At 36.5% G+C, this 61,674-nt stretch overlaps 5 protein-coding genes across 5 annotated transcripts; 4 read left to right on the top strand and 1 right to left on the bottom strand.

Moving 5' to 3' along the window:
• Nucleotides 1-1,222: 1,222 nt before the first annotated feature.
• On the top strand, nt 1,223-3,337 carry LOC123269665 (leucine-rich repeat extensin-like protein 3). The gene is made up of 2 exons (XM_044735501.1): nt 1,223-1,349; nt 2,556-3,337. Exons 1-2 carry the CDS (start codon nt 1,223-1,225, stop codon nt 3,335-3,337), a joined length of 909 nt encoding a protein of 302 aa, XP_044591436.1.
• A 6,070-nt stretch (nt 3,338-9,407) lies between these two features.
• Nucleotides 9,408-28,101, bottom strand: LOC123269664. The gene is made up of 2 exons (XM_044735500.1): nt 28,050-28,101; nt 9,408-9,832 (listed from the first exon to the last, which is right to left on the bottom strand). The coding sequence occupies exons 1-2, from the start codon at nt 28,072-28,074 to the stop codon at nt 9,408-9,410; spliced, it is 450 nt and encodes a 149-aa protein (XP_044591435.1). The 5' UTR covers nt 28,075-28,101.
• Nucleotides 28,102-37,177: 9,076 nt separating this feature from the next.
• Nucleotides 37,178-38,991, top strand: LOC123268333. Its single transcript, XM_044733316.1, has 2 exons — nt 37,178-37,476; nt 37,558-38,991. The coding sequence occupies exon 2, from the start codon at nt 37,567-37,569 to the stop codon at nt 38,953-38,955; it is 1,389 nt and encodes a 462-aa protein (XP_044589251.1). The 5' UTR covers nt 37,178-37,476; nt 37,558-37,566; the 3' UTR covers nt 38,956-38,991.
• A 279-nt stretch (nt 38,992-39,270) lies between these two features.
• Nucleotides 39,271-43,105, top strand: LOC123269663. Its single transcript, XM_044735499.1, has 2 exons — nt 39,271-41,893; nt 41,940-43,105. Exons 1-2 carry the CDS (start codon nt 39,271-39,273, stop codon nt 43,103-43,105), a joined length of 3,789 nt encoding a protein of 1,262 aa, XP_044591434.1.
• Nucleotides 43,106-44,792: 1,687 nt separating this feature from the next.
• On the top strand, nt 44,793-47,069 carry LOC123269662 (ATP-dependent DNA helicase pif1-like). Its single transcript, XM_044735498.1, has one exon. The coding sequence runs from the start codon at nt 44,793-44,795 to the stop codon at nt 47,067-47,069; it is 2,277 nt and encodes a 758-aa protein (XP_044591433.1).
• Nucleotides 47,070-61,674: the final 14,605 nt, after the last annotated feature.

Below are 61,674 nucleotides of genomic sequence, written 5' to 3'. Positions count from 1 at the left end.
TGTAAAGAAATAAATTTTTTTTTCTCAATAGTCTTATGAACGTGGACTTGGCGCGATTTTTTTTTACAGTGAAACTGTTTTTGCTCGGATTTTATATTCAACGTTAGGTATTGTGTTACATTTGAGAAAAGGTATAGATTAGTATTCAATTAAGTAAGGAGCGTGACAGATTGAAAGGGCGATTCTACCTGGACAGAGCAATTAAAAGGCACATCAAATTTGACAATTAACACTCTCTAAACATGAATTAGTGAAAATTCACTGGAATAAGTGAATATTCACTAATTCTAAGTGCCAATCGAACCACAGTGAATATTCACTTATTCATGTTTAGAGAGCAAAGAGTCAGAGAATGACTTTGCAGAATTTCTGTAACATCTGCTTACAATAATTACAACTAAAGTGTTTTGAAATTTATCTAACAACAAAAATATAATTTTTGAATTACATACAACATAAGAATAGGACGAAGTAATTAAAATCCATTGCTTTTAAATTTACATAGAAATATCATTTTAAGGATTTTTAAACGGAAATTTGTCTAACAGTAAGTATACAATTTAACAATAAATGCAAAGAAATAAGAATTTCTTAATTAACTTTTGATGATTGATGTAAAAATTTTGAAACTATTTAATTTTTTTTTTTCGAATAAAAATATAGTTCAATGAAAAAATTTGGAGTTATTTCTCAGCGTTTGAATTTGAGTAGGTGCGCGCGCGTGCTGCGTCTGTGCAATACAACTTTTGACGCCAAGCAATATGGCGGATCAACAAAAAGATTACCTTGCGGAGTAAATTAATTAACTTTTGGATAATTAAAGATTTATAGCACGTAGGAGTCTACTGATTGACTTGTTTTATCCATTAGTCTTAACTATATACTACTACGAAAGATTTACTCATCTGTGTACTGCAGTTGATCATATATTTGCTTAAAACCACAATTATGACCGTTTTGTTATAAAATAATAGACTCTCGACAAACTTTTTTGTTGGATTTTTCCATATGTCGTAGTTTTAGCATATTTTGGATCATTCTGTGAAAGAAATTTCTTCTTAGCGATTTTTGCGAAGTAAGGTCTTTATTTCGACTGGACTAAATATCTATGACATTTTCGAAGCTCGGCAAAACTCCTAGAATTCCTAATTCGCATGAATAACAAAAACCAGAGGTTTGCCGAAGTTTGGCTTGCCAAATTTAAGAATAACTAGGGAAATCTATGGCATTTCAGAAGTTTGGCAAACCTTCAGAATGCCTGACTAGTATGGGTAACGATAACCAAAGGTTAACCAAAATTCGACATACCATTGGGAAGCCTGACTGGTATGAAGTAACGGAAACTAAAGGTTCGTCAAAGTTTGCTTTGCCGAATTCGTGTGTAACTGGGCCAATCTACACACAGAAAAAAAGGTTCACTTGAGCCAAGAAAATATTTTTATTCCTAATTATATTCTTGAGCAAAAAAAAAATTTTTTTTGACAAGAAATTTCACTTATTCCAACTAAATTAATTCTCTTGCTTTAAGAAATATGTATCTTGATCTAAGATAATTTATTTAATTCAAGAAAATCTTCTTGTTTTGAGAAAATTCAACCTCTTGCTACAAAAAATTTAGTTTTTGATAGAAGTAAATTTTCTTGTCTTGAGAAAATTTCTCTCTTGCTCCAAAAAATTAAATATCTCGATAGAAGTAAATTTTCATTAATATTTTTATTGATTAACATGTCAAATGAGAAGATCAAATAATATTGAATCATTTTTTTTTCATTCAATATGTATAATTGCGCGCTAAAAAAATATAAAATGGGTATCAAATATTCAAGAGAAAAATTTTCTCAAGGTGAGAAAATTTTTTTCTCAGCTGAAGTAGGTGGTGTTGCTTCCCTAAACTATCTAAAAATCTTGATCAAATATTAAAATTTATTGTATCAAGTATTTATGATAGTTTGAATTAAGAAAAAATGACTTCCACCAAGAATAGAATTTCAAGAAAAATTTTTACTTCGGCCAACACAACTTCGGTCTTCCTTCAGGCACCCGAAAATTTTCTTGAGCCAATAATTTTGTTCTCCAGTCGAGAAATTTTTCTTTCTGTGCAGCATTGCCGAATTTCGGCAAGCTTTTGGAATGCCTGATTAGTATGAGTAACGGAAACCACATGATAGCCGAAGTTCTACTTATATAATTGGAAAGTATAGCTATGTAGATAGCGGCGACCAATGGTTTGCAGAAGTTCGATTTGCCAAATTTAGATGTAACTAAGGGATTCTATGGCACTATCAAAGTCTGGCCTACCCTCTAGTATGAAGTAACTTCCGTAGAAAGCAAGTCGAAGAAAATCGAGGTTCAGTTCTAATCACACTGGTAGAAGAATTTATTAACTGTTAATATATTACTTTATTTGAAATTTCACTTTAATTTATTTAATTCTAAAATATTTTTTAAACATATAATGTACATTTATTTGAAAGAACAACACATTTATCAACAACTAATCAATTGTGCTCAACGAATTTGTTAATTGTTAAATTAATATACTTACTTTTTTGCAGTGACGTCACCGCCTCCTCCACCACCACCTCCTCCCCCACCACCTCCACCACCACCTTCCCCACCTCCACCACCTCCTCCACCTCCTCCACCTCCACCTCCACCGCCACCTCCACCACCACCTCCACCACCACCTCCACCACCACCTCCACCACCTCCTCCACCTCCTCCTCCACCTCCTCCACCACCTCCCCCACCACCACCTCCCCCACCACCACCTCCCCCACCACCACCTCCCCCACCACCACCTCCTCCACCACCTCCTCCCCCACCTCCACCACCCCCTCCTCCTCTACCACCTCCCCCTCCCCCTCCACCGCCTCCTCCACCACCATTGCCGACACCGTACCCATTCCCATCACCACCCCCTCCTCTACCACCCCCTCCGCCTACGTACCTTCCACCACCACCACCCCCTCCTCCACCCCCTTCGCTACCACCACCCTCTCCTCCTCCACCTCCTCCACCATCTCCTCCCCCACCACGTCCTAGACTACCACCCCCACCTTCTCCTCCACCACGTCCTCGACCACCGCCACCGCCACCTCCTTCAGCTCCACCGTCGACAAGAAGCCCTATAATTTCCACTCCAGCTCCAAAATACTTACCACCATATACTCCCAGAGCTTCAATACCTGTCCCTTCGCCTCGTCCCGTACCAATACAGCCTATTCAACCACGTCCAACTTCTTCACCTCGTATTCCACAACCAACGTATCAACAAACTCGACCTCCAGCTGTGCAACTACCCGTAGGCCGGAGCTACTTACCTCCATCAGGCTAACTTATTTACTGGTTTCTTCAAGCTTAAATGGTAGATAATTGTGCACTGAAATATATTGTATGAGAGTCAACATTTTTGTCAAGGAGTTTTTGTAAAATAAAGATTATCTGCAGGAATCAAGTAATCTCGAAAGAATATAAATGTTTTAACATACATTAAATAGTCTTTAGACGAATGATTATTTTAAAGAGATCCAATGTCTATAAAAAAATAATGCGTAGAAGTACTTTTGTTATGCATCTTCAAATTAATTTTTGAATTAATTTATAACATTTTTGAAGAAATTTCCGAAAAATTTACTCATTAAATAATTATTAACATTTAATTGACTAATAAAAAATATAGCACTCTGAATTACCGGCATACACTTGACGACACCGCAAGAGTTTCCTAACCTTAAAAGTTTTTTATGTTTACTGCCTAACTCTTACTTATGCGCCGGATAACTGCGCAAGCGGTGTTGCCGAATCAAATACAACTATTTTCATGATTTTTCATACAAAATATAAAATATCTCCGTAATACGTTCGGAAACCTACTTTTTTTTATTGCTTTAATCGAAAGCTTAAAATTTTTTCAATCAAATTCAATGAAAATAAAATTTTTAACTTCCCGCTAAGAAAATTGAAAATTTTCAAAAATCGAGAAGTTATTGGTTTTCGCGATAATGTCCGTATATCTGTATGTATGTGTGTATGTGTGTGTGTATGTATGTGTGTATGTATGTATGTGACCCTCTTATAACTTTTGAACGGGTTGACCGATTTCATTGCGGTTGACGTCATTCGAAAGGGCTTGACCAAACTAAGATTTTAAATACCATTCAGACCGATTCGGAACAGTAGATTTTGAGAAATCTCAAAAAAACTATAAAAAAAAAATTTTTTGATATGTGGTTTTTTTGGAATTACTTGTAAATGGCTTTACCGATCAATTTCAAAATCTCATCAGCTCTTCAAATCGAAAAACAACGTCGACTGCCGTCAGTCCGGTCAAAATCGATTGACTCGTTCGTGAGTTATCGTTGTCGAAAGAAAACCGAAAAAAGTATTTTTTCGGAATCACTTTGAAATTCCTAGTTCGATCAATTTATACTCAAAGATTCTTTATGAGACTTCAAAAACTGCGTCGAATGCTGCCAACCGCGTGAAAATCGGTTCATTCATTTAAAAGTTATTGCGGTTTGAAAATTCAAAAAATTGTGTTTTATTAAACTGCTATTAAAGTTTTGAGCTCAGAGAGCTCAAAATGACACAAAAATCATATTTTTGAGCTTGAAGAGCTCAAAAACGTAATGTGTAATTTTAAGCGCTTAAGTACAAAATGAGCGGGAAGTTGCAGGGGTGGCCTTTCGGGTCAGCCATCGTCCTAATTTTTTTAACATCGTTAAATGCATTCTTAACCAAATACACGGTTGGTGGAATCTCCATTTACCTACATGTGAAAATCACAATTTTCAAACCTACCCTGATAGCCACCTTACCTATAACTTACTGTCAATCTACGTCCGCAATTTGAAGCAAACCTGATGGAAAGAGTTGGCAAAGCGAGCGATTACCTATTAGTTACCTATAACTTAATCTGCAAATAGACGTCAAAACTTGCTGTACAAGTATTTCCGTCAAGTTGTAGTAAAGTTGAAAGGAAATTTAACTACAAGTTGATTGTTAACTTGTATTAAAGTTGCGGCCGTAGATTTCCGTCAATTTGCTTACAACTGTTGTTGAGTGAAGAATTACCGCCAACTTGATGTATAAATTAACCGTAACTGCTGGAAGTCAACACTTACTGAGAAAGCGCTGGCTATCAGGGTAATTATTTCATTAAATATGACGGAAACCTACTGTTTTTTAATTTTCAACTTCCCGCTAAGAAAATTGAAAATTTTCAAAAATCGGGAAGTTATTGTTTTCACTCCGCTTTTCGAAAATCATCAGATCTCGACGTTTTGAGGTCCTAGGAAGCTTCCCTGACTATTCCCACGGTGATGTCACCGTGTCTGTATGTGTGTGTGTGTGTGTTTTTGTTTTTTCCTTAGGGGGGGGGGGAATCCTTTTTACGGATTCTAGGCATAGCTGTTTGGCCTGGATATGTGGCGACTCGACGCAGCGTCATACTAAAACTCGGCGCTGACGCCCCTACCCACTAAACCCTAAACCCCTTTCTCTTCTATCCTCTGATCCCCCATGGTACCGCCGTAAGGCATTTCTTCGCGGGGGGAGGAATTAGCTGCCGCTCTTCCTTCTGGTGGCTAAGATGTTATTTCTTCCTTCTAGATTCTGTCTTTCGCTCTTTTCCTCTCAATGGATCGCAACTCTGTAAGCGCTTTTGTAGCACAAGTGCTTGTGGCGTTCCAGGCAGCTTCTGACGACAACATTGCTTCTACTATTGATTCTGGTTGGGTTCTCTTATTCAGAATCTTCTCTAACTCATCGCGCTGTTGGTTGAAACGTGGACACACAAAGAAAACATGCTCCGCATCTTCATTGACCCCTGGACAGGACGGTCACTCTGGGGTATCATCGTGCTTAAAGCGGTGAAGATACTTCCGATAACATCCGTGTCCTGATAACATCTGCGTTAAATAATAGTTGATCTCACCGTGACTCCGGTTGAACCACACATCAATCCGAGGTATGAGACGGTACATCCACCGACCTTTCTCTGCAGCATTCCACTCCTGTTGCCATCTTGCGATGCTGTGTTGCCGTTCTTCCCTTCTAAGTTCTTCAGGGCTCAGTGTGGTTGACCTTTTTCGTTGATATAGGTTCCGTCTTTCCTCAGCTAGGACTCTGAGAGGCAGAGTACCGGAAATAACACACACTGCTTCCTCTGATATTGTGCGGAAGGCACTAGCTACTTATAGGGCACTCAGTCGATATACTGGTCCAGCCTTTCTCCATGATTCTTGCGTCTTTAGTGCGTCGGCCCAAATGGATATTCCGTAAGTGAGCACCGATGTGACTACTGATGACAATAATAGCCTCCTGCTCTGCTTTAGGCCTCCGACGTTCGGCATCAGTCGTGCGAGACTAGCCCTCACTACTGACGCTTTGGCACTGACATGTTCCACTTGCTGCTTGAAGTTAAGTCGGGCATCAAGCATCACTCCCAAATATCGGATATAAGGTTGTGATGTGATTTCTTGTTCGCCGACTTTCAGCTTAATGGTCTCTACCACTTTTCTGCTGGTAATAAGCACTGCCTCAGTCTTGTGTTGTGCCAGTTGCAGATTCACTGCGTCCATCCACCGGTTAACGCGCTCAAAAGTGAGATCGAACATATGGTTTATCTCGTCAAGGTGTTTGGCAACGATCACTACGGCTACGTCATCTGCATATGCTACGAGTTTGACGTTTCTTGGCAGAGTTAGTTTTAATAGACCGTCATACATAATATTCCACAGGAGCGGGCTTAGAACTGAACCTTGTGGTACACCTCCAGTAATATCATACTCCCTCGGACCGTTCTTCGTGTCATACTTCAGGACCCTGTTTTCAAAGTAGCTTGCTACGATCTAAAGTAAGTATTCTGGTACATTCTTCTCTTGGAGGGCCTGCATGATGCATTCCCAATTGGCGGAGTTGAAGGCGTTTCTGATGTCTAGAGTCTCCACCAGGCAATACTTCTTCGTTCCACCCTTCCATCTGGTTCCTGCGATTGCTTCCTTGGCCGTATCAACAACCAGTTTGATTGCGTCCAGGGTTGATCGTCCTTTCCGAAATCCATACTGATTGTCTGCCAGGAGTGGGTCGACTACTGCTTCAATTCTCTGGTGAATTATGCGTTCAAATATCTTACCCGCTGTATTTAGCATGCAAAGTGGGCGGTAAGATGACGGTTCATCCGGTGGCTTTTTCCCTTTAGAGAGCAGCACTAACCGTTGTTGTTTCCACTTTCGAGGAAAAATCCCTTCTTTGAGGCAGGTGATGTAAACATCCAGGAATAATTCCGGTGCTGCCTTTATAGCTATTTTTAAGGCAATATTAGGGATTCCGTCTAATCCTGGTGCTTTATTATTCCCTACGCGGTTGCAAGCCTCCGTCAGTTCTTCTTCCGTGACAGGTGGAATGTCCTCCAGTTCGCCTTGAGCTAACTGGTAATGAAGCTCGCGTTGCTGCGGAAACAGCGCGGTAACGATTCTCTGCAGAAGTTGTGGGCATGTGGGTGCCAGCATTTGTTTGACTTTTAGGTGGGTCATGACCACCTTGTACGGTCTACCCCACAGGTCTTTGTCCACCTCGTTGATGAGCTCTTTCCAGCATTGCCTCTTAATATCCTCGATGGCTTTGTTCAATGATCGACGGGTTTTTTTGTACTCTGCGACCAGCTCCGCAGAATTAGGTCATCGATAGCCACGCTGGGATATTCTTCTTTTCTTTAGACACTCTTTCCAAAGAACGCTGATGTGGTCGTTCCACCAGTGTACTGTCGGGCGTTGGCTTATGCTGTGTTTCCGGACCATACTTGCGTCACAGGCCTGGACAACGCTTTTCATCAGGTCCTTAGTCATTTCTTCTGCGGATCCAGTAGTAATCGGTTCACTATTCAGGGCTATTACCAATGTGCTTGTGTCAAAAGACTTCACTTTCCATCCAATGGTATTGAGTGACTTGATTGGTCTTCTTGTATTCCGGTCATGTGATATTTCCCAGAAAATTGCCTTGTGGTCGCTGGCTGTGTAGATATCCATCACCTTCCAGTCGTATTTCCCACTGATGAGGCTGCTGCTGACGAAAGTGAGATCTACGATAGAGCTTGCTTCTCCTTTAGTATAGGTTGGCGTATCACTACTGTTGAGCTGGACTACATCTAGTGTAGTAAAAGCTTTTAGTAGTGCTTTTACTCGCGCATTGATCTGCTTGCTGCCCCAGTCTACTGCCCAGGAGTTGAAGTCACCGGCAATCGCGACTGGATAATGCTGCTTGGCATCCTCGGTTAGTTTGTCCAATAAGAATTCAGTGAATTCAATAATGGATAGGCTAGATGGTGCATAACAGCTGTAGAAACGGATGCCGTTAACTGTTGCTGCTACAAAGCCGGCATTATCATTGTTAACTACCCACTGGAAGGGATGCTTACCACAGGACTAGATGACAGCCTTGGTGGTGCTGTTAGATTCCCAAGGCTGGGTATTCAGGTGTCTGTATGGCTCTGCTATCATTACTAGGTCTAACTCTAGTTCTCTTTCTGTTTGCATAAGCAGATCATGTGCAGCTTCGCAATGGTTTAGGTTTAGCTGTAATATCTTCATGTCTGTTTGTTTGTTATCTTCTGGAGTGCCTCTTTAAATACTGGGCACCTGGATGCGCCGGCATGACGGGCCGCGTTTTTCGCACTTTGGTCCGCGTATAATACACACTTCGCTGGATTTTTGCATTCAGCAATCTTGTGTCCCTCTTGCACATTGCTCTTGCACTGGGATCCATGGTGTCCAAAGTGCCAGCACTTGAAACATTGGATTGGTCTCCTCGTAGCTCTGATTCGGCAGTTGGCCCAGCCGATCCGGACTTTACCGCTTCCTGCCAATATCTTCCGCGCTGCAGCTGCTGGTAGTGTCACAACAGCTGTCTGAGTACCTCTGTAGGCCTTATGAATCTTAATTGTCCCTAGTGGTATCTCGCAGGTTTCTCCGATTTCCGTTCGCAAGGCGGCCTGAATATCCTCCTTGGTTGTGGTATCGTCAAGATCTCGGATTTCGACGTCTTCCTATGGTCCTTTGCAGATTACCTTCGCGTCTTCTTCGAGGATGCCCGCGATGGTCTTTTGTAAGGCTTGGCCTCGGTCAGTGCTCTTCCTCGAAAGCGTAATCAGCAAGCTCCCGGTTCTAGTTCTTTGGATCTTATCCACTGTAGTACGGACCTGTTCGTCAGGGACGTCCTGCTTTATTCGCTTCAGTATCTCATCATACTTTGCCGTCGCTGCTGGGCGGATGATCAGTGCGTCCGGCCTGATCCGTATGCGCGGTTTTTTCCGCTTAGGCTGTGGCCTGGGCTCCTTCGGCGGTTGCTTCTGGAGCTTTTCTTTTGCTTGCTCTCTCTTGGACTTCCTTGACTGGACTTTTTGCCACTCATTCACCTCTTTTTTTTACGCCGTTCTGTGTTACCGCGTTTTTCGGAGGACTTTGTCTAAGGTCCTTCTTCTTCTTCTTAGTACGGCTGGTCATTGAGTCTGGGGAATTTCGTTCCTTCCTTTTCCCAGGCCTGATATCAATTCCAGTTTCCTCTCCGTTTTCGACAACTGACTCGACGTCACCCTCGCCACCTGTGTCCATCTCTTCGACAAACGTGTCGGCTTTTGCAGGTGAAACCGCTGTCGCAATCGTCTTCATCACGACATTACCGTGTTGCTGTTGAATGTCCTGCCACTCTTTGTCCAGTTTCTTAAACCTTCTCAGGGCACTGCAGATGTTCGTCGACTTCGACTTGATCTCCTTGTGGACATTTTGCTTGGTTTGGAGAAAGTCCTGCAGTCCACTGACTAGCTTCTCCAGATGTACCAGAGCATCTGTCCTCTTCAACTTTGCTTTGAATTTCTATGAAATTTTTAGTCTGACCAGTTTGCGCTTGGAAATTCTTCAAAGAACTCAAAAAACAGCGTTAAATGCCGTAAAACGCAAAAAAAAACGGTTTATTCATTCAAAAGTTATTGTGGTTTGAAAATTCAAATAATAGTGTTCTACGAAGCTGCCATCAGCCTTTTGAGCTCGAAGAGCTCAAAAGCACAGAACAGCTATATATTTGAGCTCAAAATAACACAAAAACTATATTTCTGAGCTCAAAGAGCTTAAAAAATAAGTGAATTGTTGAGCGCTTAGGTATGGAGGTAGCGAGAAGTTGCAGGGATGGCCTTTAGGGTCAGCCATCGTCCTAATATTTTTAACATCGTTAAATGCAGTCTTAACCAAATACACGGCTGGTGGAATCTCCATTTACCTACATGTGAAAATCACAATTTTCAAACCTAATTATTTCATTAAATATCCCGGAAATCTACTGTTTTTTAATTTTTTTTATTAATTATTAGGCTACGTAGATTGAATTTTCAAATTTTCAGAAAGTTTTAAGAATTTGACTACTTCGCATGAATATCCTTAAGTAATTAGATAATGGTTTAAAAACAGCATCAATTCCATTATGCATTATTTACTGAATTATAATAAATCGTTAATGCAAGAAACTAATCAGTGGAGACACTATATTATCAATCACAGTCAATTAAGTAACAAAATCTTTTTTTGAAAATCATTATTCATGCACTGCCAATCGCGCTAACAATTTTATACGGAATACAATCGAGTCTCGTTATGAGTTCTATTTGTTTTCTTTTTTTTTTTTTTTTTAAATGGACTCGCGTTAATATGAGAGAAACACTAATAAGACTCATATAACGAGACTCAACTGTAAATAGAATTTTGCTTTTCCAAAAATAATCGAATTGTAGATGAAAGAATCTTTTTCACTCGAGGATGAAGTTAAAAAGTTTGAAAACAAGATAAAACATCTTCGCGTGCTTCGCTTATTACGATAGTGTAAGAAGAAATAAAAAAAGTTTGGAAAATCGAAAAGTACACGGCTAACACGCTTATTGTATTTTATTGTAATAGAAAATGACTACAATATCGACAGACGATGTCAAATATTTTCTAGACTGCATAAATAAAAAAAAATTGCTTGACTTTGCCATGTCGAGAGCAGAGTATACAATTCGCTTTGCGTTATGAAGCGTGCAATTAATAATAGTTAAAAGGTATGGAGACCGATTGACTAGCAAGACTACATCTTGAACTTCCAAATATTTTCAAGTGTAAATAATTTGCAAAGGGCATAGCCGGATTAATATGGGAATTCTGCCCCCATGGCTTTTTTGACTCATACTTAGGGGGTCGATTTGGTATCGAATGAAAATAATTCACACCAATTTTTAGCTCTTTAACTCAAACGGTATTCGAGAATTTCAAAAAAACCTGTTTTTTCAAAATTATTTTTATTTTTATAGTAAAATTCGGAATTGATTAATGATGATTTTTTTCCTAATTCTTACGAGTCCAAAACATGAAAAAATCATATGATCATGATTCTCAAATAGAAAACCGATTTTTAACAGAGAAAAGAAAATTATTTTTTTTTTTTTTCAGCCTTTTTGAAATATGTCACTCACCAAAATTCGTCAGAAAATGTCTTTTATACTCCTCTATACTCAGGAATTTTTTTGAATTTTTAGAAATGGTGGAACAATTCAAAAAAAATTAAAAACTCATTTTTTTTTCAAAATCTTGCGTTTTAACAAACTTACATTTTTTTTAGTACACATAAATACGTAGAAAATTTGATTTTTGTTTAAAATTCACAATTAGATTACTTCTCAATCTTTATACTAGACAACGATAACGTTAAAACTATGTTTTTCAAAATTTTGGCCAAGTTGGCACATTATAACGCCATCTATCGGGATTTTCTGTATCCATTTATTATTTCTTCTAAGGTTCCACTTGTTTAGATAACCTAAAAACAAAGAAGCTTCTATGGTTGATGTCATTGTCTGAATAGCAGTTAACGCATTAATTAATTCAGTACTTATATTGACAATATTTTTTCGTTCCACCATAAAATTATACTGGAGTATCATTTTTGTTATATTATCTTGTCTCATCTTTATGAGATACTATTTTTTGTCGTTAAATAGTGTCACAGTCGATTACAAAGACTCAAGTAAGTGAAGTTTTATATTTAATCAGTTTATATATGTCCAAATTCCTAATATATAATTTTAATATTGATGTTAGAATGGATTTTTAGAAAAAATGTATCAATTGTAACATATATTTGCGTAAAGCAGTTGGTTATAAAAAAGTTGTTATGACAATTGATGAAGCTAATATTGCGACAGAAAAAATTGGAAAGAGAGTTCTTGTTAATGATGCCTTTTGTAGTAAGTGTCGAGTTATTTTAACAAGACCACCTATACTTAAGAACACTCAGGATTCATCTGCAGATCAAGTTAGTATCAAAAGTCAGCCAATTTTTTCTCAGTCTTCATCCACTACTGTTTCATCCGTATCATCATCTGAAGATCCTTCATATGTTATTGAAGAAAAAATGGAAGAAGAGTTAGAATTTGTGGAGTTGGGTTTTCCCCGAATCATATCGACACATAAATACTGTTGTCTTTGTGGATTATCAGCAAATATCACAATTGTTCCATTTGAAGTACGCAAACAAGTATTTTCGACAAGACGACTCTTTATTCCTGAAGGAAATCGGTGTTGTAAAGATCACATTATAAAAAAGCGGTTTTATGATGAAGAAATTAACAATTTTCGGATTTATTCGAATACCAGTGTATTTGAAGTTCGTGATTTGGAAAAATTACTTGGGCAGCTGGCTATTGGCACTGATTCGTCTATAATTGATAAAATTGGAGATCACTCGTTTTCAGAAAAACAGTTGGAGGTATTTACGAGCCTTACCTGGGAAAAATTGATAAAACTTCGTGAAATGTTAACGTCGATGAGAAAATCAGTGAATCGTAATGTCATTCAAGCTCTCGTTATTTTTTTATTCAAATTACGAACAGGAAATTCAAATGCAGTGATATCTTCCATTTTTGGTTTAGCTCGGGAACAAATGGTATCCGACTACTGTGATGAAGTAATATCTTCATTTGAAAAAGATGTTTTACCTCAGTATTTCGGAATCGATGCTATTAGTAGGGAGACATTACTCGCCAATACCTCTAATACTGCTAAAGTGCTGTATCAAGTAAAAGATGACCAGTTTATATTCATTTGCGATGGAACATATATTCGTCATCAAAAAAGTGCAAATAACGAATACCAGAGGAAATCATATTCTGGTCAAAAGAAAGTTCCTCTGTGCAAACCATTCACGATATGTACTACAAATGGTTTCGTTATAGATATGCTCGGGCCATATACAGCTAATATGAACGATGCTGAGATTATGAGAATCATCTTAAGTGATCCCAATGGTCTGATCAAGTTGCTGAAAAAAGGTGACATTATTGTAGTTGATTGTGGCTTCTGGGATGTGATAGTATATTTAGAAGAATTGGGGTTTAAAGTGCTAATGCCTGCTCTCAAAGGAAAACGCAATCAACTGATCACAGATGAATCAAATGAATCCCGTTTTGTTACCAAAATCCGTTGGGTTGTTGAAGCAGTACATGGAGATATTAAGCAGAAGTTTAGGATTTTAGATCAACAATAAATTGCTTCCAAAAACTGGTGTTTTTTGTCGAATCGCTTGTTTTCTGCACAATGAATTTGGTAAGAGACTTGATTCTGATCTCGATCTTTCTGAAAAAATTATTGCCGCCATGAACTCAAAAAAGTATCAAGATAATACCTTAGCCTCAGAAGTAGAGACTAATCGTTGGGCAAGAAGAAAAGTTCCTTTTGCAACAATAACTTCAGATATGTTAACTGATTTTCCTGAATTAACGGAACAAGAACTCAAAATTCTATTCACGGGATCATATCAAATGTCTCAAGCTGTATCGTATTTAGCTGAAATGATGGATGAAAACGGAACGATAATACTTTATTATTTAAAAATTACACCTAATATTATAAAATTCAAAGTCAGATCTCGACATATTAATTCGAAGACATATCATTGTTTTGTTGAATATCAATCAGATAAGAACGATATCTCTGGAATAACTCGATATTGTTGTGATTGTGCAAATGGTAGGCGTACTGTTGGATGTTGCTCACACATTGCTGCTATTATATACTATTTATCTCACGCCCGATACTTAGCGAAAATCGTAAAACCAGCTGAGATACTTAGTCGTCTGTTTATTGATGAAAAAATCAGTGTCGTCGTGAATGAAGACAGTGATGAAGACTAGCCTAATTGTTATTTTGATTAAAATTTTTATTTTTTCTGTATCAAAATTCAAAATATTTCCCAATAGTATGAAAAAATATATAAGTATTAACTTTAAGTGTCTTTTGAATCAATAATAACCCTTCTAATCACTTTAACCTACTGAATCTTTCTGTTTATCTTTTGAAAAGATATTTTTTGGTAAAAATAAAATTTTCTACGTATTTATGTGTACTAAAAAATGTAAGTTTGTTAAAACGCAAGATTTTGAAAAAAATGAGTTTTTAATTTTTTTGAATTGTTCCACCATTTCTAAAAATTCAAAAAATTCCTGAGTATAGAGGAGTATAAAAGACATTTTCTGACGAATTTTGGTGAGTGACATATTTCAAAAGGCTGAAAAAAAATAATTTTCTTTTCTCTGTTAAAAATCGGTTTTCTATTTGAGAATCATGATCATATGATTTTTTCATGTTTTGGACTCGTAAGAATTAGGAAAAAAATCATCATTAATCAATTCCGAATTTTACTATAAAAATAAAAATAATTTTGAAAAAACAGGTTTTTTTTGAAATTCTCGAATACCGTTTGAGTTAAAGAGCTAAAAATTGGTGTGAATTATTTTCATTCGATACCAAATCGACCCCCTAAGTATGAGTCAAAAAAGGCCATTCGGCAGCCGAAATGGAAGTAGATTTCACATAAAGTAAATTTTCATTATAAATATTAATAATAATTTATTTATTTATTAATTATATAATGTGATTCAAAAATGTGGCAAAATGTTCAAATGATTGAAATAAGAGTAAATTCGAATGTTATTCATTCAATTACTAATAATTCTCAAAAAGAGAGCAACTATACTAATTTTCAGAGAAACACTACAATTATCACTGAAACGTTATCAAAGAAAGCAGAAGTAATTTTAAATCAAATTTATGGCAGCAAATCAAGTATCGAAATTAATGATATCGTGCGGAACTATCAAAAAACCATTTTAGAAATCAATAATAATTTTAAAAATATTTATGAATCAGATAATAAAAATTTCATAATGCAAAATTATCCTCAAAAAAAGAAAGTAAATTTTACAAGATTTCCAGAAATGATCTTAGATAATTTTTTTATTGATAACGTTGAACCTGACGGAAATTGTTTCTTTCGAACAATTGCTGAACTGATTTTTAACGATGAAGAAAGGTTTTATGAAATCAAAATTTTCGTTATCAGTCACATTATAATGAACTCTAATTTTCACCAAGTATTATGCACAACAAAAGTGATTGAAGTTAGAAAAGGTAATGATGATGACGATATAATAGATGACCCACACATAGATGATTATCTGAGGATGATTGCTGGTGATGGAATTTGGAGTAACGAGGGATCAATTATTCCTTTTTGTGAAGCCTTAGAGACTAAACTGTGTATATTCATTGTCTCTGGCATCGCAGGAATACTGCAAGTACTTATGAAAGTGGAGCCTACAATTACAAAATCATCAAAAATAATGACAATAATCAACATGGATAATGTTCACTTCTATGTAAGTCGAATCAAAGATCATACTATGAGCGTGAATCAATTTTTAGAAGACAGTCAAGACTTTAATAATATAACGACTTTAGAATATAATATCAAACAAACATTCGAAGAATCTTTAGTTCAATTTAATCAAATACAGGAGGAAGAAATGAAATTTCAATAATAATAAATATTAACATTATGTATTAAGCTTTTGATGTATAAAACCGATAATTTTGATAAATAAAATATATAATAAACTAAGAATTGACTAATGAATTTTTGAAAAAATTTAAATGCTAACTAAAACGATAAATACAGTGAAAATTATGTACATAGAAAAATTTTTGAATAAACTATAGAAAATTTATGAAATTGAAAAAATTCAAAAATGAGATGATAAAAAAATAAAAGTAACCAAAATAAATAAGATAGAAAAAAGAAATTAGATAAAAACACCAGACAAATAAGATTTTATTCGCAAAAATGACAAATACAAATTCAGGAATGGTCACGTTTTTAATACACATAAATTTTATGTTCTTATATATAGTATATTACGACCTAAGGCCAGAAAGTCGGTTTACTCCAGGAAGAGCGTACTTTCGGCTAAGAGAGCAAGAAAAATGAATTCTATTCTATATTGTTGAAAATAAAAAAAAATCAAATTTAACCTTAATGAAATGAAATTTAATAATAAACCAAATTACTAATAAACACGACAATAAAAACTCTTGGATTGTATTAATCATTTTGCCATGGTATAGGCCTACTGGGGACCCGCCATGTAAAAGAAAGGGAACGCGTCGTTTTACACAGTACCTCAAGGGTGATGCGGAAATCTGTGTCAAGACAGATTGACCGACACACGAATATGATAAAAGGTTACTTATAAGTACAATACAAATTGTAAAAAAAAAATTGTTCAAAAGTTGCGTCATGAGGACAAATGCAATAGTTAGATTTCTATGAAATCTACTGAAAAACGACTGCAAAAGTAAAATTCCATTAAAACCTACAGACGAATAGGTTATTTTCAGTTTAGGTAAATAAAATTACATAAAAATTGAAGCTTGTTTAATGGACTTTAAAATGATATTTACAAAAATTCGATAGGTTATTTCATTCAAAAGTTATGCGCGAAAGAATCAGCCAAAAAGTAAATTTTTAGGATTTTGAAAATTTTGAAACCATATAATTTCTGAACTACTTGACCGATTAAGCTCATCTTTGAACTTGGCCTTGGTATTTGTCTAAAAATGAAGTATGTTGAGTTTGAAAAGGATCCATTAACAACTATAGACGCTATCGTCCGGATAAGCCGCGTTATATCGTATATATATATATATATATATATATATATATATATATATATATATATATATATATATATATATATATATATATATATATATATATATATATATATATAAATACATACATATATAAACTTTTGAACTAATGGCATTTTCTGAACCAGCTTGACGAACTAAGTCAGAAAATACCAAAATTTTTCAAAAGTTGCGTCATGAGGACAAATGCAATAGTTAGATTTCTATGAAATCTACTAAAAAGCCATGGGGGCAGAATTCCCATATTAATTCGGCTATGCCCTTTAAATTTTTGAGCCCAAAAAAATGGATTTTCATACTATTTTTGAATTTTCCGACCGCAAAGATACAATGTTTATGCAACTGTGAAGTAAGAAATATAACAGTTATTTTGAACTTTTTCTTATTAGTATTTATCAATTCATTTATGTTAAAATTTATTATTTTTAGTAGATTTCATAGAAATCTAACTATTGCATTGGTCCTCATGACGGAACTTTTGAAAAATTTTGCTATATTCCGACTTAACTCGACGAGCTGAGTTAGAAAATACGTATAGTTCAAAAGTTTATATATTCATATCGGCGGTCTAATTAACAATTGGTCTAAGTTGTGTGATGATATTCGTTTTGCAATTAATGAGTCTAAAGTAACAATAGCAATTTTCTTTGATCTTAGCAAGGCATTTGACTCTGTTAATCATAAAAGATTGTTATATAAATTATTGCGAATGAATTTCTCAGATAAAACAATTAATTGGATTAGATCTTATTTGACTGATAGAAAGCAATCAGTAGTAGTAGATGGTAAAACATCATCTTTGAGAGAAGTAGTAAATGGCGTGCCTCAGGGCAGTGTACTTGGCCCTTTACTATTTTCAATATATGTTACTGATCTCACAAATCAGCTCAACTGTCAACATCTGCTTTATGCTGATGATTTAGTCATTTATACTTCCTGTCATGTTTCTCAAGTTAATGAGTATGTTGCTATCCTAAATAATGAAGTAAAAAAGATTGAAACGTGGTGTAAATTGAATTGTTTAAAGTTAAATGCTACGAAAACAAAAGCTTCCATATTTGGTAGTAGAGTGAAAATAAATTGTAATGAATGTAAATATGCGAATAATATTGTTGTCAATGATTGTGTCATTCAATACGAAAGGGTTATAAAATATTTAGGTGTGATGATCGACGATACTCTGTCATGGGAAAATCAAGTAGTTAGTATATGCTATCGTACAATGAGGGTCCTTGCTCAGTTAAAAATTAATAATGAAATCTTTAATGAACAGCTGAGAATAAAACTTGTAACTACTTTGATCTTTCCGATATTTGATTACTGTTGTGCTGCCTACACAAATATTTCGAAAAAACTACAAATCAAAATGCAGCGTAAAATGAACTCTTGTGTTAGATATATTTTTAAAGTATCTAGGCTGGAGCATGTCACGCCATATTATGCAAGATTAGGGTGGTTAAAACTTGATATCAGGAGAGATTATTTTATAGCTTGTCTTTTTTATAAAGAAATTGTGCTAAATTATCAGCAATCATTTAGGTATAAACTAGAGTTTTTGCCAGTTGCATTGCGGAGAGGAGATGTAAGAAATGGTATTCTTAGATTACCTAGATCAAATTGTTGTATGTATGAGCGTTCATTTCTTATTCATGGCATACGTGTCTGGAATTCTTTGCCAGCAAATATTACTACGATAACCAATTTTGAAGAATTTCGCAATGCGTGCTTTAATTACTATACTGAGATTAGAAATTAACAAAATAATAAAACTGATAATATTGTATTGATTATTGCAGCATTTAGCTCTATACATAATTAACTCTGAATTTAATTAATTATCTATCATTGGCTATTAACTATTAACTATTGTCTGAAAAATATATAATATGTTTGCTATTATATTTTTCCCCACTTTAAGCACTGTATTTAATGTACACTAAATGTTAAAATTATGTAAAATTGATGGTCTTGAGGGAGTCTTGACTCCAAGATCAAATAAAACTTATTTATCTATCTATCTATCTAATTCCTTATTTTGCTGAGGGTAATTTTTTAACATTTTAATGTAGCAATAGTCCAATTATAAATTATTTGAATGATCCAAACCAAAATATTATATCTACATTAGATATTAAATGGTTTTTTTAAGTGATAATAAAATTTTCACAAGTTGTTTCTTCGAACAAATGGAAGATTTTCCAAAATGGAGTTAGATAATTTGCTAATAAGAACGTCGATATATATATGGGTCATTCCATGTCAAATCGACAAATAGTTGGAATCTACCCCTTTCGATTTGGACAAATTTTGGTCAGACGTTTTCTTTTATCATACAACAAAGTTCTACAAAAGGAAAAAAAATAAAAAAATTTTTTCCAAAAGATATGCAAATTAAAAATTTCGCAATTTTTCCAGGTTTTCAATTTTGTTTTTGTAATATCTCGAACGCTATTATAGATACAAGAATGGTCATTGGTTTGTTTGAAAAGGGGACACTAAGGGCTATTGAAAAAAAATATTTTGGAGAAAAATTTTGAAAAATGCCAAAATTGTCAAATTTTGAATTTTTGAAAATTGTTAAAAATGAAGTTCGCAGTTAAAATTTTGGCTCAATTTTTATTGTTAAATACCTTGTTCTGATCTTAAAAGATCCTGAAATTTTGAGAAGGGTGTTTTTGTTTTTTTCAAAAATATGAATTTTTGAATTTCCAAAAAAATTTTTTTTTCGTTTTTTGCAACTTTTAATTAAGGTAAAGTTATGGAGATACATAGTATTGTAATTTTGAGCATTAAAAAATTAAATGCATGACATGGAAATATTAAATAATATCTTATTATTGATTTCAACTTTTTTTTATTATTTTTTGGACATTATCTTAAAGTCATCCTTAACGCATGAAATAATTTCTTATTTTTTTAACACATGACATTTTGTCTGTTTATTTACTTCAATTACAGTTTTTTAACGCCAAATAACTCAAACAAATATTAATTTTCAATAAAAATCAGAAATAATGTGATAAGAATATCAACTTTTCTTCGTTCTTTCGAAAACATGTTTACTTACAAATTTCTGCACATTAATATTTCTCAATCTCAAATTTCAAATTAATTAATTCCATGTTAAGAAGACGATAAGTGGCGTCAACAACTTTAAATGAAGTAAAGAAAGGACAAATAATGAATTATATCATGCGTTAAGGATGACGAAGATTATGTCCAAAAAATAAAAAAAAGTTGAAACTAATTTATTATTTAATAATTCCAGGTCGTGTATTGAATTTCTTAATACTCGAAATTAATATACCATGTATTCGCATAACTTCACGTTATTTAGAAGTTACAAAAAACAAAAAAAAATTTTATTTTCACATTTTTGAAAAAAAAAAAACAGTTCTAAAAATTTCAGGATCTTTCAAGATCAGTACAAAAAAAATTGAGCTGAAATGTTCATGTTGATCGTCATTTTTGACAATGTTCAAAAATGCAAAATTTGACAAATTTGACATTTTTCAAAATTTTTTTTCAAGATATTTTTTTTCAGTAGCCCCAAATGTCCCCTTTCAAACAAACGAAAGTCTATTACTGTATCTGTAATAGCGTTCGAGATAGTACAAAAACGAAATTGAAAAACTGGAAAAATCGCGAAATTTTAAATTTGTATATCTTTTGAAAAAAAATTTTTTTTTTTCCTTTCGCAGAACTTCGATATATGATAAAAGAAAACTTCTTACCAAAATTTGTCCAAATCGAAAGCGTTTGTTTCCAACTATTGGTTGATTTGGCATGGAATGACCCATAAGTAAATGTTTTTCGCTAATAATTAATAAAAATTAGCATTTGTCAAATCATTAAGAATTTTAGATATGCATTCTGTTAAATATATGCATATTATTATTCTAAAGTTAATAATAATGGGCATTTAATACATATAAATTGATTTCCTTGTGTTTAAGAAAAAAACAAACCGTAATTTTTAACAGCCCGTGAAAAAATTTTCTGATCAGACTATATCAGGCCTGGTATGGAAATTGGCCATATCAGACTATATACGCCTTGATATGTATATCAGACTATGTACCCGCCTGGGTAAAAAAAAATTATAGATCATTATATTACATAATTATAAATGAAAAATGGCTCTATATAATTATGTATAATTATATATAATTATTTCCATAGGAAAAAAAAAATCGGCGCGAGTGGGAATCGAACCGTGGACCTACCGCTAGAAAGACTAATTCACTACCCGTTTACCTAAGAGACTTACTTGGAGAACAGAGTTTACTATAACTACAAGCAATGCAAATCGTATACATGATCGATTCGTAGTGAACAAAATTTTTTATCTAATTTATTAATTATTAACTGTCAATATTTATATATAATAATGGTATCTATATGTAGATTTATAAAATTATCTATGTATACATGAAATCGCAAAAATGATTCTACGATATATTGTTAAGGTACTTCGTTGCTTTAGAATTTATAATTTCTTTGAAATTAAAAAAATAATCGAGGTAAAATCAGAATTGAAAGCTTAAATTTTGATGGAATTATTTGTTTAGTATATGGAACTATATATTGCTGGAGGGCCTGGCTAACGATTTTTGAACTTGACAAAACTAATAATTTTTGTGAAATTAAATTTTTTTTAAGTTCCTATTATTTCATCCGAAAAATACTATATATTAAAAGATTGTTAATCATTGGAGTAACAGACTCTTAGATAGAAAAAGAGAATGTTTTATGGTAATCACAAAATACCCACTGGAGTAAAAAAAATTGCATATGAATTATATATACATCTATATAATTATAAATGAATTACATATGCTTCTATATAATTAGATATGAATCATATATAATGATATATAGTTTTTTTTACTCGGGTATGCCTTTATATACGGAAGCCGGGTTGGCTCACAGTGGACTTGTGGTGGAGTGGTGCTCCACACAGCCACTTGTGAAAATGTGCACACGTTCACACGGCTACGCGTGCGTGTGTGTGGGATAAATGCAGGCATTTACTTTTCCGGCCCGAGTTAAGTAACAAAAAATTAGGAAAATGGTTGACCCTGAAGGCCATCCCTGCAACTTCCCGCTAATTCCATACTTAGGCGCTTAAAATTGCACCAATGGCGTTTTTGAGCTCTTCGAGCTCAAAAATACAATTTATGGGTTATTTTGAGCTCTCCAAGCTCAAAGAGATTGTTTTCCTATGCTTTTGAGCTCTTCGAGCTCAAAAGTCTGATAGGGATTTGATGACACTATTTTTTGAATTTTTAAACCGCAATAACTTTTGAATGAGTAAACCGATTTTCACGCGGTTGGCAGCATTTGACGCAGTTTTTCAAGCCTCACAAAGAATCTCAAATTTTGAATTGATCGCGCTAGGAATTTTGGAGTTATTCCGAAATAACACTTTTTTCGGTTTTCTTTCGTTCACAATATCTCTCGAACGAATCAACCGATTTTGACCGGACTGGTGGCGATCGACGTGGTTTTTTGAGGTTAAGAGCTGATTAGTTTTTGGAATTGAACTATTGAGTCGTTTAAAAGTTATTCCAAAAAAACCACATTTGAAAAATTTTTTTTTTCAGTTTTTTGAAGATTTCTCAAAACCTATTAATCTGAATCGGTCCAAATAGTTTTCAAAATCTAAGTTTGGTCAAGCCCTTTCGAATGGCACCAACCGCGATGAAATCGGTCAAGCCGTTCAAAAGTTATAAGCGGTTCACATACTTTCACACACACACACACACACATACACACACACACACACACACACACACACACACACACACACACACACACACACACACACACATGCATACAGACGCCATGACAACCTCGCGGGGATAGTCAGGGAAGCTTCCTGTGACCTTCAAATGTCGAGATCTGATGAAAACTCGGTTTTTGCAAAACGGGGTGAAAACAATAACTTCCCGATTTTTGAAAATCTTCGATTTTCGTAGCGGGAAGTTAAAAATGTTTATTGTGTCTTTTTCTCACAATTGAGAAATTCAAAACGGAAATTCAGTTCATCGGCGTCCCTCTATGAGAGATTATAAAGTCAAAACTTTTATTTACAATAAAATCAGTACAAGTTGCGATTTAATTTATTAAAAACCGTTAGGGATCAATTTTTTTTAAATGAAAGATTTTCTACGGTGAAAAGAAAGTAGTTTATCAGCCGAAAAAATTCATTATTGACAGTTTTTAATAAATAAAATCACGACTTGTATTTTTAACTTCCCGCTGAGAAAATTGAAAATTTTCAAAAATCGGGAAGTTATTGTTTTCTCCCCGTTTTTCGAAAATCGAGTTTTCATCAGATCTCGACGTTTTGAGGTCCTAGGAAGCTTCCCTGACTATTCCCGCGATGGTGTCTGTATGTGTGTGTGTGTGTGTGTGTGTGTGTGTGTGTGTGTGTGTGTGTGTGTGTGTGTGTGTGTGTGTGTGTGTGTGTGTGTGTGTGTGTGTTTTTTCCTTAGGGGGGGGGGGAATCCTTTTTACGGATTCTAGGCATAGCTGTTTGGCCTGGATATGTGGCGACTCGACGCAGCGTCATACTAAAACTCGACACTAACGCCCCTACCCACTAAACCCTAAACCCCTTTTCCTTCTTTCCTCTAATCCCTCATGGAAACCGCCGTCAGGCATTACTTCTTGAAGGGAGGATCTAGCTACTGCTCTTCCTTTTGGTGGCTAAGGTGTTAACTACCTTCCTTCTATCTTCTGCTATTTGCTCTTTTTCTTTCGGTGGAACGCAAGTCTTTAAGGACTTCTGTTGCAAACGTGTTGGTAGCGTTCCAGGCAGCTTCTGATGACAACATTGCTTCTACTAGTGAATCTGGTTGCATTCTCTGGTTCAGGATCCTCTCCAGTTCTTCACGCTATGGATCGAAACGAGGACATACAAAGAAGACGTGCTCCGCGTCTTCAGCAGCTCCTGGGCAGGACGGGCACTCCGAAGAGTCATCGTGCTTAAAGCGGTGTAGATACTCTCGAAAACACCCATGTCCCGACAACATCTGCGTAAGATAGTAATTGACCTCACCGTGATTCCGGTTAAGCCAAATGTCGATCCGAGGTATGAGACGGTGCGTCCACCGACCCTTCTCTGCAGCATCCCATTGTAGTTGCCATCGGCCTATGCTCTTCTGCTGTTCTTCAATTCTAAGTTCTTCAGGGATCAGTGCAGTTGACCTTTTTCGTTGGTAAAGGGCCCGTCTTTCCTCTGCTAGAACTCTAAGAGGTAGGGTTCCAGCAATGACGCACACTGCTTCTTCTGATATAGTGCGGAAGGCACTAGCTACTCGTAGGGCACTCAGTCGATATACTGGTCCAGCCTTTCTCCATGATTCTTGTGTCTTTAATGCGTCGGCCCAAATGGATATTCCGTAAGTGAGCACCGATATGACTACTGATGACAATAATAGCCTCCTGCTCTGTTTTGGGCCTCCGACGTTCGGCATCAGTCGTGCGAGACTAGCCCTCACTACTGACGCTTTGGCACTGATATGTTCCACTTGCTGCTTGAAGTTGAGTCGGGCATCAAGCATCACTCCCAAATATCGGATATAAGGTTGTGATGTGATTTCTTGTTCGCCGACTTTCAGCTTAATGGTCTCTACCACTTTTCTGCTGGTAATAAGTACTGCCTCAGTCTTGTGTTGCGCCAGTTGCAGGTTCACTGCGTCCATCCACCGGTTAACGTGCTCAAAAGTGAGATCGAACATATGATTTATCTCGTCAAGGTGTTTGGCAACGATCACTACGGCTACGTCATCTGCATATGCTACGAGTTTGACGTTTCTTGGCAGAGTTAGTCTTAATAGACCGTCATACATAATGTTCCACAGGAGCGGGCCTAGAACTGAACCTTGTGGTACCCCTCCAGTAATATCATACTCCCTCGGACCGTTCTTCGTGTCATACTTCAGGACCCTGTTTTCAAAGTAGCTTGCTACGATCTTAAGCAGGTATTCTGGTACATTCTTCTCTTGGAGGGCCTGCATGATGCATTTCCAATTGGCGGAGTTGAAGGCGTTTCTGATGTCTAGTGTCGCCACCAGGCAATACTTCTTCGTTCCACCTTTCCATCTGGTTCCTGCGATTGCTTCCTTGGCCGTATCAACAACCTGTTTGATTGCGTCCAGGGTTGATCGTCCTTTCCGGAATCCATACTGATTGTCTGCCAGGAGTAGGTCGACTACTGCTTCAATTCTCTGGTGAATTATGCGCTCAAATATCTTACCCGCCGTATCTAACATGCAAAGTGGTCAGTAAGATGACGGTTCTTCTGGTGGTTTCTTCCCTTTAGGCAACAGTACCAATCGTTGCTGTTTCCACTTACGAGGAAAAGTCCCCTCCTTGAGGCATGCATTATAAGCGTCGAGGAATAATGTTGGAGCTGCCTTTATGATGGTTTTCAAGGCTATATTAGGGATTCCGTCCAATCCCGGCGCTTTATTATTCCCTACACGGTTACAGGCCTCCAGTAGTTCTTCTTCAGTGACAGGTGGAATGTCGTCCAGTTCGCCTGGCGCCAACTGGTAATCGAAGTTGCGTTGCTGTGGGAACAGTGCAGTGACGATTTTCTGAAGAAGTTGAGGACACGTAGGTGATGGCATTTGTTGTTTTTTCAGGTGGGTCATAACCACCTTATAAGGCCTACCCCACACGTCTTTATCCACCTCGTATATAAGCTCTTTCCAGCATCTTCTTTTGCTCTCTTTGATGGCTTTATTCAGTTCACGACGCGCCTTTTTGTACTCTGCGATCAGCTCCGCAGAGTTAGGTCATCGATAGCCACGCTGGGATATTCTTCTTTTCTTTAGACACTCTTTCCGAAGAACACTGATGTGGTCGTTCCACCAGTGCACTGCTGGGCGTTGGCTTATGCTGTGTTTCCGGACCATACTGGCGTCACAGGCCTGGACAACTCTTTTCATCAGGTCCTTGGTCATTTCTTCTGCGGATCCAGTAGTAATCGGTTCACTATTAAGGGCTATTACCAATGTGCTTGTGTCAAAAGGCTTCACTTTCCATCCAATGGTATTGAATGACTTGATTGGTCTTCTTGTATTCCGGTCATGTGATATTTCCCAGAGAATTGCCTTGTGGTCACTGGCTGTGTAGATATCCATCACCTTCCAGTCGTATTTCCCACTGATGAGGCTGCTGCTGACGAAAGTGAGATCTACGATAGAGCTTGCTTCTCCTTTAGTATAGGTTGGCGTATCACCACTGTTGAGCTGGACTACATCTAGTGTAGAGAAAGCTTCTAGGAGTGCTTTTCCTCGCGCATTTGTCTGCTTGCTGCCCCAGTCTACTGCCCAGGAGTTGAAGTCACCGGCAATCACGACCGGATAATGCTGCTTGGCGTCCTCGGTCAGTTTGTCCAAGAATTCAGTGAATTCAACAATGGATAGGCTAGGTGGTGCATAACAGCTGTAGAAACGGATGCCGTTAACTGTTGCTGCTACAAAGCCGGCATTATCATTGTTAACTATACTCTGGAAGGGATGCTTACCACAAGACCAGATGACAGCCTTGGTGGTGCTGTCAGATTCCCAAGGCTGGGTATTCAGGTATCTGTATGGCTCTGCTATCATTACTAAGTCTAACTCTAGTTCTCTTGCTGTTTGCATAAGCAGATCATGTGCAGCTTCGCAATGGTTTAGGTTTAGCTGCAATATCTTCATGTCTGTTTGTTTGTTATCTTCTGGAGTGCCTCTTTGAATACTGGGCACCTGGATGCACCGACATGATGAGCCGAGTTCTCCGCACTTTGATCCGCGCATAATACACATTTCGCTGGGTTTTTGCATTCAGCAATCTTGTGTCCCTCTTGTCCGCACCTAATACATAGCTTAGACCGATCCACATTGCTCTTGCACTGGGATCCAAGATGTCCAAAGTGCCAGCACTTGAAACATTGGATTGGTCTCCTCGTAGCTCTGATTCGGCAGTTGGTCCAGCCGATCCGGACTTTACCGCTTCCTGTCAATATCTTGCGCGCTGCAGCTGCTGGTAGTGTCACAACAGCTGTCTGAGTACCTCTGTAGGCCTTATGAATCTTAATTGTCCCTAGTGGTATCTCGCAGGTTTCTCCGATTTCCGTTTGCAAGGCAGCCTGAATATCCTCCTTGGTTGTGGTACCGTCAAGATCTCGGATTTCGACGTCTTCCTGTGGCCCTTTGCAGATTACCTTCGCGTCTTCTTGGAGGATGTCCGCGATGGTCTTCTGTAAGGCTTGGCCTCGGTCAGCGCTCTTCCTCGAAAGCGTAATCAGCAAGCTCCCGGTCCTAGTTCTTTGAATCTTATCCACTGTAGTACGGACCTGTTCGTCAGGGACGTCCTGCTTTATTCGCTTCAGAATTTCAGCATACTTTGCCGTCTCTGCGGGGCGGATGATCAGTGCGTCCGGCCTGATCCGTTTGCGCGGTTCTTTCCGATTAGGTTCTGGCCTGGACTCCTTCGGCGGTTGCTTCTGGAGCTTTTCTACTGCTTGCTCTCTCTTGGACTTCCTTGACTGGACTTTTTGCCATTCATTCACCTCCTTTTTTCCGACGTTCTGTGTTACCGCGTTTTTCGGGGGACTTGGTTTAAGGTCCTTCTTCTTCTTAGTACGGCTGGTCATTGAGTCTGGGGAATTTCGTTCTTTCCTTTTCCCGGGCCTGATATCAGTTCCAGTTTCCTCTCCGTCTTCGACAACTGACTCGACGTCACCCTCGCCACCTGTGTTCATCTCCTCGACAAACGTGTCGGCTTTTGCTGGTGAAACCGCTGTCACACTCGTCTTCATCACGATATTACCGTGTTGTTGTTGGATCTCCTGCCATTCTTGGTCCAGTTTTTTGAACCTTCTCAGGGCACTGCAGATGTTCGTCGACTTCGACTTGATCTCCTTGTGGACATTTTGCTTGGTTTGGAGAAAGTCCTGCAGTCCACTGACTAGCTTCTCCAGATGTGCCAGCGCATCTGTCCTCTTCATCTTTGCACTAAGTAGCAGTGCGTCTTGCTGGGCATGAGGCCCGTTTTCACTCTTGTTTGTTTCCTGTGCATTACTCATACTTTTTAATTTACCAGCGCATCGTACGGAGTGGAGCGGGTTGCTATAACTAGGAACGGGTGTACCCTCGGAGATAGTACTCCTACCCCAGTTCCCTGAGGCCTAGCCGACACTTAGTCAGTCCCGGAATACACGGACGGACTAGACTCGCTCGTAGCGGTGAAGATTCCGATCTCTAACACTCACTGCGTACTTCCTGATCAAGGCCCGAAGTGTCTGGCTCCTGATCCACTGCTGCAACTTACACCTCGGTAGAGCACGCTCACATCAGCCGTGGCCTGCATCGTCGGAAACTACGATACAGGTTCCGGTCACTCCCAGTGGGTCACAGCAGAGAACGATCGTCTTGTTAGGTCAGTTAGTGCGACCAACCCATTAAAGGGGAGTTTTGTCCACGGGAGCGTATTTTGTTTGGTTATTTTGCTTGGCTCCTACCCGCTGTACCTCATCAACTAAGAGATTAAGTGTCATCCAAGGACAGCGAGCGTTCTCCCATCCGCTCGGGGAGACGCGCCCGGTAGCAGTATCTCTTCTGCCCCGAGTGTGTGTGTGTGTGTGTGTGTGTGTGTGTGTGTGTGTGTATGTGTATATGTATGTGTATAGATAGATAGATATATAATAATTTTATTGGATTCTGGAGCCTAGGTTCCCTCAGAACCATTATCAAATATACATTTATAATTAGTGTATGATGTACAGAGTTTTAGATACATAAAAATAAAATCAAAATAAATATAGTAATTAACAGTAATAACATGTTAATCATGCTTATAAATAATACTTGTGTTACACAAAGCTCAACAACCTTCAATAGCAGTAATAAACGTTCAATATAGCAGATCAATAATTTTGGAAATAATAATCATAGTACAGTCTACGGAATATTTCGAAACTTTCGGCTTTTGTAATTTCAGCTGGCAGCGCATTCCAGATACGTATACCACGAACAAAAAACGAGTTATCATACTTACAACAATTAGATCTAGGTAGCCGCAGATAGTCTTCCCTTACATCGCCTCTACGCAACGCAACCGGCAAAAATTCTAAGTGACATTTAAATAGCTGACGATAATTTAAATATATTTCTTTGTAAAAGAGGCACGCTATAAAGTAGTTTCTTCTGTCACTCAGCTTTAACCAACCCAGCCTCTTAAAGTACGGAGTAATCAGCCCTCGCAATTTTATAGATATAGCGAATACAGCAATTCATTTTGCGCTGTAATCACATTTGCGAGTCATTAGTAATATTGCAGTAAGCCGCACAACAATAATCAAACACTGGGAATATTAACGTAGTGACAAGCTTTATACGCAGTTTTTCGTTGAAGATTTCATTATTAATTATTTATTATTAATTTATTATTTTAATTATTATTAATTTATTATTAATTATTTCATTATTAATCTTCAACTGCGCCAGAACCCGCATTGCCCTATTACAAACACTCATAACCTGATTTTCCCAGGTGAGAGTGCTATCAATTAACACGCCAAGATACTTAATTGTCGTATCGTAGTGGATAATGCAATCATTTACGCGAATACAATCAGCATATTTATAATTATTACAGTTAACTTTAACTCTACTACTGTATGTGTATGTATGTAAACCTCTCATAACTTTTGAACGGATTGACCGATTTGATCGCAGTTGGTGCCATTTGAAAGGGTTTGATTAAAGTTAGATTTTGAATACAAGTTGGACCGATTCGGACCGATAGATTTTGAGAAATCTTAAAAACCTGCAAGAAAAAATGTTTCAAATGTGGTTTTTTTCGAATAACTTTCAAACGGCTTGACCGATCAATTCCAAAAACTGATTAGCTCTTAATATCAGAAAACCATGTCGATCGCCACCAAGCTGGTCAAAATCGGTTGATTCGTTTGTGAGTTATCGTTGACGAGAGAAATCGAAAAAAAGTGTTTTTGTCGAATTACACCGAAATTTACGGTCTGATCAATTTAAGTTTGAAAATATATTATAGAATTTTAAAAACTGCGTCGATTGCCGCTAACCGCGTGAAAATCGGTACATTCATTCAATAGTTATTGCGGTTTAAAATTCAAAAAATAGTGTTTTATTAAACTTCTATCAGACTTTTTAGCTCAGAGAGCTCAAAACTACACGAAAATTATATTTTTGAGCTCGAAGAGCTCAAAAACGTAATAAGTGCAATTTTGAGCGCTTAATTACGAAAGTAGCGGGAAGTTGCAGGGATGGCCTTCAGGGTCAATTGTTTTTCTAATTTTTTTTATTGTAAATAAAAATTTTGACTATTTCTTATTTCTAACCTCTCATGGTGGAACACCGATGAATTTCCGTTTTGAATTTTTTAATTGTGAGAGAAAGAAAATATCTTTATAAATATCTTTCGTTACTTTTACCTCGGGCCGGAAAAGTAAATGCCTGCGTTTACCCCACACACACGCACGCGTGGCCGTGTGAACGTGTGCACATGTCACAAGTGGCCGTGTGGAGCACCACAAAGATGACTATAAATAAATCATTTTTCAATTACGGTGTACTTTTTATTAATTTATTTATTTATTTATAAGTTGAAATATATTGATCTACATAGAATATGTTATTTAATAAATATATTATGAAATTTATAAGTAAAACTAGAAATTTGAATAGCGCACTACGCGCGCGCCTAAATTTTAACCAATAATGAATCGTGGCCCGTTTTTTGCGAGTTTCGACCTTTGTCTAACTTCAAGACTTCTATGTATTTTAATTTAGAGGATATACGATATATAAAAAAAATGACATCATAAAAAAAGTGTCAAAAGTTTACAGTTGATACACTGAAACAATATTATCATAACTAAAATTAGAATTTTATCAATACATAAAGCGATTCAAAACTTTAATCGGTTTCCGTAAGATAGACAGTGTTGTTTATTACTTGGTAGGTCTTATTAGGTGACTGAATAGTATATACGGGCAATGTCTCAGATAGTTTGACCGGTTGAGCCCTTGGATTGTAATCAATTTATCCGGGTTCGAGTCCCGGTCTGTCCGAATTATTATTTTCGGTTTTTCATTCATTATTCATCAGAAAATTCCGATGAAACTCGCATAATACTCTTGGAAAGCTCCACGAAAACTCGGTGAAGACGCCGACTAAACTCGACAGAAAATCCAAAAAAACACTGATAAAACTCGGGGAAAACTTCATGAGAACACCAGCGAAATTCCAACCAAACTCCGTAACGATCTCAATTAAACACCAATTAACCACTATCGTCTTTATGTGTCACAACTGCACACAATACTCCGAGTTTACTCCCCATATACGCCGACTATACTCCGTCGTTACGCTGAGTTTCGAACGAGTTTCTACAGAGTTTTATCGGTGGCACCGAAACCGCTAGGGTTCCCAAAATTATTGAGAAAAACTTATGTAATGTAGCACACAATTCGAATAAAAGCGTTGAAAACTGATTTCAATGTAGTCGGAAGTACTGTAAAGATTTTTGATGCGATTATATCTATTATTTATTAATTTGCTATTACCCGCTTGCTTCGCTGAGCACTTTGTAGAATTGCATTTTTAGATCTAGACATGAAATTTAATTGGAGTATTGTTTTGATTTACACAGATTCCAAATAGAGTATTGAAAGTTTTAGTTAAAGTCATTGTAAGTCTCATAAGTGAAGTTGAAATCTATCTAGGTTCAAATGCGAAGAATTTTTCTGTTATTCAAAATTTTTTCAGTGACATCAATTTTCTATATAAAATAAATTTAGCATGTTTTTTACCAATTCTATTTAAATAATTAGCCAAATTTATTTTTTATATATCAAATGTTTGGAAAATGCATTCATTTTCGTCTGTTACAAACCCGCGATCTCGCAAAAAGAAAAATTTATCGGTTATGTGATCAGCAAAAATAACATGTTATTTCCATGCATGTATGTAAAATTCTTAGTCCGTTGACTGAATAACTATCAATAATATTAAGTTTTGAAAACTTTACTATGACTTTTACCCTGCTGCCAGAGAGACGATTTTTGTTAGGAAATTTTCAGAAAATTTCATTGAAACCCAATAGACATCTTAAATTTCATGTCTCAAAAAGTCCTAGTTCATAAACAACAACACTTTTTCTATTCTACACATCTCTGACACAGTCAGCATATGAAGTCAATTATCGCGAAATTTGTTTTTAGCTGATATCTAATTATTAAGAAAAAAAAATATTCAAATCGGTTGACCCTGGAGGCCATTTCTGGAATTTCCTGTTTCTCTTGAGATTCTATCAAATTTTATTCCTGTACACAGAAAAGAAAGTAGAATTTATTGAAATCCGTATTGAGATGATCTCTACATGACCAATGAAAGACTACTACCAAATTAAGTCTATAGGAACTATAGCTAGTAAATTTAAAATTTTCATTGTTAACACCCACCCCCGCAATCCGTATTGGGAGTAGGTTATCATATAACATAAGTTATTCTCAATAAATTTGGGAAGTAAAAACGAGAAAAATCACGAAAAATATGTTGTTTTATGATTTTAAGCCGTTTTATTGTTAAAAAGTATAAAAAATTGTGAAAGTCATCGTATATTATTTTAAGTTGAACTTTAACTGCGAATAACTTTTAATCGAGTTGACTTAGCGAAAAATTATATCAAACCTTTCTTGTAGGCCGTTCGATTTCCTATAAAAATATTCATTTATTTTTACCACACAATAACTCGTTGAGATACATCAAAATTCCAAAAAAAAAAAAAAAAAATCCCGTGTTATTTAAATGAGAAATCAAAAATCACCATATGTCACCTCTAGATATTGATATTAAAAGCTCAAACTACCAGAATTTTTTTTTCGTCATCTTGGACGATATTTTCGCGGTAGCTAAAGAAAAAAAAATTAAAAGTTTTTTTTGGCCCACCCTAATATATATGTGGATGTGGAACGCTTCACGTAATAATTACCGTAACTCCTATTCTTTCCCGTTTCACAGCATTATTTATATTTGTAAAAATGCTTGCCGTAAGATGGACGGTGTGGCTTAATGTATATAGAATAAGCGAAAGGAAATTTATTATAGACCGGATAGCTCAAATGGTAGAGTGACTGACATGTCTTCGGAAGGTTCTGGGTTCTTTTTTTCTCGCATATTCTATAAACTCACATTAAGATGATCCTCTCCACATTCCTTTCTCAATCCTTTCCTACCAATATCCTGTTACGTGAATGTGGAACGCTTCACGTAATAATTACCGTAACTCCTATTCTTTCCCGCTTCACAGCATTATTTATATTTGTATAGACCGGATAGCTCAAATGGTAGAGTAGCCGACATGTCTTCGGAAGGTTCTTGGTTCGAATCCCAGTCCGAGCTATCTAATAATTTTTTCTCGCATATTCTATAAACTCACATTAAGATGATCCTCTCCACATTCCTTTCTCAATCCTTTTCCTACCAATATCCTGTTACGTGAATGTGGAACGCTTCACGTAATAATTACCGTAACTCCTATTCTTTCCCGCTTCACAGCATTATTTATATTTGTATAGACCGGATAGCTCAAATGGTAGAGTAGCCGACATGTCTTCGGAAGGTTCTTGGTTCGAATCCCAGTCCGAGCTATCTAATAATTTTTTCTCGCATATTCTATAAACTCACATTAAGATGATCCTCTCCACATTCCTTTCTCAATCCTTTTTTACCAATATCCAGTTACGTGAATGTGGAACGCTTCACGTAATAATTATCGTAACTCCTACTCTTTCCCGCTTCACAGCATTATTTATATATATATATATATATATATATATATATATATATATATATATATATATATATATATATATATATATATATATATATATATATATATATAAATCTCGTGTCACAATGTTTGTCCTCAATGGACTCCTAAACCACTTAACCGATTATAATAAAATTTGCACACCATGTGCAGTTCGATCCAACTTGAGAGATAGGATAGTTTAAATCTCAAATTATAGTCGCAATTTTAATTTATTGCTAATTATTTGTCTGTTATTATTTGACAGTCACAATTATCTGTTAACTCCAAATGATTCTAACAGATGTCGATACCTTTCGACTGGGTTGAGTAAGTAACCAATAGATGGCGCTGCTATGGTAAATCTACGAACGTGTCATATAAGCTACATTTTAACAGCATAATTACCACGTGTTGTTGACGCTATAAAATTAATTAAATTTATTTTGTAGTGAACGAAATACCGTATAATTCAATTATTTCCACTTTTTAAATTTTTGCTGTTAGCATAGCCGGCCACGTGTTACTTAGACTGAAGTGTAAATTGCATTCATATTATAATGAAGATAATACAGTAAAATTAATCCTGTTTTTTACTTATTTGTGCTTCATTGATCAAAACTTTATAATTTAATTTGAATATATGTATGTAAGTATTATCACATAATCATAAAATTTAATTAAAATGTCAATGCAAAAATGATACACAATTTCCAACACTTTTTCAATAGTTGTACAAATATTTTTTTTTATTGTTTTTATTTAACCTCTATTAAAAAATATTTAGCACTTATTATTTCAATGTGCTATGATAACAAGTTTTTCAGATTTTTTTTCTTATATTTAAACGATTAAATTAGTATTTCAATTCTTATTGAAATTATTATTTAAACTCTATAATTTAAATATGTACATGTCAGTATTATCACATAATTATAAAAGTTAATTAGAATGATTTTCAATTTTTTTTTTTCTCATATTTAAATGATTAATTTATTATTTTCAGTCAAATGCCACGGAAAAAATCTAACCTCAACAACGCGAGCACCAGAGAGGCACGGCGCAAACGTATTAAAAGAGCCCATCAGTTGGCAGAACAAATTGAATCAAGAAATCCAGCTCAAAGAATCAGGACAGCAGAAGGTCATGCACAAGAATCTCAAGAACAGTGTAACGAACGTCTTCAAGAGAATATCATAAGAACAAGAGCAGCAGGAGAACGAGACATAGCCACAGTAGGAGCACAGGAACAATAATTTCAATTTATACATGTAAGTAATATCACATAGTTTTATAAAAGTTAATTAATATATCAATGAGAAAATGGCACAAAGCTCCTCACACTTTTTCAATAATTGTACAAAAATTTTTATATTATTTTTATTTAATCTCCATTGAAAATTATTTTGCACTTATTATTTCAATGTGCTATGATAACATGTTTTTCAGTTCCTCTTTCTAATATTTAAACGATTAAATTATTATTTTCAGTCAAATGCCACCGAAAAAATCTAACCTCAACAACGCGAGCAGCAAAGGGTCACGACGCAAACGTGTTGAAAGAGCTCAGCAATTACCAGAACAAATCGAAACAAGAAATGCAGCTCAAAGAATCAGGACTGCAGAAAGTCGTGCACAAGAATCTCAAGAACAGCGTGACAAATGTCTGTAACAGAATATTACGAGAACAAGAGCGGCACGAGAACGAAACATAGCTACAGTACGAGTACTAGATCGACAAAGGCAACGGATCAGCCGCTCATTAACACGTGCATCATTCGTTCGGCTTGCCTTTGAATATGCACCAGATATTAACTACTCAGCGCATTCAAAAATTGCTATCGGTGGAATGGATAAAGTATGTCAATATTGTCAGGCATTGAAATTTCGGAATGAAGCAGCCGGCATGTGCTGCGCATCAGGAAAAGTTGTGCTGTCACCTCTACCCGCTACGCCGGAGCCTTTATTATCCCTTCTTACTGGCAATTCAGATGATTCCAAATTATTTTTGCGTAAAATACGCAAATTTAATTCTTGCTTCCAAATGACGTCATTTGGAGCAACTAAAATTTGCGATCGTGCATCCGATGGACGTGATTTTGAAACTACATTCAAAATTCAAGGCCAGGTGTACCATAAAATCGGATCACTGATGCCAATGCCTGATAACAATCCGAAATTTCTTCATTTAATTTATTTCATCGTAATTTATTTTATGGGCGATTGTGAAGAGCGCGTGACGACTCGGTGCCTGTATAATTTTATTGAACAAGCAGAGGAAAGAGCAATTGTGATATTATTGAATAATTTTTTAGAAGATCACAATCAACTAATTCAATTGATCAAAAGAGTTTCGCCACGACTGCAAAATGACAATTATCAAATCGTCATAAAAGCCGACAAAGTACCATTAGGTGAACATGCTGGTAGATTCAACGCTCCAACTGTTGATGAGGTTGCTGTTATCATGGTTGGTGATCCAGTTGACAAAAGATCTCTAAAAATTACACGGCGAGACAACACTGTCAGTACGATTTCGGATCTACACCGTTCATATGACGCACTACAATATCCATTGATATTTTGGCAAGGACAAGATGAATATCACCTTAATATCAAACAGTATGATCCAAATACCGGTAAATTTGACAATTATCTATTTATGTTCAAATCTCCCTCTCTACTTCCCAGCCATTACCGACTAAAACCACTAGAGGCTTCTCTACCTCTCCACTTGGAGGCAGGTCAGGCGCCTGCAGAGCACCAGGGGTCCTCTGGCCGAGAATTGGAGCGCTCTCTCTCGCTCTCTTCTCGTTTTCGTTGTCGGATTGAATGCATTTCAACTGTTCTTTTTCGCATCCATCTTTTTTTTTTTCATACTATAAAATCGCCGTTTTGCTTACTATTATAACTTTCTTTTGCTTAATCTGATTGCTTTTAATTAATTTAGTGTGTTTCAGATAAATTAACATTTTCGTGCAGTAATTACCGCTTTTTACAGTGTCGGCGGTTTTTTCCTTAACCACGTGCTAACCTGCTTCGCTTTGATAACCACGCTGTGTTTTGCTTATCTGCTTTTATTTAAACAATCCGCTATTAAATTAGTGAAATATTTAGTGTACTTTTGTTAATAAATATATAGTGTTATTTTTGTTAATAATTTTTGTATTTTTATTGAAATTGAACAAACAGAAACGAACCAAAGTCCCAGTATCTTTTATCTTATAAGATTTGAAGTATTATACAAAATGGTCCCTCGAGCCGGATTTTGGATAGTTTCGTTCAAATTTATCGCTTAATAAAAAATACAAAAATACTTTGAGTGAATTTTGTGTAGTTCCGGTAATCTAGTGCGCGTTTGGCAACTCCGACGCATTGCTGAGTACCTAAAAGTGTACTGCGTTGGTGGAAAGTTAGATTGGGACCCTTAGTGCGAAGATCTACCTGTGTCATTCGTGTGCGCGTCGTAAAAAAGTGATTATTGGAATCAGGTCTCAACTCAAGGTCATCGCACTACATCTTCATCGCATCGAGTACACAAGAGGATTCATCTAAATTGTCAGTTCGCTCCTTTTATATCTCTCTTTATCGCTAACTTACTTCTTTTTCTCGAATTCATTCTCTTTCGATATCTTTCAGATTATTACGATGTCTGCCAAGTACCTACTGGTGTTCGAAACTCACATGGGTGCCCTCAACTCCATGGTCAATGAAGTCGGAAACGGCGAGCACAATCTGATCCAGCCAATTGACTGCGAAGTCAAGCTCGAGGTGCTTGAGTCTACGTGGAACAAGATTGCCGACGCCAATGACAAATTGACCAGTTGCAAGGATATTGATATCACCCACAATTACTTTAAAGAAGGTCGATTCACCAAGGCCGTTAATCGCTACGTAATGGTTAAATCTTCTCTCAAGCGCCGCATCGCCGAAATTGAACCTCGTGTGGTTCCTCTCTCGCCTCACAATCGCACTGCAAATGAGGCTACCGCCTTTCGTCCACAGTTGCCAACTATTCAACCTCCAAAATTCAATGGAGAGCTTCTTGAATGGCAATCATTCAAAAATAAGTTCTCATCCGTCGTCAACAAAGACGGTGTTAACGAGGTTGACAAGATGCACTATCTTCTCCAGAGCCTCCAAGGCACTGCATACTCTCTCGTCGCTAATGTGGAGATAACAGACTCTGCATTCGCCACAGCCTGGCAAACTCTGACCACGAGGTATGAGAACAAGCGAGTATTGATCACGGCTCAACTCAACAAACTGTTTACCATACCCAAAATGGCGTCGCGAGCCGCCAAAGAGGTTAACAACGTTATCAACACCACTTCTGAGGTACTAAATGCCCTGAGGGCTCTCGGATCGCCAGTTGATCACTGGGATCACATTATTGTACATTATATTACTCAGAAGCTGGATCCTCAGACTCGAGAAGACTGGGAAATCACGCTGGGAGCGGCTACAGATTTCCCACCGTACGATCGTATCAAGAGCTTCCTGCTAGCTCGTGCACGAGCCCTTGAAGCCATGGAAGGACGTCTTCCAGTCAAACCACGTGACCCTAAGGTCAACAAAAAGTCCGCGAGTGGTAGCAAACTCACCCACGGATCTAAGACATCATCTGCACATGTCCATATGACCAGTTCGACATCGCAAAACGTCACTATGGCCACTGGACCTCCTACAACAACTCAACCACCTCCTGGACAGATCGCTGGAGCATCTCCAAGACCACAACGTCCTTGTTCGTGCTGTGGTGAAGCACATTTCATCGTATCGTGCCCAGCGTTCCAAAGATTATCGCCCAAAGAGCGTCATCAGCTGGCTATCTCCAAGTCGTTGTGCCCCAACTGTCTTGGACCTCATTCGTTCGAGAATTGTCGTAGCCAAAAACGCTGTCGGTTTTGCCAAGCAGCGCATCATTCCATGCTACATGATTCTACGCTTCTCAGCTCAGCATCAACTTCATCTAACACAATGATGAATTCTCAATCTACTGCCTCTCAGCAGGTAGGTCAGAATACGTCATTCTGACTACCTGATGCATCATCTGCTAGCACGACATCGCCATCGCCTATCGCATTATCGCCATCGCCTATCGCATTATCGCCATCGCCATCGCCTATCGCCGCAACGACCTCGTCATTGCCTATCGCAGCATCGCTACTCTCTTCGCAACAAGCTCGTTCTTCGTGCAACACAGCCTCAGCATCAAGACCTCTGGTGTTGTTGGCCACAGCACAAGCCCTCATCGTATCGCCAACACATCATCCTCGCACAGTACGTCTGTTGATCGATCCAGGGTCAGAACTATCGCTGATTTCTCTGCAGCTCGCTCGCCAGCTTGATATGAAGCCTTCCAAAACGAGTATCCCGATTATTGGAGTAGGAAGTGTGCCTTCAGGATCAACGAAGGGTGCTGTTGACATCACTTTACGATCTAATCATTCTGAAGACCAGATTGAGCTTCATGCGCACGTACTGCAGTCTCTTACCGTCGAACTGCCTCCAGTCGTCATCGCCAGTCAATCCTGGAATCATATCTCTGATTTGGAACTAGCAGATCCAGATCATCTATCACCAGGTCGAATTGACGTCCTCATTGGAGCTGACTTTTATGGCTTAATCATTAAGCCTGGAGTAATCACCGGAAAACCAGGTCAGCCTATCGCCATTCAGACTGTCTTTGGATGGGCAGTTCTAGGACCTGCTGGTCCATCTTCTAGCACCTCGCCTGCACATCAAGGTCACCTAATCTCAAACCTGCAGCTTCACGAACTCGTCTCGAAATTCTGGGAGCAGGAAGAAGTTCCAGCGTCTCACCAAGAATCTCTTAGTGCTGAAGAAGCCGAGTGTGAAGCACACTTCATCGCCACTCACTCTCGCGACAGCTCAGGTCGCTACATCGTGCGATTGCCCTTCAAACCCAATGCTCCTCCGCTTGGATACTCGAAAGGCATTGCACAACGTTCGCTATCTCGCATTCTCAATCGCATCGCCCAACAACCAAATCTTCATCGACTGTACACAGAGTTTCTCACCGAGTACGAGTCCCTGGGTCACATGGAGAAAGTTCAACCGTCAACTGCTTCAGACGTTGTCTATTACCTCCCTCATCACGGAGTGATGCGCAATAACAAAATTCGTGTGGTGTTCAATGGCTCTAGTAAGACAACATCAGGCTATTCGCTCAACGAACTGCTTCATGTCGGTCCCAAGACTCAGAATGACATCTTCGACGTGCTGTTGTATGTCCGTCGCCATCGCCTCATCTTTACAACGGACGTAGAAAAGATGTTTCGCCAAATTCTCATACATCCTGATGATCGCAAGTTCCAACGCATCTTATGGATTGATAATAACTCACAGAGCCAAGAGTTCGAACTTACCACAGTTACATACGGAACTACATCAGCTCCTTACTTATCAGGCCGCACCCTGAGACAACTACTGCTAGACGAAGGTCACGACTTTCCTTTAGCTGCTGAACCGATCGAAAGGGGAAGTTATGTCGACGACATTACTGGCGGTGCTGATGATCTCGACTCTCTCAATGCTATCGCAAAACAAGTTGAAGAAATGTGTCTACGAGGATGCTTCCCTTTGGCAAAGTGGAAGAGCAATCATCCTGATTTCTTCAAAATTAATCTATCTTATCAACCAGGTTCAGAGTATCATGAATTTAACGAGTCATCCTCCAAGATTCTGGGTCTAGCCTGGCAGTGTGCGCCAGATCTGCTCAAGTTCACTGGTCAGTCCTCACCCAAGGCAGCTATCACCAAACGCACCATCTTATCCGAAACAGCTCAACTGTTTGATCCTCTGGGCTTGATCTCGCCAGTCATCGTCCGCGCCAAAATCTTAATGCAAGATTTATGGCAACAAAAGGTCGGATGGGATGATACTCTCACGCCGCAAATCATTCACCGCTGGACGTCGTTTCGCGATGAGCTATCTCAGCTATCTCAACTAGCAATTCCTCGGTGGCTCAATCTACTCACTGATAGCTCGGAAGTCGAGATACATGGGTTTTCAGATGCCTCTCAAGCTGCAATGGCTGCTGCTGTTTACCTCAAAGTAACGACTTCTAACGGCTCATCAACAGTAACTTTAGTCTGTTCAAAGACTCGAGTTGCACCTCTTCATCGTCTCACAATTCCACGGTTGGAATTATCAGCTGCTTTGCTGTTATCAAAACTAGTCTCTCGCGTTCAGTCAACTCTCCAGCTCCAACATGTTCCTGTTTCATTGTGGACTGACTCCGCTGTGACTCTGGCCTGGATTAACAGTGATCCAATGCGCTGGAAAGAGTTCGTAAAGAACCGAGTTCAAGAGATTCAGCAAACCTCGCCAAACGCCACCTGGAGATTCGTCTCAGGAAAACAAAATCCTGCAGATTGTGCTTCTCGAGGTCTAACACCTGCTCAACTCATCAACCAAAAACTCTGGTGGTCTGGACCCGACTGGTTAGCCCAACAGAGTCATCTTTGGCCATCTTTCACGGCATCAGATGATCAACTTGCTGACATCGAGATTCGCCCTAGCACAGTGCACGCATCTTCAAGTACCAAGCTGCCGTTTGATGTCCTATTCTACGAAGACAGACCTCTCACAAAGCTGTTACGTGTCACAGCCACGATTCAGCGAGCAGTGGCGTGTTTCAAGAGAGTTCCTGCGTCCAGCTTGAGCTCTTCACCTCTAAACCCTGCTGATCTTCAATTTGCTTTGACGTTCTGGATCAAATCCACGCAGCAAATCTACTTCGCCAGTGAGATTCGAGCACTATTACAAGGTAAGAGTCTTGCTAAATCTAACCCTCTCTCTCGACTTACAGCTTGGATCGACCAGACTGGTTTACTTCGAGTTGGTGGACGTTTACAATACTCTCAACTTAATGAAGACGCCAAACATCCTCCAATAATGCCGAAAGATTCAGAAATCTCCAGGCTTATTATCGCCAACGCCCACACACGTACTATGCATGGTGGAACTCAGCTGACACTTGACTACGTACGTAGATACTGCTGGATCGCTTGGTGGTCGTGCTCCTATCAAATCTTTCATTCATCGATGCGTCACCTGCACCAGGATACGTGGCATCCGTGCTCAACAACGCATGGGACAGCTCCCAGCTTCCCGTGTCACACCTTCACTGGTCTTTGAGCATGCTGGAGTCGATTACGCAGGCCCAGTGTCGCTCAAGTTCTTTCAAGGGCGCGGCACGCGCTCATATAAGGCTTGGATCGCAGTATTCGTGTGCTTTTCAACTTCTGCTACTCACCTGGAGCTGGTAACTGACTACAGTGCTCAAGGCTTCTTGAAAGCGTTCAGACGCTTCACAGCCCGACGAGGAATCTGCAAGACGCTCACCAGTGACTGCGGAACCAACTTTCAAGGTGCTAGTGTTATCTTGAAACGGTTGCTAGCTGGTTCTACCAAAGAATCGCAACATCTTCAACAACTTATTGCCAACGACGGTACAAAATGGAAGTTCAATCCTCCAGGAGCTCCTCACATGGGTGGCAAATGGGAAGCTGCCGTCAAATCTGTCAAGCATCACCTATCACGCATCAATTCGGACAAAATCCTCACGTACGAGGACTTCTCCACGCTTCTAACTCAGGTGGAAGCTGTTTTAAATTCTCGACCTCTCAGTGCTCTATCAGAAGATCCTGACGATCTCACAGCGTTGACTCCTGGACACTTCATTCGAGGAGCACCCCTTACGCTTATACCCGAGCCAACACTGGTCGACACCCCAGCAAACCGACTATCACGACTTGAGGACATCCAGCAGCGGCTTCAACTGTTCTGGTACCACTGGTCTGCTTCTTGCCTGAAATCTCATCAAACCATCTCCAAGTGGAATACTTCATTCAACGACATCGATGTTGGATCTCTAGTCCTGGTCACAGATGAGCGATATCCACCATCAAAATGGCCGCTGGGTCGTGTCACCCACACTCACCCTGGTAAGGATGATCTTACCCGAGTTGTCACCATCCAGACGGCTACTTCTACCTATACACGACCAATACACAAGTTGGTACTACTTCCTATTCCAAGACACGAGGAAGATTCTCATGACGTTGCTCCAGCCACGTCTCATCTACTTCTCCATCGAGCGGAGAAGGGGGGAGAATGTTCAAATCTCCCTCTCTACTTCCCAGCCATTACCGACTAAAACCACTAGAGGCTTCTCTACCTCTCCACTTGAAGGCAGGTCAGGCGCCTGCAGAGCACCAGGGGCCCTCTGGCCGAGAATTGGAGCGCTCTCTCGCTCTCTTCTCGTTTTCGTTGTCGGATTGAATGCATTTCAACTGTTCTTTTTCGCATCCATCTTTTTTTTTCATACTATAAAATCGCCGTTTTGCTTACTATTATAACTTTCTTTTGTTTAATCTGATTGCTTTTAATTAATTTAGTGTGTTTCAGATAAATTAACATTTTCGTGCAGTAATTACCGCTTTTTACAGTGTCGGCGGTTTTTTCCTTAACCACGTGCTAACCTGCTTCGCTTTGATAACCACGCTGTGTTTTGCTTATCTGCTTTTATTTAAACAATCCGCTATTAAATTAGTGAAATATTTAGTGTACTTTTGTTAATAAATATATAGTGTTATTTTTGTTAATAATTTTTGTATTTTTATTGAAATTGAACAAACAGAAACGAACCAAAGTCCCAGTATCTTTTATCTTATAAGATTTGAAGTATTATACAATTTACTTTCTTACTGTACGTATAGATTTTAATTTCGTATTGCATTTTATTTTTTATTTTTTTAGGTGATTACAGAAATAATAAAGTTAGCTCAATAAACTACTACGCACACCGAATAATGGTTAGACAACATCAAGACAATTATATCCTTCGATATCGTCAGCTGTTCCATCAATACATTGTTGATATGTATGCTAAGGTCGAAAGCGAACGCTTGCGATTCCTTCGATTCAACCAGGCAAAACTACGATCGGAAGAATATATTCACTTACGAGATGCTGTTGCTGGAAACATCGATGGAAATTTAAATCCCAATGACATCGGTAATGCTTTCATTTTACCTTCAAGCTACATCGGCAGTCCACGGAACATGCAGGAATACATACAAGATGCGATGACTTACGTACGTCATGACGGCCGACCGGATTTATTTATTACATTCACATGTAATCCGAATTGGGAAGAGATACAAACTTTACTATTGCCAGGACAACAAGCCATTCATCGTCATGATTTAATTGCACGTGTGTTTAAACAAAAATTGAAATCCTTAATTGATTTTATTGTTAAATATTCAATTTTTGGTATCACACGTTGTTGGCTGTATACGATAGAGTGGCAGAAGCGAGGTTTGCCTCATGCCCACATTTTGGTTTGGCTTAAAGATAGAATCCGTCCTGAAGAAATCGATCAAATAATTTCAGCCGAAATTCCAGACCCATTAATTGATCAAGAATTATTTGATATTGTCACCAAACACATGATCCATGGGCCATGCGGTGCTTTCAACATGACGTCACCGTGCATGGAAAATAGAAAATGTAAAAAAAACTTCCCAAAGCCACATACGAATGACACGATCACGGATATTGATGGTTATCCAATGTATCGCCGCAGAAGTACTGAGAATGGTGGCCACACATTTACAATGCGACTGCCGAACTTTCCAAATCAAGTTGAGTTTGATAATCAGTGGGTGGTACCATACTCACCACTACTTTCAAAAACTTACAAAGCTCATATCAATGTTGAGCTTTGCAGTTCTGTTAAATCAATTAAGTATATTTGTAAATATGTAAACAAAGGCAGTGATTTGGCCATATTTGAAGTACAAAACATAAATAAAAATGACGAAATAGCATGATACCAAATGGGCAGATACATTAGCAGCAATGAAGCTATTTGGCATATTCTCAGCTTTCCCATCCACGAAAGAGATCCTGCTGTTCAACATCTGGCAATACATCTTGAAAACGGTCAACGTGTATACTTCACTGAAGAAAATGTTCTCCAAAGAGCGTTCGAAGCTCCGAAAACGACTCTAACTGAATTTTTTACATTGTGTCAAAAACCTGATGTTTTTGGCCAATTCGCGAAGACATTGGTGTATGGTGATGCTCCACGTTATTTCACATGGAACAAATCCAGTAAAAAATGGGAGCCACGGAAACAAGGAAAACCACATCCTTCCATTACAGGCATATTCAAAGCTAAGACATTGGGGAGACTTTACACGGTACATCCAAAGCAACGTGAGTGCTTCTATTTACGTTTGTTATTGGTGAATGTTCCCGGACCAACGTCTTTTGAATTTTTACGAACAGTTAATGGTCGAGTATTCAATACATACCAGGATGCATGTCGTGAACTGCAATTGCTAGAAGACGATAACCATTGGGACTTAACGCTTGCTGATGCTGCGTTGACATCAACACCGAATAACATCCGTCAGTTGTTTGCAATTATTTTGACGACATGTTATCCCTCGCAAGCACAAACTTTGTGGGAAAAATATAAAAATTGTATGACAGAAGACATCTTGCACCGAATTAGACAAACAAATCAATGCCAAAACATAGATTATACACCAGAGATGTACAATGAAGCATTGGTCTTGATCGAGGATTTATGTGTTCTTATTTCAAATTTACCACTTAATCATTATGGTATGCCATCACCTAATCGTCCACCCACCGACTTAGTCAATACCGATTTACAACGAGAAAATCAATATGACCATGGAAGTTTAGCAACAATTATCATGAACAGTGAACCATTACTGACAGCAGAACAAAAAATTATTTATGATCGGATTATGCTGGCTGTTGCTGCTGAAAAAGGCGGTTTTTTTTTCTTGGATGCACCCGGTGGAACCGGTAAGACATTTTTAATATCGTTGATTCTTGCCAAAATACGGTCACAACAAAAAATCACATTAGCAGTAGCATCGTCAGGCATTGCGGCTACTTTACTGGATGGTGGGCGAACAGCATATTCAACATTCAAGCTGCCATTGGACGTTCATAATAAACCAGATGCAATGTGTAACATCAAAGAGAATAGTGGAATAGCTGCAGTGTTGCGGAAGAGTTCTATAATAATTTGGGATGAGTGCATAATAGCACACAAATATTCACTTGAAGCATTAAACAGAACTATGCAAGATTTAAAAAGCAATAATAAACTTTTCGGTGGTGCTATCTTACTTTTGTCTGGTGACTTCCGGCAGACCTTACCGGTTATACCTCGCTCTACTTTCGCGGATGAGATTAATGCATGTTTGAAACAATCATTCTTATTGCGAAGTGTTGAAACACTTCGATTGACCATAAATATGCGAGTACAATTGCAAAATGATCCATCAGCACAAATATTTTCCGAACAACTACTAGATATTGGGAACGGTAAAATAGAACTGCAACCAAATACGCAATGCATTAAACTACCAGACAATTTTTGCACTGTTGTTCAGGATAAAAATGAATTGATTCAGAGTATTTTCCCGGATATACAGAATAATTATTTGAATCATGAATGGCTTAGTCAACGGGCGATTTTGGCAGCCAAAAACGTTGATGTTGACGAAATTAACTTCCAGATACAACAGTTGTTACCAGGCGATCTGATGTCTTTTAAATCAATCGATACTGTTGTTGATGAAAATGAAAGTGTAAATTTTCCGATTGAATTTTTAAATTCATTAGATATCCCTGGAATGCCACCACATAATCTTCGATTAAAGATTGGTTCCCCTATTATTCTCCTCCGTAATTTGAATCCACCTCAATTATGTAACGGTACGCGTTTGGTCATCAAAAAGATCACCGGAAACATTCTTGAAGCAACCATTTTGGCTGGGAAGTTTAAAGCAAAAGTGGTCCTGCTGCCACGTATTCCGATGATACCATCAGATTCTACCATACCCTTCAAAAGGCTACAGTTTCCAATTCGTTTAGCTTTCGCCATGTCTATAAATAAATCTCAAGGTCAAACAATGTCCATTTGTGGTTTAGATTTGGAAAATCCATGTTTTTCTCATGGGCAACTATATGTTGCGTGTTCACGTGTTGGGAAACCGTCGAATCTATTTGTGTTAGCTAAAGACAGGTTAACCAAAAACATTGTGCACCGATTGGTGTTAAATTAAATTGAAATTGAAAGTATTTATAATTCAAAAAAATAGATATTAATGTTTAAAAGTTTAAGACTGTCTGCCTTGCCTACCTCATTCATGAGTTTAAGCGTCACATGTTATTTACTGTATTATACTGTAATATACTTATATTTGTTATAAAATTAAATGGAAATAATAAATCTGATAAATTTTTATTTTGTACCTATTGATTTCTGCTTAATATCAAGTGTAAGAACATTTTAATTAATTGTGTTCAACGTACTTCCCTTCAAATCTCAATCCAGTGAATTTGTATACCAACATCAACATATATATATATATATATATATATATATATATATATATATATATATATATATATATATATATATATATATATATACTAGCTGACCCGGCAAACGTTGTTTTGCCATATAAATAATTTCCTAGTAATTTCTAGTGTAGACAAAAAATAGCTTACTTATTGTAAGTATGTATGTATGTTAGAATGTGTATATTGTATGTACGTAAGAATGTGGTATATGCGTGAAATAAGCATGGAGCGCTGTGAACGATGAGGGAATATAAAAATAACAAAAGGCAAACGTTATTTTTAAGTTATTATAATTTATTCCTTAAAATTATATATCATTAATTAAACAATTACGACAGTAACACTATTAAACAATATCAATCTCTTAATACTATAGCGTGAACAATATTTTTTGTTAGTCCATCTTCAGCTAACACAAACAAACTGGATGGTTTACCCACTCGAGAGCATGCCACGTATAATTGTCCGCGTGAAAAACATGGTGTTCTCAAATCTAATCCACAAACAGACATCGTTTGACCTTGGGATTTGTTGATAGTCATTGCAAATGCCAATCTAATCGGAAACTGAATACGTTTGAATTGAATTGGCACATCTGTAGGTATAATAGGAATCCGTGGTATGAGTATATTTTCACCTCTGAACTTGCCATTTAAAATCCTGGCTTCGATCACGTTTTTCAGTAATTTTTGAATGACTAATCGCGTACCGTTGCACAGCCAGGGCGGGTTCAAATTACGAAGCAAGATAATTGGAGATCTAACCTTTAATTGTAAATTATGCGGTGGCATGCCTGGCAAATCCAGTGAGTTCAAAAACTCTGTGGGAAAATTTACTGCTTCGCTGTCGTCGCAAACTGTATCAATAGATTTATATGATACCAAGTTCCCTGGCAACAACATTTGTATCTTCAGATTTAAATTGTCAACGTCTAAATTTTTTGCCGCTAAAATCGCTCTTTCTGCAAGCCACTCATGATTTATGTACTGTGTGTGTACATCGGGAAATATTTGTTCAATGAGAGTATCTTGCGAATCAGCGATTGTGCAGAAATCGGTCGGTAATTTTACGTATGATTCCAGCAACATCATCAACAACGGGTGCATTGAATCTACGAATATGCTCTCCAGCTGGTGTTTTATCAGGATTAATGACGATAGCGTGATTATCGCTTTGTAATTGGTGCATATGTGATTTTAATATTTTCAACAACTCGTTGTGCTCGTTCAAAAGAGCATCTAGTTCGCTGACGATGCGCCTGGCATAAAGTGAATCAAGGTTATTATAATCACAACGTGCATTCACGTGATTGGCAAGTGCGCTTCCGGAATCCTCGCCGCCCATAAAGTAGATTTGTAAGAATTTATGTGGTTCGTTTGGCATTGGCAGCAGTGAGCCCATTTTATGATAAACTTGGCCTCTGATTTTGAATGTAGAATTGAATTGTTGACCATTTGCATTAGTATTTTGAACTATTACTGTTGCTCCGAACGATGTCATTTGAAAGCATGAATTGAATCTTCGAATTGACTTCAGGAACACGTTAGAATCTGGATCCGTGCCGATAAGTAAGCCGTTCAATGGTTCAGGTGGTGTTTCAATTTCAGGTAGTTGCACTTTTCCTGACGCGCAACACATCCCAGCTGGCTCATTTTTGAATTTCAGAGCATGACAATGCGGACATTCCTTGTCCATAGCACCAATTACCACTTTTGAATGAGCATAATATTCAATATCGGGCTCATACTGGAATGCTAGACGCAGGAATGAATCAGATATAAATGCTCGATGTACCTGTTGTCGTTGTTGGTCATTTGTTCTTCGTCTATTGACTGTGAAACGGCGTGATTGTCGTTGTTCTAATCTTCTGACTTCATTGCGTTCAGCTCGTGTATCTTCTGGCTCTTCTTGATGCAATTGCGCCATTCTGACACGTGCATCAGTATTTTGTTGCTGGATTTGTTCTTCTGTTCTTTCGGATCTGCTATTTCGCAAGTTTCGAGCTTTACTTGTACTGCGGCTCAAATCAGCCCCTTTGCGTTTTCTTGGCATTGCTCACTGTACAAAACATACATAAATAGAATTAATGAAATTATTTAATGATGAAAAATGTTAAAAGTATAATTAGGGCCAGGATTTTTGCCGCAGTTTTGAAATGATTAGTTTTAATTTATGAAATTATAACAAAAATATAAGTTTTATGGAAAAATTTTTCAAACAAAAGTAAAAATTAAATTTTATGAAAACATTGTCTCTTATAATTTTTCATACAACCAATATTTCCATTGACATTTCAAAATAAAGATTCATAATGATTGATTTTTGGAAACTATGAAAATCTTAATTGTTCAATTACATTTTTTTAATAAAATTAAATTAAAATTACATTTTTATAAGATCAACAACATTTTCGATATAAATAAAAAAAAGTATACTTACAACACAAAATCCGTTGTTATTGGAAGCTCGTGTCACGTGTTGAGTACTTTTGAGGTTATAAAATCACTTGATTAACTAATCGTGCAAAATACACTCAAAATTGATAATTTAATTATTATTGATAAAATAGGAATGATTAAAAGTTAATATGAGAGTTACACTGAGATAGCAAAATAATAATTGTCAACGTTACTACTACACTTGATGCATAAACAATAATGATGGCCGACAACTGTGTAGGGAATGAGAAAGAAAGGAGACCGGCTTCGTTCTCATCCCTACTCCGTGCTGTTTATTTATTTATTTATTTATTGAAGACATTCGGCCCTAGAACTGACGTTCCCTAAAGGCCGTAGAAATTTAATAGTATTACATAGTGAGTAAGTACTTTGAATACAAAATTATAAAGTAATTTGAATACAAAATCAAAAAGTAATTTGAATACAAAATTAAATAGTAATTTGAATACAAAATTAGAAACCATTTTGAATAACATTTTAATCATATAAGTAAATGAACACTTATTATTATTATTGACTCTCTAGTTCAAATGTCTTTATCAAAAATTAATTTGTAACACAACGTCTGAAACTCAGCTGAAGAATTCACGGCCACAAGATCACTCGGTAACTGATTCCATTCCCTCACTGCAGTCAACAAGAATGAATTTTCATAGGCAACAGTCCTACAGGCAGGCTGATGCAGAACTTGATTTCTACGCTCAGCACGACCCCTGACATCAAGCAATATTTTGAAATTCGAATGCAACAACTTATGATGCTGCATATTTAGCATTTTATACACCAGACTCAAAATTAGAAACTCACGCCTACTTCGGGCGTCAACCATCCAAGTCTCCTCCTGTAGGTGTTATGTGCTCAAACCGCCGAGCTCCAAATATGAATCTGATGCAAGCATTGAACTTCCGCTGGAGCCTAAGTTGCAAAGTCCCCGAAATATTTGTAAATACAGCACTGCAATAATCAAATATAGGCAATATCAGAGCAGCAACTAGTCTTCTCCGCATTGAAGCACTTAGCACCTTACTGTTCATTTTCAATCGAGCAAGACAACTCATCGCTTGTTGGCTAGTAGATACCACTTGGTCATGCCAAGACAAAGTACTGTCTAAGAGAACACCAAGATACTTGACAGTGGAGACATAGACAACAGGCACTCCATTTACGAGCACACTAGGTGCATTCTGACAAATTGGACTGCTAACATGTTGCCGACTGCCGAAAATAGCAGCTTTTGTCTTAGCCTCATTAAGTTTGAGCCGATTGTGACGGCACCAATCTTCAATTTTCACAATCGTAGCGTTCAGCCCATCCACTGCCTGTCCAATTCCTTCCATTTTGCTAATAACATAGATCACTAGATCATCAGCATAAAATATATGCTTACAGTCTATCACAGAACCAAGCTCCAAAACAAACAGTGCATACAGCAGCGGTCCAAGCACACTCCCCTGAGGCACTCCACTAGTCAGCTCTTTCCATGACGAGACATCCTCATTTTTTACCGCCTGACGCCTGCACGTCAAATACGAATGAAACCACCTTAGTGCACTCTCTGAAAGGTTCAGTTCTCGTAGCTTCATCAGTAGTAGCAAATGATCAACACTATCAAATGCTTTTGTAAAGTCAAAAAACACTGCAGTAGTAATTAACCGCTCATCGATTCCAGCACGTATATCGTCACATAATCGAAGCAATGCCGTTTGCGTACTCATTCCCTCACGAAACCCAGTTTGACAAGGATCTAATAAGTTATTAGCCGTAACATAGCAGACTAATTGTTCATAGACACAGCGCTCAAGCACCTTTGATAACGAACACAGAATGGAAATTGGTCTGTAGTCACTGAAATGCTCTGGCGATTTTGCCTTCGGTATCGGAATAACAAATGTATCTTTCCACTGCTTCGGAAACTCTGATGTCACCAATGACGCATTGAGCAAGTCCACAATCGATTGCAAACAAAATGGCAGTAATAGCTTATAGTACCCAATTGGAATCCCATCCGGCCCAACCGCACCTGTGCTAATGCGTTTTAAGTTCTTTTCAACATCACTAATAGTAATCTCAACAAAAGTAAATTGCTGATCACCATCGCCACACATGCACGCCGCCAGCAGCAAATCATCGCTTACACAACTGCCACCAATTGACACAAAATAATCATTGAGTCCTTCAACATCAAGATTTAACGGATTTACAGATGACTTAGTTTTGAGAAGTCCAAGCCGCCTGAAATCATTCCAAATTGCCTTCGGACTTCCATGAAGTTCTAGCCTCGATTTTAAATAATCCTTCTTGGCAGCCAAAATCCTTCGTTTAACTAGACGACGCACATTGGAAAACTCAGCATATGCATACCCAGTTCTTTTGAAAATTCTATACAACTTATTCCTTCTGCTTTGGAGATCACGTATGTCGTCATTAAGCCACGGAGCTGGTAACCTAGAAACTTTGATTGTACGCTCAGGAGCAATTGAGTCCAAAACTCGACAAATACCACCATTCAGATGGTGGGTCAGTTTACTGGGTCAGAAGTGACACCTGTAGACAACTGGCGGGGATAACTAATTAAATGACGATTGATCAGTTTTTGACCGGAGAGGAAAAATGATTAAATTACTAAAATGGCTATTAAAAAATAAGGGTTGATCGTAGAAGGGTGAAAATTGAGGATTGTATGTTGTATCATAAAAAAATAGAAATTAAAAATTTTGTCTAAAAAACAAAAAAAAATTTAGGGCCGGACTACCCCTAACATTTAGGGGGATGAAAAATAGATGTTAGCCGATTCTCATAGATACCGGATAAGCACAAAAAATTTCATCAAAATCGGTCAAGCCGTTTCGGAGGAGTATGGCAACGAAAACTGTGACACGAGAATTTTATATATTATATATATATATATATATATATATATATATATATATATATATATATACCAGCTGACCCGGTGTTATGCTTCCATCTAGTGGATGTTATTTTTATTTATTGAAAACTTTACTTACTGTAGTTCTTTCGCCCGGGAGTATTAAAATACTCGGTTTCAGCGCGTGAAAGGAATCATTTTAAATAAAAGAATTCTATTTAGACGTTATTTAATTTTGATCAAAATTATTTAGTTGGTTTCAATTTATTATTCAAGTTGTCAAAATATTAAAAAGCTTCAAAATATAAAATTGAGATTTACAATGACGTGATCTTAGCAATCTAAGCTCTCGGTGAGAAGTGTCGTTACATAGTTACATAGTTTTTCCGAAGAGCTTCAAACTCCGTTCTCCCACCATAACTTCCATACATACATCCACTCTAAGGAATACATAAGCACACACATTTTCTACTACATATAAATGATCCTTATATACTAACATGTATTTTCTCTATATATATATATATATATATATATATATATATATATATATATATATATATATATATATATTTCAGCCTATCGGCCTGAAAGTTAGACTTCACTAATATACACTTTTACCAATACAGTCATTATGTTTATTTAACTATTTTTATTAATTTAACAGACCCTTTTAAAATCTATTTATAATAAAAATTAACTTATAATTAACTTGAAATTAAATTACAATAAAAATTATAATAAACTATAACATGAAAATATATATCTTATATTGTTTATAATATGTTGGATTAATGTTTGAGTTTGACTAATTAATAACTTGAATTAAATATTATTTCTATTATTTTACAATCAGATTTTCTAATAAAATTATAAGTTAATTTAATTATTATCATGTATAAAAGAATAGAAATTATCGTTTAATTATAAATTAAATAATAATTAAATAATGATTCAATAATAAATTAGTAATAAATTAATTAAATAATAATTATTAGTTATAAATTAAATGCAAGATAATAATTATTAATTATTTTAACTTAATTTTGCTTAACTACAATATTATATAAAGTTAGATTTTAACAGTAAATGTTATTTAACAATCTTATTTTTGTTTAGTTACATATGGTTTTTTATTATTCTTTGTTACTTTAGAACAAGGGTCTATTGAATTTCACACGTGTCTTTTACGACTTTTCCTCATAGGGTTTTAAATTCCATGTGGCGAGAAATAGTCCTTGAATTACTCAAGTACCTTTTATGGGTTCTGAAAATTCGGTTACAATGTCCTTTTGTACCGAAATATGTTTTTCCCTTATTTTATTTTATTTTCTTTTGTAAATAAAACAGAGTTAACCAAAAGATGTTTATTACAACTGGTAAGAGTAAAAGCATGAAATAAATGATTTGAATATTTACTTCGAATATAAAATTTAACTAATTTTAATCATTTAATATTTACTAATTTGAATATTTCGTTTGAATTCACGCTCTCATAATAGATAGCGCTCTAATAACAGGTAGCGTCACTTGCTGGATGCACGAGGTGCATCACAATAAGAATGTGGAATATGAGTGAAAAAGGCCTGGAGCGCTGTGAACGATGAGGGAATGTTGTTTAAAAATAACAAAACACCAAACATTGATTGTTTTAATTTATTAAAAGTAATAATTATTTATATAATTAATTAATTACATAATATTAATCTCTTAATGCTGCAGCGTGAACAATATTTTTTGTTAGCCCGTCTTTAGCTAATACAAACAAACTTGATCACTCATCGATCACTCATCGACAACGTCTTAAAATTTATTCGCTCTGCGTCTATTGACAGTAAAACGGTGTGATTGTCGTTGTTCTAATCTCATGATTTCATTGCGTTCAGCTCGTGTATCGTCTGATTGTTCTTGACGCAATTGCGCCATTCTCACACGCGCTCCAGTATTTTCTTCTTGAACTTGTTCTTCGGTTATTTATGCTCTTCTATTTCGAATGCTTCTAGATTTATTTGTATCACGGCTCAAATTGGCCCCTTTGCGTTTTGTTGGAATTGTTCACTGTACAATACAAAACACACATGAATAGAACTGATTGAATTATTTAATTATTATATTTAATTATTATATTAATCATTTATTTTATCTTTGATTACATTAAATATACTGCAACATAGATATCGTCATGGCGACCCCAGGAACCCAACACTATCTCAAGATTTATTTTAGTATTATATGTATTATTTAATTTGTTTATTTAGTTAACTTTGTTTAAAGTGTGTTTTATTATTTTTGTTATTCGTGTGACGCACCCGGCGAATTGGGTATGTTATGCCAGCTGAGCCGGCGTAGGAGGGCATTAAAGAGCCGAAATTTATTGTTTATTTATATCTTTTGTCATTGTTTTTTTTAAATGGTTAACTAAAGACCATATATAGGTATAAACCTATATGAAATTTGGAATTTTGCCGATAAAATCCGACGAAGAAAAATTATTTTGCCCCGCGCATATCGTTTTTTGGGCATAACGAGGATTGTTTATTACAATTATTGTTAAGTAATTATTATTTATGTTTAATTTTGGTATGCGCTAAATGTCCGCCAGGACAGGCTCGAATTTTGGAGAATCCAAAATCGTAAGAATTGGACTGGAGAACGCCGTGTAAATTATTTTAGTGCGCCGTAGGATGGCTGTAAGAACGTCAAAATTATTCTAAGTCCCCGGGCAAAAATTAGTGAGGGAAATAATTTTGTGCAAAATTAATTATTGAAAATGAAATTTCGAAATTAAAAACTTAGAATTAATTGACGTTTTTCGAGCTTCCAAACCTGGCGATAGGTGTCTAAAACGACCTTTCCGCTTCATTGCAAGTGACTTTTTGGAAAAATGATAAAGTCCCAAATTTATCGCGGAAAAGGCATCCAGTACCACTGAGACGATTTTCCCTGTGGAGGCTATCCAGAAGGGAAAAACGCTAAGGAACTCAAGTTACCCAGAGTACGACTATACCAAGGTAAGTGGAGCTCATCTCTTAAGGGTATTACGGACTCCCCGTACTCCGACCTTCTGTCAGGGTGCGGCAGGTGATCATAGTCGAGAAGGAGGGATCGAGCTGGAGGCTATCCTCTCGATCCTGGGGGACGGCGATTAGGAGGTCGAGGAAGTCGGCTAGATACCTCGACTTCGGGGACCTGGGTGGCAGCACCGCGGGAAAAGGGAGTTGGAGACTATCCTCTCGTTTCTCCAGGGGAATCCCGAGTAGGAAATTGACCCGCTAGCGCCGCGAACTGGAGAACGCGATTTTTGGAAACCCCCAGACGGTCGGTAAAACAGAAAATGATCACACTGAACAGTCGGTAAGGTGGATTTCTACCATCGGTCGGCATAACAGAAAGTGATCGTATTAAAAATCAGTAAACAGGTTCCTGTTTTACCGTCAGTCGGTAAAACAGAAAACCACGGGAAGCGCGGATTTGGACGAATGAGTGTGTCTACCATTTTGTAAAGGTGATAGAAGGTTTTTCTTTTTACCACGATGTTCAATTATTGTTACTAAATAAAAGATTTCTATTGTTTCTTCTATTACGTTTTGTTATGGTTTATTTGGACAATCCCCTTTCTGACCCTGGACATCAGCGAGCTCTAAATTCGAGCGGGGGATTTATTGATATTGTTTAGTACGGTCTATTCTAGGATTTTTGGATCATGGAAACTGGACTCGGGTTAATTTAGTTAATTAGATAATAAAAGGGGCTAAAATCCCTTTTATCACCAATTTTACCCGTTACAATACATGTAAAAATTAGATAGTTTCACGAAAGCGAAATATTTTATGTTTCTTAATTATATCGAAAATACATATTGTTGGAAATAGTGAAAAAAAAAAATTCTGTCGAAGTTAGAGCTCTTATAAGTAAACACAAAAAAAAATTTCCCAATTGTAATAAAAATCTAACTTTCACCGAATTCGTTTTTCACCATTCCCAATAATATTTTCGTTATAAATAAGAAAGAATAATTTTTGATTTTATAATAAACGTAAAAATAATTTATGCTTACAACTCAATAGCCGTTGTTTGCGGGAACTCGTGACAGGTGTTGAGTATTTTAGAGGTTATGTAAGTCACTTAATTAACTGATCGTGCGATTTACACTCAAAATTAATAATTTTATTAGTTATTAATAATTAATTATATTCAATAATATTAGTTATTAATAAATAAATAATAAAGTTACTCGAGAATATATTTGATATGAGAGTTATACTGAGATAGTAAAAATGTTTAACTACTACGCTTGAAGCATAAACACTAATAATAGCCGAAAACTGTAGAGGTAACATCCCTACTCCGTGCTGTTTACAGGGTGAGAAGTGACACCGGTAGACACATGGAGAGGATAACTTACCAAGTGATAATAATTGATGTTATCGAGCGGGATAGAAAATGATAAAATTATGAAAATGACTATTAAAAAGCAAGGGTTGGTGATAAAAAAGTGCAAATTTAAAGTTGTATGTATTTTTTGATGCCACATAATAAAAAAATTAAAAAAAAAAAAATTTTATCAAAAAAATAAAAAATAAATTTTTGGGGTGAACACCCCTTATCACTTAAAGATTAGAGAAATAGATAGTAGCCGATTCTCAGGCTTACTGAATATGCATAAAAAATTTCATGAGAATCGGTCAAGCCGTTTTGGAGGAGTATGGGAACGAACATTGTGACACGAGAATTTTATATATTAGAAGATTAGGGTGGCGCAAAAAAAACCGATAATTTTTTTTTTCTTAGTCTCGAGTGAAAAAATGTCAGTTTTTGATGTTTTAAGAGCCCTCTCTAAAGAACAGCTTAAAAAAAAATTCTTAAGAGGTCGCTCCAAATTTTTTTAAATTTCAAAAATCGTCAAAATCGAAATATTTTTTTTTTTCTCGTTACGTCATAATTTTACAGACAAAAAAAATAAGTTCCTGAATGTTTCAATTCAAAATTTAAATTTTGAAAGGTCGCTCATAATTTTTTTTAAATTTCAGAGTTAAAAAATGATAATTGGGGCATTCCATGCGAAATGCGAAAATGACTAAGATTTTAAAATTTCTTTAGTTAATTCTAATTTAGTCTTAATTTATTATTAAAAGTCTATATTTTACGAATTTGTAAAGAAAATTTTTTTTAATCAATAAGAAAATCGATTTTTCTCCTAGTAATTTTTTAGTCGTACTAACTGGTCTCCGGGCCAAATGCTGTTTAAGTCGGTAACACGTTTTTTAAATCATCTTATCAATTCCAGCTAGTGATTCATTGTATTTAAGAAGAAGAATTAAATAAAGAAAATAATTTTGTTTGATTCAAACGAAAAGATACGTTAGTTTTTGTATAGTTCGTATTTGAACATAAGCTCATTACATGTCCCACCAGTCACGCAAAAAGATAGAAAAGTGGTTTTCCCAACCTCAAATCTGAATTGTTCAATTTTTTTTCTTTGTAGAAGTAACAATAAACATGTTAAAAATGATTTAAACTTCTTATAATTGTCAAAAAATCCAAAATATAGTTTTGAAGATCATTTAAAATATGTCCCACCAGTCGCATGTGACTGGTGGGACACTGGCTCCTAGTCAATGCATGATAAAATTTAGTTAAAGTACTGAAATTTACAGCTTTATTTCTCTTAGTGATCTTCAGTTAAATGATGAAATTTTTTTTTTAACCGAAATAATCACTAATTTGGCGATTTTTCTCGCCGAATTTTCTCGCAAGCTATCCTCCCAATTATCCTGTTACGTGCGAATGTGGAACGCTTCACGTAATACTTGCCGTAACTCTTATTCTTTCCCGCTTCACAACATTATTTAATTTTAAAAATGTGGAATGCTTCACGACTTTGCATGTCATCCTTATTTATGAATCTTCTTCTATTCTCACTTTATTTCTTGTATATTTTTCTGAGTACATACATATTTACTACTCTCCTAAGATTCATAACCCGACGAAAACAGGATAAAAAACGGACGAATTTTAAGAACAAATTAACTTTGTGTTTGTTATTATCTAACATATTTATTATTATAGTTTTAGGAACAAATTTTTTTATGTTCGTTATTGATTAACACCTAAGTTTATCAAGAACGTGTTGTCAGCATGCTAAATCTTTTATTTGTGTTTTTTAATTAGTTTTTTTCTAATTATCCTAAATAATTTTTAATTAAATATATAAACAATAATGTTTCTAAGGTTGAAATAATATAAAAGTTTTTTTAATAAACAACTTGATGTAGACATTTGGTACTTGTCCCACCAGTCACAAATGCCTGTCCCACCAGTCACAATAAAAAACAATCTTTTCAATTGTTTCTACGTAGGTAATCAGTCTAATTCTTTATAATATTGAATGTTTGTAGGATAAATTTTGTATTAAGAAGGAAATATTTTTTAAAAGTTTAGTGGTCGAACTGAAATTCGACTTTAAGTATACTGCGGTAAGAGAGAAGGATTTCTCGATGTCCCACCAGTCACACTCAGTCAAACGATAATTACGAGAAACTTAAAAAGTAATTGAGGTTTTTGACGAAGGAATGTTGTTAATTAGTTATTCTTCTATATTATAAGATACATTTTACTATAGTATACGTTTCAGTCACATAATTGTAGCTTATAATTGATGGAATTCCAGAGTCAAATGTCCCACCAGTCACTATGGAATGCCCCTAACCCGGGAAAAAATGATCAGGACTGATCAGACCTGTTCATATCTGATCAGGCCTGAAATTAGACCTGAGCAGACCTGTTCATATCTGATCAGGCCTGAAATTAGACCTGAGCAGGCCTGTTCATGTATGATCAGGCCTGAAATTATAGCTGATCAGACCTGTTCATGCCTGTTCATGTCTGAAGCATTAAATACGCTCAGACCTGATCAGACCTGTTCATGCCTGCTCATGTCTGTTCATGTCTGTAGCGTTAAATACGTTCAGATCTGATCAGACCTGTTCATGCCTGCTCATGTCTGTTCATGTCTGAAGCCTTAAATACGCTCAGACCTGATCAGACCTGTCCATGTCTGATATCTAGCCAACACTGAGAGACAATTTTATTTAATAGTAATGAAATTTTATTACTATTTAATAAAACGTTTATTTGGCTAATCCCAAATAAAAATTTATTAAATATTAATTAAATTTCCTTAAATACTAATAAAAATTTTATTAAATACTAATAAATGTTTCTTAGTATGTAATGAATATTTATCTACATGTAATATAAAGAAAATTCATTAATCAACTAACTAACAAGTATTGATCAGTAATTAATTGAATAAATAATTAAGTAAAATTGAATTTTGTCGGAACTATATTTTGAAATACAAAGTCTACAACTGTTGTTATCCGAGTGGATGTTAATTTTTATGCACTTAAATTTAAAAATTTCACAAATGAATCGATAAGAGCTAGACATTATTTAATAAAATGAAAACAGAAGCAGAAAACCAGACAATGTAGGGACGCATTTGTTAAAAATAAAGACTATGATTTCATAAATTCAATCGAATATTTATTTATTTTTATTATTTAAAATCTCTACATGTGATTCGTCATGAAGTAAACAAATAGGTTAGGTTAGGATGTCTTGTTAAAAATCTTAATACTATTTATTAAAATACTTTACTGTGAAAATATATTTGAATATATTATAATTAATTGATGAATATTAATTTTTTTTTTTTTTTTTGAGATTATTTCTTTTAATGACTTAATATTCGTATTAATGACAGCAAACGAAAGCGTCGTTCGTGGTTATTTTAATAAACACATATTAGTATTTAAGAAAATTTTATTAAATACTTATGAAATTTTATTAAATACTAATATAATTTTATTTATATGAAATATAATTTTATTAATATTAACTAAATTTTTTTTCAAGTCAAAATAAACTGTTTTATTAATATTGAATAAAATTCTCTCTCAGTGTAGAACCATATGTTAATGGAGCGAAAAAAAATACATAGCCGTTCCGAATAAATCACTGTAATATATGATTAATTATTAATAATTAATAAATTAGGTATAGAACTCCGTTAACTATAAGGATAAATCATGTATAAAATTTGAATTACTTGAAGTAGCTCGAAAGATACTCTCAAGTTAAGATGAATCATTTGGTCAAGAGGTAAAGTGTCAGTCTGAAGAGCGCGAGGTGTACGGTTCGAATCCCCGTCGGCACCGATTTTTTTTTTTTTATGGACCTGATCGAGTCAGACATGAACAGATCTGATCAGACCTGAACATGCCTGGCCAGGTCTGATCAGACCCGGTCATTTTTCATACCTGATCAGACCTGAAGACTCATGCCTGTTCATGTCTGATCAGATCTGATCATTTTTTCCCGGGAATCCAATTAAATATTCACTAATAAATTTAAAAAAAATTAAGAGCGACCTTTTAAAATTCACATTTGGAACGGAAACTTTCAGAACAACTTTTTTTTTTTTGGTTTACAAAACTATGACGTAACGATAAAAAAAATTAAAAAAAAAAAAATTCGATTTTTGACAATTTTTGAAATTTAAAAAAATTTGGAGCGACCTATTAAAAATTTTTTTTCAGCTGTCTTATGGAGAGAGCTTTTAAAACATCAAAAACTAACATTTTTTCACTCGAGACCTCAAAAAAAAAATAGTCGGTTTTTTTGCGCCACTCTAATATATATGTTAGATATAATGCGGCTTGTTACGACGATAGCGTCGCTAATTTACAACGGATCTTTACCAAACTCAACATACTTTTTTTACAAATAAATACCGAAGTCAATTTCAAAGATGAGCTTAATCGGTCAAGTAATTTAGAAATGCCAGGATTTCAAAATTTTCAAAATATTAAAAATTCATATTTCTTTACTTTCTTACTCGAATAACTTTTGAATGGGATAACTTATTGAATCTCTGTAAATTGCATCTGAAAGCTCTTTACATAAGCTTTA

Source organism: Cotesia glomerata, linkage group LG7, assembly GCF_020080835.1.
Source record: "Cotesia glomerata isolate CgM1 linkage group LG7, MPM_Cglom_v2.3, whole genome shotgun sequence".
NCBI lineage: Eukaryota > Metazoa > Arthropoda > Insecta > Hymenoptera > Braconidae > Cotesia > Cotesia glomerata.
The sequence above is the reverse complement of the archived record's forward strand: the minus strand, read 5'-3'. Positions and strand labels throughout refer to the sequence as shown.

Coding starts and splice junctions, on each gene's coding strand:
- LOC123269665 (XM_044735501.1), top strand. CDS start 1,223: ATGGCATTTCAGAAGTTTGGCAAACCTTCAGAATGCCTGACTAGTATG. Junction 1,350..2,555: donor TGAAGTAACGGAAACTAAAG/GTTCGTCAAAGT, acceptor ACTTTTTTGCAG/TGACGTCACCGCCTCCTCCA.
- LOC123269664 (XM_044735500.1), bottom strand. CDS start 28,074: ATGAAGAGGACAGATGCGCTGGCAC. Junction 9,833..28,049: donor GAGGACAGATGCGCTGGCAC/ATCTGGAGAAGC, acceptor ATGCTCTGGTAC/ATCTGGAGAAGCTAGTCAGT.
- LOC123268333 (XM_044733316.1), top strand. CDS start 37,567: ATGTCTGCCAAGTACCTACTGGTGTTCGAAACTCACATGGGTGCCCTC.
- LOC123269663 (XM_044735499.1), top strand. CDS start 39,271: ATGAAGCCTTCCAAAACGAGTATCCCGATTATTGGAGTAGGAAGTGTG. Junction 41,894..41,939: donor TATCGCCAACGCCCACACAC/GTACTATGCATG, acceptor CTACGTACGTAG/ATACTGCTGGATCGCTTGGT.
- LOC123269662 (XM_044735498.1), top strand. CDS start 44,793: ATGGGCAGATACATTAGCAGCAATGAAGCTATTTGGCATATTCTCAGC.